Raw genomic sequence first — 63,879 nt, 5'->3', positions numbered from 1 at the left:
CGAAACAATCACTGGATAAAACTGTGAAAGTTAAAGCATAAGAGCTTATGAAGTACATTACCATGCATGATTTCATCTAATGACTCATTCAAGCAGAGTAGCAATTTGTAAAATGCAATGTTTAATCTTGTTGGTTAATAGAAAGAATTCAGTTAGATTCTAGACAATACTAATGAATTAATGCTCTTTTAAATTCTTACTTAATGTTCACTCTTCAGGCAGTGGCACTTAGCTCTGAGTGGGTGTTTTAGGTGGGGCTGAATTTCAACCTTACTTTGGATTGTGGTATTGAATATTTATTCACTTGTTTCACTGGCCCACTTGGAGAGTAAGGTCCTAGCAGAGAGCACCAAAACCAGTCTGTTGAAGTTCACCTAGTGGCCGAGAATAAGGATTCTACTGAAAAACACCCATGTCTCGTAAAACAAATTTATAAGGATTCTTCTGAAAACACCCATGTCTTCTAACACAAATTAATCTTAGTTGTCCTTCCAATTTAATTATCTATTTTTCACCATTTCTGATGATCAAGCTATAATAAATTCATGGTGGAAAACAATCAGAAGATAGCCTTGCAAACACCAAATGCTCATGTGAAATATTCTGTAACGTTTACCTTTACCTGATTATTAATAAGAAAAAAAATGGTGTAATCTTAGAACCTCAGTTTCTTGTAAAGATGTTACATTCTGGTGGTAATGATGCATCATGGTACTTGCTGCTGGAAGTTATGAACTGAAATGCTGCAGGCATTTTCTGATCAACTGGATTATGTCTGTGATTTATTGTTATTGCGATGCACTGATGTTTGAAATCTCTTATTAATGCATTCAATGTAAAATGAAAGGCTGAGTGATGATGGCAGTCCAGCAACCAGAGACTGAAAATCAGAGGAATTCTGAAGCAGAGAGGAAAGGCTGTTGACAAGATATCTAAAATCCTAAACTTTTAGGGCTAGATGCTGCAAAGTCTCCTGTCTATGCAACCAGACCTACATTTCCTCTTCACGTTTTTAAGGAAAGCATTGTAGTAAGAGGTGACAGTTGATCTAAATACTTTTTACTCATACTTTTTCATTCTGCTTCACTCCCAGACCCAGAAAGAGGTGTTACATACAGTGTGCACACGGTGCGCATAAAGCAACAGCAACACCGCCACAGGTCGTCACTGAATTATTAGTGTTACGTGGAGCAAAGAGGGTTCTCAGTAGGGTTCACTACTGAAATAAGCTAACAGCGTTTGTTCTTTGCCATATAGATTATTACAGTCTAACTTTGCTCATTTTTGCAGGGTATTTTTGCTTGTATTGTATTTAATTATTTTGAAACTATGTGTATCTTTATATGTTTGCTGTTATCCAAAACTACAATATAAGGGAAACAAAGCAATAGAGCATTAAAACAATAAATAACATCTAACAAATCTCAGAGAGAACAGACATTGCTTTTACAAGAATGAAAGGGGAGATAGAGACATTAAACACAAAATAGAAGAAAGATTTTTATGATGGAGTTTAAAACAAGGATCAAGAAAGTGATGGTGGGAGCAAAGAAGTCAAAAAAGTTGAACCTGAAAGTGAAAGCAATATTTAGGAACAACAACAGACAAGAAAATATGCCAAGGTCATTTGACAAGAATGAACCAAGAAAGACAAGAAGACAGGAAGCATTTCTTTGAGCACAGCAATTTCTATGATGTTGAGGGCTTTAAAACAACAACAGTAAATGAAATGAAGCCAATAAAACAAGGAAAATAAAAAGAAGATGCATGAAACAAAAGATTCAGCAACACTTAGCCATGTAGTCCAGTCATGGCTGATATAAAGTAGAGGAAGAAAGATGTTGAAAAGGCCATTGAATGAGCTGGCCTTCAAATGAGTGGAGTATTGCTCTGGCTGGCTTTTGTATTTTGCTGTCTTGAAATAAATGTTTGAACTGCTATGTTTTGGATAGGGCAACCCCAGGAATTATCACTGGAAGAAAGTGTTGAAGGAAGAAAGCTGTCTCCAAAGATGGAAACACACAAAGTTTCATTTTAATGGCCTCTGGCAAGCTACAACTAGAGTAAGCAAGTAAAAATAGAAGAGCAGATAAAGAAAGTAAACAGATGAAATTGAAGAATAAAGCAAATAAGTGCAATAATTAGGAAACCACACATGCTCATTCAGAAACATATATGTACATAGTTGTTTTGTCTCCACTGAAATAGGAGGCAAAGCAAGAGATTTTGAAATGTATTTGTATGAGAAGAGGTACAGCTTTTTTGAAAAAGCTGCCTGGCAGTACATCTGACTTGCAGATAGTTTAGAAATGATGATGATAAACTGTGAATTCATTTCTGGCCAATCTTGATCTCTGGTAGGAATGTATGGCTTGTGTTTTTGTTTGAAAGTTTTGTCTGGTTAAATCCTTATTAAGTAATAATATTCTGTATGTGAGTACAGAACACAAGAAATCCTGAAATACTGAAAAAGAAACACACTGCTGTTTATCAGTTGTTCCAGCAAAACAGATTACACAAATATTTAATGTAGCATTGTATGCTACACTCAGTACAAACAAGGTGCCACACAGAACTCTACGTACTTCCTTCATGTGCTGAAGAAAACTAATAAACAGATTTCCAAAACCACATGAATGCACTGCTATAGTTTTAGAACTTACGATCAAAGTATAAGCACATCATTTCCAGACTATTCCTTATATTGTGATGCAAAGAACAAGCTTTTCCCTTTTCTTTGAGAGCACAGTTTATGCCAAACCCCCAAGTAACTTTGGACAATGGCCTTTGAATACTCTGTAGCGTAGTGCCTAACATGATGCTGATTTTACATTTGTTGGAATAATAACACAAAGAAATCATAAGAGGCTTCCAAGTTAAATGGTAGCTCCAGCCATCTGGAAATAGTTATAAGGTTTATATATGCACTTCTGATTTTACTAGAGTGTCCCTATCAAGCATTCAGTGCAAAACTCAAGAGTACAAGAATAATCTGTATACGTTTGCTTCTCTGTGTGACACAAACAAGAACTTTTACATGCCTCATTTTCTTTCCTTTTTTTTTTTTTTTTTTTCCTAAATGGAAAAAATTCTTGAGTGCTTTTGCAGTCAATGGTAGCAGACTTAGCACATCTCTTTAGTACTTCACAGGGAAAGTATCACCCAATCTGTGGGTGCTGGCTGATATCCTGCAGCATCACTCAGTAGCCAACACTTCCCATTCCCTCACTCTTTGCAGTGAACTATCGGTGAGATGCTTGCCTGCTTCTGAAGAGCTCATGGTCCAGTGTAGTCAGGGCAGTCCCGTAGGAAGTGGGACAAAAGTCTGAGAAGGCCTGATTCAGAGCCTTCGACTTCAGTATCACCCATCCCACAGGAGAGTAGGAAATTCCAAGTAACTCACTTCCTGGCTAGATGACCCTTCTTACTCTCTGAGTAATTATGAGTTTTATCCTAATATATTGAACAGGCAATCTGTAGCTGAGAAATTTTCAGAAGACAGAAAAATCCTTTTGCAGTTCTATTTACAGCATCTGGCCTTGTTGATGCTCAGTTTAGTGGCAAACTTTATGCTGATGTTTTTCTTGCTGGCCAGTTCTCCATTGACAATACTTCTAGAGTGCTGAACTTGTGACTGTGTCTGCTTGTCTTCAGCTAAACTTCTGGTTAAATCAGCTGTACCTATTTTAAACCAGAATTAACTTGTAAGGAATGGGTAGCTGCTGACAACTAAGTCACTCAGACATGCAATCCATGGACTCCTATCCTCAACACAATTGTTTGCTGCCCTCTAAATATCTCCCTGAAAGTTAAAAGTGGATTGAATCTGCCAGGCTTCACTGTACGGTATTGGATCTGAATTTCCTGTATCCATTTCCATTTGAATCAACAATCCTAACAATGAGGTTACCCAAAGCACCCGAGGGAACATGCCAGGGTGAGATACAAAGCCTCATTGAGAAGAAGTTATCAATTAGCAGATTCCCATTTGCTATTCAAGCTGCACTAGAAAGTAATTAAATTTAAGCAGTCCTTCATTCAAAGCTGCAGGGGCAAGTAAATAAACTCAACAGAAGCCACAGCTATTAAATGAAGACATATGGCTCAGGCAGTCAATGGCCGTAAAAGACTTCTGAGAAAAGAAACTCTTTCGGCTTATGGTTGAGGAGGAAGCATAACAGTGGACTCTGACCAGAAAAAAAAATGGTCTAGATTTTGGAAGCACTTGCTGACAGCATCGTAAAGTTGAGATTTGTTCTTAACAAAGCTCTGGGGTTATAAAAAACACTATGTAACATCTGCAAGTTGACAGCACTTATTCTCTGCATACAGGATGACTTTTCCTATGTATTACAAGTAAACCATTAGTTTACAATGTCAACAAATTAAATGGAACTCTCCAAAACACATGTTAACTGTTATGGTGTGGGTACGCATAGTATGAGTAGCCATGCAAAATAACTTCTTTTGCTGATGCCAGTGGAAGGCAGGGAAAGAAATCATGTCTTTAACAAAAGATTTTCATTTCATTTGGGTCAAAGGTACCCAAAGCGCTTTTGTTGAAATCACCTTGGCATTACACAATATTCCAAAGGGACAAGATAAAATTTCACTAGTGCCAAGAGTATCTCTGTGGTTTATGAGTAGCTGGGATAACACTGCAGGAAACTTATGCAGCTTTTCATGTTGCATATACAAATTTGACAATGTGGGGTCATGGGTATTAGGTTATCTTGAGCATAGCTATATGAACAAAGTCATACTATGTTCTTTATTCTGCTTTTTCTCTGTTATCAAACTTTTTAAATTACATTAAAAACATTTGTTTTAGGACCTTTTTGTGTGGACTTTGCATATTTATGGGAAATTTGCCTTTTCTTTATCATCTCCAGATTTATGTCCGCTTTCCTCTATCTAAATTTTTGAATGTGGACTCCTGTCCCTCTACAGTACATATCTCCGTAAAACTGTTTTCAGGGATATTTTCTACAAAAATAACATTTGTTGTTTTTAGCTCTGTCTCAAGGTTGGATCCTACTTATGTTTGTGACCAAAATAGGAAGCAAACAATTTATCATGCTCCTTATTCTTTTACACTCTTCACTGAATTTTTAAGGCTCTTCATGCTCTCTCTGTTTTGCTTTGACTCCATGATTTGTGATTTGGTAATCTAGTCCACTGAGCATTCTTTCCAACATGTTGAGACTGATCTGTCTCTATCTTATAGATTGACACCATTTTCCTTTTTTTTTTTTTTTCCCTAAGCCTCAGTCAAGAACTTTTAATTGTCTTTTCTGTGTGACTCTTCAGAAATCCCCCAGAAAATAAGCTTGCTTCTCCTTGTCTTAACTAGGCTGTTAAACAAGTCTAATGGCACTGTCTTGATAATGTTAAAACAAAAAGTCCTCTTTGTTCAGCTTTTTCTCTCACACTTCAGTTAATTTTCCTACTTAAACAGCTCCTGAATTTCTGAGCCTCTCCTCACAACCTTCTCCCCAGTGGTTCTATTTCTTATGATTAGGCAGTGATCTTTTGTGGAAATCCTCATGTTTCACCATGTAATAAAAATAATTATTCATCAAAGTAGTAGGTTTAAAATACAGTAATGATAAAAATTATTTAAAAGGGGTAAGAATGTAGATTTGTCTTCTAGTTAGTCTAATTAATGCTGGTACTTTTGATAGTACCTCTGGGAAGAGATTTCCATTGCAAAAAGAAAGATACTGTGTGAGGTTCCTGGCCTATCCTTGTAACTTGATGGCATATCACATGGAGTTTGACCTCCATTCCTCTACGTGTATTTGGGCTGAAACCTCTAGATGGTTCAACATGTAGCTTTCCAGAGCACATCTGTAGATCAGCCCTAAGTACTATGTCCAGCTGCAACACAGTAACATCGCAAAAGACAAAATCAGGGAATCCATGAAGCTAAAGCAACATGAAAAACAAAGAAAATCCTGCTTCACTCTCTCCTAGAGGAGAGTCAGTTACCAGAAAATACCGGTACCTTTTAGCTCAATCCTGCTGCCATCATCAATGTCCATAGGAAAATAGAATGAAAAATCCCCAAAGCACGCAACGTTTAGCCTGACCTTTCAAAACAACACTTTTAAAAAGGTGGTAACAGTTACAGTCTTAGCACTACAGCTGTAATTGTGCACATGCCTCCACATTAAACAGAAATCAGAGGAACCATTAAAACTCAGGTATAAATGTCAACCTTTTGGTGGATGTTTATACCTTTTTTTTTTTTTTTGGGGGGGGGGGGATTCAAACAATTGTTTCTTTTATCTGAAATCCTCTAGGTCTCTAATGCCTTGAAACATTTAACTTATTTGACATGATGTATTATTCTGTGTCACTCTGTTACACAGGATGCTTCCTTAGATTGTATGACACGGTGTCACAGGGGGAAGGATATCAAAAGGAAGTATCAGAAAAGCAATATGCTTTTGATTTCACCAGGGTAGCCAGAATATGACGCAAGGAAAGGTGCATTGTACGTGTGGTAGTATGTAGAGTAAGGTCTTTACATTAGACAGGGAAAGGAACAATTTGGGGGTGGTTGTTCTACAGATCAGAATCTTTAAAATGATAATTCTCCATGGTCAGGACCCAGATATTTAGGACTGCTCAATGTAGAATCATAGAACAGTTTGGGTTGGAAAGGACGTTAAAGATCATCTAGTTTGACCCCCCTGACGTGGTCAGGGACACCTTCCACCAGACCAGGTTGCTCAAAGTTCCATCCAACCTGTCCTTCAACACTTCCAGGGATGGGGTATCCACAGCTTTTCTGGGTAACTTGTTCCAGTGCTTCACCACCCTCAGACTACAGAATTTCTCCCTAAAATCTAATCTAAATCTACCCTTTTTCAGATTAAAGTCATTACTCCTTGTCCTACCACTTCCATCCCTTATATAGAGTCCCTTCCCAGCTTTCTTGTAGGCTGTTACAAATTGCCAAACCAGGATGAAGAGATGGATGAGGTGTTCTATAAACAGCTGGCAGAAGTCACTCATTCGCCCGCGCTTGTCCTCATGGGGTTCTTCAAGTTGCCAGACATATGCTGGAAATACAAGACAGCCCAGAGGAAGCAGTCTATGAGGTTTCTGGAGTGTGGAAGACAGCTTCCTGACTCAGCTGGTTAGTGAGCCTACCAGAAGGGGTGTCCTGCTAGACCTGCTGTTCACAAACCGAAAAGGGCTGTGTTTAGAAGGGCTATCCCAGAGAAGGGGGGGTGTCAATCTGCCAGAGGGTAGGAAGGCCCTGCAGAGGGACCTGGTCTATGTGCAGAGGCCAGGGGGATGAGGTTCAACATGGCTAAGTACTGGGTCCTATAACAACCCCATGCAGCGCTACAGGCTTAGGGCAGAGTGGCTGGAAAGCTGTGCAGAGGAAAAGCATCTGGGGGTGTTGGTCGATGCCTGCCTGAACATGAGCCAGCAGTGTGCCCAGGTGGCCAAGAAGGCCAACGGCATCCTGGCCTGTGTCAGGAATAGTGCAGCCAGCAGGAGCAGGGAGGTGATCGTCCCCCTGTGCTCTGCTCTGGTGAGGCCGCACCTCGAGCACTGTGTTCAGCTTTGGGCCCCTCACTACCAGAAGGACATCGAGGCCCTGGAGCATGTCCAGAGCAGGGCTACGAAGCTGGTGAAGGGCCTGGAGCACAAGTCCTGTGAGGAGCAGCTGAGGGAGCTGGGGGTGTTTGGTCTGGAGAAGAGGAGGCTCAGGGGAGACCTTATTGCTCTCTACAACTACCTGAAAGGAAGTGGTGAGGAGCTGGATTTCGGTCTCTTCTCACAGATAACTAGAGATAGGACTAGAGGGAATGGCCTCAAGTTGCACCAGGGGAGGTTCAGGATGGAAATGAGGAGACATTTCTTCTCAGAAAGAGCAGTCAGGCATTGGGACGGGTTGCCCAGGGAGGTGGAGTCACTGTCACCGGGGGTGTTCAAGGAAAGGTTGGATGTAGTGCTTAAGGACATGGTTTAGTGGGTGACATTGGTAGTGGGGTGATGGTTGGACCAGATGATTTTGGAGGTCTTTTCCAACCCTAATCATAATATGATTCCTTTCTTTAGTATGTATAACTAAATCTTTCTTTGCCACATATAGTACATTTCCTAACTCCAACTGAACCTTTAAGGAATGATGGTGACCTAGAAAATTCTGTTGAATAGTACAAACCCATCAGTTTTAACTGGTGCATTTGGACTTCTCTATGACTTTTTTTTTCCCCAGATGAAATGTTTTTACAGTTGGAAAGAGCAGTGCATGCCTGGGATTTCTGGCATTGACCTTTCAGCTTGGCAGAGCCTTGGTTTGACTCTGAACATGCAGAAGTGCCAATCAAATGTTAACTGCAGACCTGCTATTCTTACTCAATAAATCTGAACTCTTGAGAATTCCTGTGAAGGTACAACCACACACAGGAAATCAGACACTTCACACAGGGTTAGATGGAAGCATAAAGCACATGCACATATTTCTAGCTAGGAAATCCTAGGAGAAAATGTGTGGCTGCTTCACCATACTCTAGGGCCACCATCAGTTTGCAGTGCAAATACAGGAGTTTTGTTATCTTTGTCAATGCACAAAAACAACCCAAACTACTGAAGGAAAGGGTTTTTTAAATTGGTTGTGTCTCTTATCAGGCAGTATGATTAGTAATATTTTGGTTTTCAGTCTCCCAAGTGTCCTTTATTCATCACTGAAGGTAGTGGGACACCTCCTCTCAATTAACAACTGCAGGAGTGCATGGCTCTCTCCTTCACCCCCAGCTCCTGGGTATTTTAGTTACCATCCTGAAGACTGCCTATTACAACTGCAGAGTAGCTCCTTGCCTGAGTCTCTGCCTTTTAAACACATCAATTTTTTTCTTTTAGTGAGCCCAGCTACCCTCCCGGGTCTTTCAAAGACCTAGTGCTTTTTGAACTCAGGCTTTCCCAAGATCTGATTTTTTCCCACATGTGAATGTCTCTACTGCCAAATAAGGCCAGTTCTACAACCACAACTCCGCATGATCTGGCCTTCCCCCAGCATCCTTGTTCCTAGTGTTTATTTGCAGAAATATCTTGCAAGAACATGCTTGCAGATGTCAGAAACACTATGCAGAGTGTAATGTTACTGTCTGTATATTTAAAAAGAGTCTTAAATCCCTTAAACACTTATTCACTTTTTTTGCCCTTAAAGTTTCTATTTTCTCTATATGAATAGCACATACTTGATACATGCAATTTTGTTACCTTTTCTTACTGGTATAATATATTTGTATTGAGCTTTGTAAAAAATAGATATATGAAATTTAATGAATGTTAATTCTGTTTTAGAGTAAACCTGTTACTATTTTAATCCCATTTTATAAAGTTGACTCTTAAACCTTGTCTATAAAGTCATTCTGGTTTCAGATAAGGCAGGCAAAATTCAGGCAAAATAAAAACAATTAAAAGGCAGAAGAAATAGGCTGGTTTTGAATGATACATGTTTGGTCAGAACAAACATGCCAGTTTCAGACATCACTCAAAAAAACTATAACTTGACAAGGGAGTGGTTAATCATATTTCTTATTAGGCTTTTCAGTCAGCTTTCCAAATGAATTTGATAATGACATCAAAAAAGTTATACTGAGAGGGCACAGCAGCGCGACAGATCGTTTTGTAGGTCTGTCGTCACCAAAATACATAGCTACTTCACATTGCAGGTGCAAATGCTGTTTGCAGAACTGTATCCATCTGTTAAATGAAAACATGTCTGAATGAAATGGATCCCAATGTAAATTGTTTCAAATACCCATATAAATAAATGCTTGTATGCTCTTGTAACGTACCACTATCTAGGAAAAAAATAATCCCTCATTTTGTAAAGCTTGTTTTCATGTGCTTAATATCACATCTCCCAGGTGAGACATTTTAGGATGGATTTTTAATTACTACAGTAAATTATAGAATGAAGAGATATGCAGAAGACATACTTTAGATAACCTCTGCAGACCAAGACTTGGCTGTGCTTTAAATCAACTTGGATAGTCAAGTGACAATTGTGTAATCTGCCTTTTGACAAACTTTAAACCAAGACAGGCATCATATACGTAGATTGAAATCTCGCCCCTAAAATCGTTGACCAGCTCCCACAAAAGGTCCCCAAATAATCAAATTCAATACCTTAATTAATCCAAATATAAGCCCTCTATTCTGAATACAGCAATACAACTACCTCATTCCAAGAAGATAGTACCGAAAATTTGTAGGAACTAAAGCACAGATGTGAATTGGGTAAAAAAAATGATGATTAAAATCCAGGTAAAGTTTATGATAATTCCAAAATAATCCTAAATATCTTTGAATTTTGCAGAAATGTCTTCATTCACTTTCAGTATGATCAGGACAATTTTCCATTTAAAGCTAACTTTACAATAAAAAGGAAATAAAATGATTAATAAAGTTAAAATAAATTTAAATTACCATGAATGAAGTCTGTAGCTACACTGTGAAAGAACAATCTAATATTTCTTCAAAAAATAAAATTGTGTGTTAAGAGGAAATACCTAAGGGCTTGCTTCTGACAGGTGCTGAGTGCCTCACAGAAGAAGCTCAGAAGCTGTCAGTATCCTACTCAAAATATGCGAATTTCACAGAAGAGTAGAATAACTGTGAAAGCACATTTCTAACCTCAAATAAACACTAGTTTACCAGCTTCACTTTCTAAACTAAAGAAAACCAAAAACTGTTACTCATGCTTAAAATATTTTTTCCTTTGTCTTTTTTTTTATTTAAATTTTGAATTTATGGACAGGAATGTGCTTAATGTTAAGGAAAAAATAAGTTTACTTTTATTTTCAGTTTCTCATCACCGAAACTGGAGAAACTGAAAAATTCTCATTAAAAGCTAATTCATCTGCATCTTGACCAAAACTCAGGATATGAATGAGATGCAACTTGAACATTTCTTTTGCCATCAGTCTGTTTCAGAGTAAGCCTCTGGCTGAGTAGGATGTCTCTACAAACTTCTCCAGACCTGTTGTCATTTGAGCTACAATCAAATTCTAACCTTAAGAACTCTCAACTTTTGCCATACCCTTGGTTAAAAAGCTATTAAAATGCTAGTGAATGCTGCTGAAAGACGACAACTTTAGCCATGAAAATCAAATCATCATTACTCTTTACTCTACACTTATGAAAATCAATGAATTAATCATGTCTTCAAGTTTGTGCTTTAAGACTTTCAGTTCATTTGAGCTACAACTTTACTATGACCAAAGTATAACTTTTCAGGTTGCCTCTGCAACCATTTTTACATGTTACCAAATAAATTCTCAAATCCAAAATATTTGTGTACATGCATATGTTTGTTGGACTACTTTTTGTAAATTGTAGAAAATAAACTTCAGATTGCTTTGATAGATTATATCAAAAAATTTATGCAGGGGGAAGTATTTAGACAGATCTTTTTCTCCCTCAGAGTAGGTATGAATTTTAGAAAATCTTGATTTTCTATGCATGAGACAAGGTAAAGAAGAAAATTAATACAGCTTAACACGTTCTGTTTAAATTTCAGTCCTTAATTTTATGCAGATTACCATGTAAACACAGCTAACTATAATAAGACAGAGTATTGCTGAAGACTGCTAAGGTTTTTGTGTACACGAGAAAATTAATTGGCACTAGAATAACTGTGGGGGAGCTATACCCTAACAACTCCCTGCATATAATGATTCTGAAATAAAAGTGATTTTATTCTGGAGTGATTATTCCCCTTTGGAAGAAGAGTAACTGTTCTGGAATAAAATCACTTTTATTCTGGAACTGAATATTCACACTAGGGAGTTATTCCAGAATAGTTAAATTGTACCAAAACAGCTATAATTGAAGTTATTATGGAATAGCTCTACCAGTTAATTTCCCCCGTGTAGTACAGGCCAAAGGTTGAATTGCACCAGAATGTATTATACATAATTATGTGATCGATTGCTGTAGAGTAAGAGGGGTTTTAAAAGAGAATAATTCCCATTTAAGGCCATTTCTCCTACTCCTCCTCCCCCAAAATGTAAAATCCTAGATAATTAAGTACTGCAGCTTAGAAAGGTTTGAGGAAAAAAAAAAAAAACTGAATGGGTTCCAGATCAGAACATTAAATTACTGTCGCAAGTTCTACCCAAATTAGAAGGACCGTCTGCAATTGGCACTACCTTGTTTACTGTCTCATACATCTGTCATCCATATCATGTTGTCCTCCTCTACATTCACAGTGACAGCTGTCATAGTATTCAGGAAACAAAAACATCTTGCATCTGTTCTTGGTAAACCATGGCTGTTTCAATAGGTTTTGCTATATGTCCTGTAAAGTGTGAAAAATCAGGAAACATCATTTGAATTTGCTTTTCTGAAGGAAGTCTTTCACTCTGTGCCTCATCTAGCTAATGAGGAAGAGAGGAGGAAAAGAGATGGATCTTATAGCATTTAAAAACAGGTCCTTAGCAGTAATAAAATAGAATAAACTATGGGCTGTAGATAAGACAGATCTCAGCACAATAGGTTGAAAATATAGTGGGGATAAGCTTGTGGGATTTTGTCAAGCCTCTACCTAAGGCTTTTGTCATCCTTTCAGTTGTAGGAGATGGGTATCAGGATGAGGTCCAGGATTTGGACTTTATAAACTGATCTACACTATTAAGGCTGTGGAAAGCATTTTTAAAAAAAGTATTCACTTGCTCTCCAAGAGCTTATTCCAGTTTGTTGTGGTATATACCAGCCCCAGCTCAAATGTTTGCCAGGTCCCGACTCCCCAGCTGTGTTAAATGAGCAGTACTGGGATGGGTATGGTCCCATGCTGCAGAGTTCTGGCATGGCTCTAGAAGTCACCGAGAGACAATGATTTCTGCTAGATACACTAAAAAACAGCAGGGAGAGACTAGGAGCTTGGTGTATCTATGCATTATCACCCTGGAGAAAAGGGCATTGCAACAGGCTGTTTCTGGATCTGAGATCTAGGTGTTTTGGCTGGTGGTGCTGTGCAGAGGCTGACAGATGGGGGTAAGCCAAAGTCTGCCCCAGTGAGTTCTACTCCCTGTCACTCCTTCTCTCTTTCCTGGAGCCAGTGTAGGGTGCCGAGGACATGGACTTCTCTTTATCATCCTCTTCCCCAGCTCATGCTCTGACACAGAATTTCTCCTTTTCATGCCAGATAGTCTAATCCTTGCTGACTATATGGCATTAAGCCTTTCTTTTGCTTGCTGGCAACCCCCTTGCAGTATGTTGATGGTTTTTTGAGAAGTAATATTTGCTGGTTGTTATTATTTTTAGTGAGAATGAGCACTATAAAGGAATGAAATCTCACTTGCAAGAGAGACACTTATAAGTATGATGTTTTATTCTGGAAGTCACATTCTCATCTTTTCCAAGGTGTTTTCCAAGTAATTGGATTAATCAGATTAATCCTACAAGACCAAGAACCTGTGACTTTCATGATGGCTTCTTTAAAATTAAGTCAACAAGAGCAATTTAGTTATCAACAAGAGGATGTATAATCTTGTTGCTGGAATGACTACTACTTTTGCCCAATTAAGGGACTGGGAAGGCATTCAAAACTACAGGAAAAAAAAAAATCAATGCAGTGGCACCCAGGTTGGACTGGTCTGTTAATCCATGGTACCATTAAAAAAAGGAAGGTAGGTATGCCTTGTGGTCATCAGGAAACTTTTGAAAAGTTAAAGTCAAGTAAGATCTTCAGTAAGTACTGAATTGTGTTACCTGGCATTGGAAGTAAAGTGGCCCAATTATTCCAACTGGGAGCTGAGTGTTGAGCCCTCTGGAAATCTCACTCATCAAGTACCCAAAGTGAACAAGTTTTATCCATAGCATATATTAATTTTCACTTCAGTTTTTGTCCTCTTTATACTTGTTTCACTATGTGTGGAAAATGTTGGGAGTTCATATTCCTTTCCACATTCCTTCTCTCAGAAAGTCAGGTAAATTGCACATGGGCTTTCCCAGCAGTGTTCTAACATAACATTTATCAGAAATGGATGATCTACGTTGCAACTTTAACTATTATTTCTCAGGTACTACCTCAGGGTGGATGTACCAGAGGGAACTACTGTGCAAAGCACCTGCTAGGAGGCTGGGATGGATGGGCAAGTGAAAAGACTGTGTACAGAATATAGGTGCGAGAGAAAAAATATTTCTAACTAATGTATCAACTTCTAATTTATTATCTGGCTTTTTCAGTAACCTGATCTAAGGATTTTTTCACAGTATGTATAGACACTGAACAGGGAACAAAGATGGTATTTCATCATGAAAACATTGCATCTTCAGTTTCAAGACTTTGATACAACTCTAATACCAAGTTTACAGTTTTAGTCTCGCATTAAGACATTGGAAAATTGGTGTGATTACACGGTCTTAAGCTTACTAAGTATCCTTGCTGCATGTGTCTACCACTTCTGGGTGGTCAGGCAGCAACAACAGGTAAGGCAGCAAACCACAGCAGTCATACATTAACTGATCACCAGATCAAAAAAAAAAAAAAAGGAATAGAGTAACTTCATATGATCTGTATTGCTTGTGTCTTCTGGTGCATGACCTTGCTAGCTAGCCTTCCCATTGCTAGAGAAAGGGAATTCCTGTAACTAATGCAGTGGCTCATCAGTCTCTACTCCGTTTTGTTTTCTCAGATCCTCTTCTCTAATTCGTTTTTTCCTTTTAAATTACAACATTGTTATCACTGAATAAAAATTACTTTATGAAATATTTAAATATTTAACTTACTTTAATCAAACAGTAGCTATATAAGCCTCTTCTTAAATGTCCTTTCAAGGAATTCAAGTGAATCATTTCTGTTTCATCTTTAGCTTCTCTCCTGAGAAACTCCAGGTCTGGAATTTTTGCCACGGTTATTCAGGTCTGTTTCACATAGTCTTGCACCTCTAGTTTTACCTTCTCCCATCCACAGAAATCAAGAAGCTAATCTGCCACCTTTCTGTACTGACACAGAAGGGGCAACAAAGAGTGAATGAGGTATGTGGTCTTTTGGTTTAAGCAAAACTGGGTCTATGTACACAGTGTGGTGTTTCTGAAGCTACAGTCAGGTCCAAAGAAATCACTCTTTCCGCACCATAGCTGATTACCTGGCACCTGCTGTTAGGTTCCCTTCAACTCTGTGGTAGCAGTGAAATTAGTTTGCCATTTTATACCAGCCTAACGTGCTGGTCCCAAATCCATGGTAACTTGGATCACCTGCTTACTCCAAAAATGTACCATTGAGAAGTGACCCAACAGATTTCATAAAGTCAAAATCTTCAAGACTACAGGGTCTGCTATGATCTTTCAGTATAACCGCCAGCACAAAACAGACCATACTGTTTATACCTCTCCTTGGACTATGTCTTTTCAAGGACCAAGCAACTGCCAGGAAAGCAAAACAAAACGCTACATGCTGGGCATTCTTCTCCAACTGACTTGATTACCTCTTTACCCATAAGCCACAAGTCTGAGGACATTTGGTTTCTGCCCTTTACGAGCTTCTCAATTAACAAAAACAGATTTAAGAAGGACAGCGCTCTTTTCAGGACAGATTTTGATGGATGCTAGAACATTAAATGTCAAACAGAAGAGAAATTTCTCATTGGGGTCATTTTCTATTATATTGTAACGTGCAGTGTGACTGCTTATCTCAGGTTGCAGAGGTTATTTGCTGCAGGGAAGGCTGAGAATGTCGTTAGTGCACTGTGCCCTGAGATAACCTGCAGCATATCATTAAACCATCTAATGACTGTATGGCCCATTGACCTCCATCACTCATTTGCTAACAATGTTTGTTATTTACAGGCACTAGGGAAATTACTGTTGAGTTATTAGTCACCCTCCTCTTGCTGCTGCCACCACAATATTTGGTGATATCCAAAAGGAAAAATTAAAAAGCCAGTTAATTGTCTTTAATAACTGGATCTGGTGTGCACACGAATTAATGTGGGTGTGTTTAGCCTGTCCTCCCTGTCATCTGTTGCCCTCCCACCCCCAAATATGCTGGTAGATTGTTGTTGTCATTGAAATAACATTTTCACTTAGCAATGTCTTTCCATCCAGTGTTGGAGTCCAATAGGTGTGCTTTTCTTTTAAAAGCATGTTACACAACAATCTGGTATGGAAGTTAATTCAGTGTTGGAAGAAGCTAAATAACAGATATCTGTGCTGAATACGTCACTTTAACCCAAGACTCTCTATTTCTGCTGGTGTGAGGTATTTGCTGCCACTCTTATTAAAACAGCATTGCCATTAATCCAGTTATTTTCAAAGACACTTAGGGCTATTTTAGGCATTTAAACCTCATGGGAACTGAAAGGTATTTGGCTCTGATTTTTTTGTTTGTTTTGGTGCAGAGGGAGGGGTGGAGGGGGAAGAGAGTGAAGACAGTTTATTTATTTTTTGGTTAGTTTACTTATTTTTAGGTTATATTATTTATTTTTCAGTTTATTTAAGCTATTTTTTAGTTAAAATGTAACAACCAAAATTCATGTTGTTTTCATTAAATAGTAAACTTTCCTTGTAGTTAAAGGCCTATTCAGCAGGCTAAATTCATCTGCTTGAACTTTTCATCTGAATTGAACTTTTATTTGAGGTAAATCAAGGCTAAAGAAGAATGTGGAATACACATGAAGTAGTATTCCAATCACGTGCTTGCTTGAAACCTCACAGAGAGGGGTATAGCTTTCACCGCCTTCAGTGAATTATGACAGAACAGAACAAGGCGTTGTGTACTGCTAGAATTAATTAGCATCACTGGCTCCATTCGAGGGTGACCAGATGTACACAGCCAAAGCAGGATGCCTATCACTGTCTGCCAGGATTTCAAAAGTGATAGGACAACAATGTGCAAATAAAGCCACATTATGTTGGTATTACAAAAAGCGCTTCAGCTTTTGGGTTTTCCTGTGCAAAAGGAGAAGTGACAAAAGCAGGGGTGCTCCTATGGCTTCAGTGGTGTTTCTGCTTGAGAGAGTTTGATTCAATTACCATAGCTACTGAAGTTTTCCTTTTTGAAGCAAGAGTAAGTATGCTGGGTTCATGAAAGTCCCACTCACTACCACTTCATCACTTCAACTTACTATCTGTAAAGTGAAGCTAATAAATAATATTGTACAGGGGTAACAGTGCAAAATACACTGGATTGTATGTCTGGGATACAGGTGCAGCAACAGCAAATAATCTGTCCAGCCAAGGACATTCTGGGCATCAGCTCAAAGCAGTCCATAGAGCACCATAACTTCAGGAGGTTATTAATAATACGTGGTATTAAGAAACCAAGCAAAGTTTTACAAAGCTAAAGGAAGTTACAATCAAATAAAAGGTATATTATTGCAGACTAATAATACGAAAATGATCCTAATCTAGGATACACCAAGAGCTGGGAAAAGCTTAGCATGAAGATGTACAAGTGACTTAACACACCTTAATGATATATCATGCATCAGCTGACCTACAGGAGCTGACTATAGCAGCATCCTTTACCACCAGCAAATGCTATCCAGAATGCATTAATCTAAACCACAGTGCAATTGCTAAGCTTCAGTAACTTCACTTTATTTTGTTTCACAGACCTTTAAACTTCTCACTAGGTTTCATTAAAGCCAGTGTGGATGGCTTCAAAACTCCTGATCCTCAAGGCAGGGAATTCAGTGGAGAGAATATCATTTAACTTTTTTACATTCCAGAGTTGGAATCATGGAATCATCCAGGTTGAAAAAGACCTTCAGGATCATCTGGTCCAACAATCACCCCACTACACCATGACGCTAAGCAGTATGATGTAGAGAGTCATGCCACTGCCCCTCCTTGGTTGCCTACGACCATTACCCTTCTTTCCTTCTTGGTGGAAGAACTCTTTAGGGACAAGGAAGTTGACTCCATGCCTAACAGCCTCCTGGGTGGACTTCTCCCCACATCCTCACAACCCTGTCCCTTGAGCTCCATGGCCTCAAACCTATTCCATAAGGGCAAGGCAGGTAGGGGGGCGGCTCACCTGCAACACTGAGCAGGGACCTGTTTCCATTCCTCTCCATCTCCCAGGTCCAATCCCTCTGACAGTGACAGGGCAGGAGCCCCACCACTATTTCAGGTGTGTCCCCGATGCCTTTCTCTCATGCACAGCAGGGAGTAACTCCACCAGGCTTAACTCCTGCTCACACTCCCTGATAAGGGACCCTAAAAGCCATGAATGTCACCAGTTTCTCCCATCAAAAAGCGCTCCCAACAGAAGCCTTTGGGTACATCTGAACTCTGTTTGGGAGCCTTTCCACAACCCCCACACAACAGGACTCTGTGTCTTCTCTCTTTCCAAACAACCCTGAACAGAACACTAAGACTAAACCCTAATTAGGACCCTAAAAACCACAAGCATCACCAGTTTCTCCCATCAAAAAGTGCTCCCAACAGAAGCCTTTGGGTACACCTGAACTCCCTTTGGGAGTCTTTATACAACCCCACACACAATAGGACTCTGCACCTTCTCTCCTTTCGAACGGGAACTGCCCTGCACGGCACACACTCACACTGTACCTGACAGACCCCCACCTCCTCACACCCCCTCTCTGCTTGACTGAGCAATCCTGAAAGGTCTCATCCACTGCAACAACTTAAAAGCACATACCCTTGACTTATGTGTCCATTCACAACCCCAACCCAAACATAGCGTTTGCCCCCAACTTAGCTGGGGAATGCTGGGAGGCAGATTCCATCCTCAACAAGGAACACAAAGGATAGCCAGGACATTGTGAATCCTCTTGAGCGTTACAGAAATGGCTTGATATATCTAGAGATTAAAATATAACCCCAAAACAGAAGCATACCCAACCATGTCCCAAAAACAAGTTGGCCAGCAACTCTGCTAAATATCCCTCTATTAAGTGAGCTCTAATCACTTAAAATCTAGAAGGCTATAAGGTCTAAAGACTCTACAGCCAGCAAAACAGCAGGAAAAAGCTCCAAAAATATAACAAACTGTCCCTAACCCTGAAAAAGGCTACACCTTATGTGCCTACTGCTGCTATTTTCAGATACATTCTAGCACAGGGAACTTGGAGGATATATTCTATTCCCCTAAACCCTGCTCAATCACTTTACTACCAAGGTTGTAACTTTGATAATATTTGACATACAGGTTAAGACATCAGGTCAGGTACACTGTAAGACCCATAATTCTGCAAAAATCAGAAGAGACCAAGAACCACAAAGCAAACACACAAAGTAACATTGTCAACCTATCTGTAAATATGCTATAAGAATTACTCACCTGAAGAAGAGCTGCATGCAAAAAAGGCACCTACTCTGGCCCACCTAAAGAACCCTGCAACTGACTGAAAGAAAACCAAAGCACCTACCCCCAAAGAGCAGCTCAGGCAGAAAGAACTCTCTGATGGGATGCCTATGGCTCATATACCATCAGGCCCCACCTGACACCCACCCCAATCACCTGGGAAAGGGGAGGGGTGAAGCACAAGAAGGGAGAAAGACAGCAGGAGGAGCAGCAGCTGTGTTTTTGTTTATTTATTATGATTATTATTTTATCTGGCTTAGCTAGTGTGCACTAAGTGTGACTTAACAGTGTGCAGAGTGCAGACAAGAGAACTGGGCTGTTTCTAGAAGCAACAATTCCCATGCTTTTGCTTCAGCTTTGAATATCGAAAGGACAATATGACCAAGCAAGTAACTGAAACTATTTCAGCTGAAATTAGCTCAAACCTTTCTTTACATAGGTAAAATGATCTAGGAGTATAACAGATTACATGCCAAAAAAAAAAAAAAAGTCAGTGTAATAACATGACTCGCAGGAGAAATAAGGCACTTGAGTAGGCTATCTGAAAACCAAGAGGCTATGCTGATGGGTCAAAACACACTACAGGACACTGAAACCTGGCCTTCTGCTGCACCGACTTAAAAACTACCCCCACGCTCACCAAGGCACAACCCGAACTCAAACACAGACAGAGCATTTCAGCTCAAGCTTGGCTTTGAGGACCGCTGGAAAGCAGGCTTCATCCTCAACAAGGCATGCTCAGGCTATGTGGGATGGGGCTTCAGGCACCTCTTCACCTACGGAATGACTGCCATAAGGAACTGCAAGACAACCTTTTTCCTCTACGACACCCTTCTCAGGAACCGTGCAGCATTCAAGTGACCTGCCTTGCTCCTATTCTAAAGACTATCACAGCCCACTTTGCTTGTGGCACCCGGTAAACAAAAGAGAAAGCAACTGCAGCAGCAAAAGCCACAGCACCCCAAGGACAGTTACTCTCATCTGCTCTGTTACCTCAGCCACTCACCTGACCCCAAGGCAGGTGCTTCCATTGGGAGCACTTTTTCATGGAAGAAATTGGCCTCCTTTGCTTCTCCGTTGCACTCTAGATCCTCCGCAAGTCTAGCAGGGCTACCCAGTGCCCTCTAGCTCCCCTGGAAAGCCTCCCAGTGACACCCTGTGTCCTCTTGGATGCCCTAGAGGTCTCCCAGGGCACGCTAGGGTTCCCTACAAGCCTCCTCTTGCACCCTAGAGGCAAAATTAGGACTCTTCCATGAATCTAATGGCCTCTGGAAGCCTTGCAAGGCTCTCTAGTGCACTTTTGGGCACGCTGCAGGCCTCCTGTGGTCCTCTGCTGCACTCTAGATCCTACTCAGGTCCACCAGGGCCACCCAGTGCCCTCTAGCTGCCCCGAAAAGCCTCTCAGTTACACCCATTGTCCTCTAAGATGCCCTAGAGGCCTCCCAGGATGCCCTACAAGCCTGCTATCAAACACTAGAAGCAAAATAAGGACACTTCCTGGAATCTAGTGGCCTTTGGAGACCTCGCAGGGCTCTCTAGCGCTCTCTCAGGCACACTGGAGGTCTCCTGTGGCTGAACAAGTATGCAGGAGTTGTGTAGTATGTCAGAAGGTAAATAAGAAAATTATCTACAGTCAGAACAAAGGGGGGGTGTCTGAAAAATATAGATTTTTCTCACACCTCTTCCCAGTTTTCTCCACAATGGGTGCTGGTGCTGACACTGCACTGGGCTTTCACTCCCCAACCATTGGTGCTGCTGGAATAAAGGTCAGTGTGAGATTTGGTCCTGAGCACATCCATGGAGGGAGATGGAAGGCAGGGGTGGGGGTGGGGGGGGGGTGGGGGGTGGCCATGGGAACGGCCATTGCCCTGGTGCAACAGTGACAGAACCACGGCCCAGAATTGGGTCCCCGGGGGAGCATTGTGGGGACGATCCTGTCCATCCCTGTCCAACCCTGTCCCCTCCCCAGCCATAATGACATTGGTGGTGGATGGTGAGCTCTATGATATTGTGGATATGGTGGGTAAGGGGACCTTTGGGGAGGTGGCGAGGAGCTGTCGGAGGAGCACAGGAGAGATGGTTGCCATTAAGATCTTGAGGAACGAAGGCAACCAAGGCCAGAGCGCCTGGAATGAGGTGAAGCTGCTGCGGGCTCTGCAAGCAGTGGACACGGAGGCAGCGCACATCGTACGCTTCCTTGAGTCCTTCCAGGACAGTGCCTGCACCTACCTGGTCTTCGAGCTGCTGGAACAAAGCCTCTTCGAATTCCAGAAGAAGAACAACTTCTTGCCGCTGCCAGTGCGGCACATCCGCACCATCGTGACACAGGTGCTGGTGGCGTTGGCCAAGCTGAAGGAGCTCGCCATCATCCACACTGACCTGAAGCCAGAGAACATCATGCTGGTAGACCATGCACGTCAGCCTTTCCGCGTGAAGCTGGTGGACTTCGGCTCGGCCTGCATCTTCAGTGAGGTGTGCTTCATCAAGGAGCCCTACATCCAGACCCGCTTCTACCGGGCGCCCGAAATCCTGCTGGGGCTGCCCTTCTGCGAGAAGATGGACATGTGGTCCTTGGGCTGTGTGGTGGCCGAGCTCCACCTGGGCAGGCCGCTCTATCCAGGCAGAAATGAGGATGAGCAGGTCCGCTACATCTGCAAGACACAGGGTTTGCCACCAGGGAGGCTGCTGTGCACTGCCCGCAAAGCTCAGCGCTTCTTCCGGCGGGTGCCAGATCCAGCTGGAGCTTGGCAGCTGAAGCCGGAGGTGACGGTGGTTGGGGCAAAGGTGACATTGGGGAGGAGGAGATACATCCTCTCCTCGCTGGAGCAGATGGTGGCAGTCAACGTGCAGCCGCTGCTTGGCACTGGGCAGGAGGCTCTGGCTGAACGCTGCGACCTGCATGGGATGGTGGAGCTGGTGCAGAGGATGCTCACCTGGGACTCGCATGAGAGGATCGCGCCCAGCACTGCCCTCAAGCACCCATTCATCTCCATGAGGCAGCTGAAGTCCAGCTTCCAGGCCACCCAGTACTACCAGCTGTGCCAGCAAGCTGCCCAGGCGTCCTGTGAGGATGCCACTGGTGGCGCCGCCACTCCGACTGTGGAAGAAGACATCACATTACCATCAGAGGAGCATGGCTGTTGCAGCATGCAGAGAGCCACCACCCAGATGGACAACCTCAGCCTGGGCGAGGAGAGCCAGCATGGTGCCTGCCAACCCATCCCCTGCCACTATGGGAGCTGGCACCGGGTAGCGCGGCACCCACAGCGCCCCAAGATGAACACGGTTTCGGGTAACCTGATTGTGTTGGGGCCACGGTCCCCTCCCGGTGGCACAGCCAGGTGGCAGCTAGGAGAAGAGAATGCACGGGGGAGTGTCTGCCTCGTCCCATGCCAAGGTACCACTGTGGGGCAGGGGGCTGGCACAGAGTCCAGGGTGCTTGGGGTCCCCCAGGGGTTTCAGGTGCCTGGGTGCTCCAGGTGCCTGGTGTTCCATGTCCCCTGGTGCTCCGTATCATGGGTGCTGCAGGTCCCTGACACTCCCTGAATCCCATACCATGGGTGTTCCGTGTTCCTCAGGACCCCAGATTCTCCATGTCCCCATCAGCCCCATGTCCCCATCAGCCCCACATCATGCATTTTGGGGTCCCTGCCATTGCATGTCCCATGTGCTCCCCACATCATGGGTTCTCCCTGTCCCTGGGTTCCCAGCTCCACACAGAGACCCACAGCACGGGCTGTGACACGTCCCTCAGGCCCCCCACACCGTGCTGCTCACCCCCCAGTGCTTTTCTCACCCGCAGTGAGCCCTGATGAGGCGGCACAGCCCTGACACCCCCTATGCCACCACTGGCCCCAAGCACGGCTCATTGGACCAGGATTCGCAGCTTCTCCAGGCCCTCCGCTACCTGCAGTGCCACTGAGCTGCCAGCAAGAGACAAGACACCCTGCGCCCGCCTCTGAGCATTCCGGATCTTCCTGTTCCTCACCTCTGCACAACCCCTCTGCTCCGATCAGCACTGGGTGCTGCTGGGGGAGCGGGGTACCACCCTTGTGAGCACTAGCCATTGCAGTGCTCCCTAATAAAGCGTTTGCTGATGAATGAGTGTTTTGTGTCTCCTTGATGGGTGCAAGATGGATTTGGGACTGCAGGGTGTCCCAGGATTGTGGGATGTCCCGGGACCAGTGCTCACTTACACCACACAGGGCAGCACGAAGGATGCAGGTGCTACCCAGCAGTATGGCACCCACCTTTAATTTCAACACAAAGTCTACAAAACGTGCTCTGTACCCCCCAAAACACCCAAAGCATAGTGCTGTGATTGGCCAGGGTCTGCTCTTCCTCACCTCACAGCTGGAGCTGCACAGCCGCTCCCAGCGCCCCACATCGCCGATGCCCATGCTGTACGGGGAGCTACAGTCCCGCCTGAACACTGCCCACAGCTGGCCCTGCACAGTGTGTCCCCTGGTGTGACCTCTTCCCCTGTTTTGTCCCCCCTCCCCGTATATCCCTCCCAGTTCTATCTCAAAATAATTGTTGGATTTGCACCCAGATGCCTAGAAAGACTGAAAAGGCCTTGTCCCTGATTGCTGTTTCCAGCAGCAACTGTGTCTGGATTCTCTGGATTTCTAAAGACAACAGATCATACTCAGTCACAGGAAGGAACAGATTTTGAAGCTGAGCTTCCTAAATGTAGTGGGTTTATGTAGCAAGGTTTTGGTAGCAGGCGGCCATAGGGACGGCTTCTGTGAGAAGGATCTAGAAGCTGCCCCATGTTAGGTAAGGGCCCCACTGCTGACCAGAGCCGAGACAATAAGCAATGTTGTTTTGTGCCTCTGTGAGAGCAGATTTAAGACAGGGAAAAAAACGCTGCACCACACAGCAGCTGGGAGAGTGAGAGGAGTGAGGAACAGCCTTGCAGGCGCCAAGGTCAGTGAAGAAGGAGGGGGAGAGGTGCTCCAGGCGCCGGAGCAGAAGTCCCCTGTGGCCTGTGGTGAGGACCATGGTGAAGCAGGATGTCCCCCTGCAGCCCATGGAGTACCACGGTGGAGCAGGGTTCCACGCTGCAGCCCGTGGAGGTGACCACGGTGGAGCAGGTGGGCCTGCACTGACGGAGACTGCAGCCTGTGGAAGACCCCTGCCGGAGCAGATTCCAGGCCGGACCTGCAGCCCGTGGAGAGGAGACCACGCAGGAGCAGGTGACCTGGCAGGAGCTGCTGCCTGTGGGGGACCCAGGTTGGACCAGTTTGCTCCTGAGGGATGGACCCCATGGTATGGACCCATATCTGGAGCAGTTCTTGAAGAGCTGCTGCTTGTGGGAATCCCACACTGGATCAGTTCAGCAACGACTGCACCCCGTGGGAGGGACGCCACAGCACAGGGGATGAGAGCGACCGAGAAGGAGCGGTGGAGAACAAGTGCTATAGACTGACCATAACCCCCATTCCCATTCCCCCATGCCACTTGGGGGGAGGAGGTGGAAGAGGTTGGATGAGGGGGAAGGTGCTTTTGGTTTCTTTCCTTTGTTTCTCACTTCTCTAGCTTGTTAGAAATAGGCAATAAATCTTACTATCTCCCTATGCTGAGTCTGTTTTGCCCATCACGATAGTTACTGTGCAATCTCCCCGTCCTTATCTCAACCCTTGAGCCCTTTTCATTGTATTTTCTCCCTGTTCCTCTTTGAGGAGGGGGAGTGAGAGAGTGGTTGTGGTGGAGCTTGGCCGCCCATCTGTGTAAAACCACCACAGTCCTTTTTGGCGCCCAACGTGGGGCTCAAGGAATTTGAGATAAGGATGATAGTTGAGAGAAGTAACAGGCAATACATGGACTGGATGATTGTTATAGATGTAAAATTCATCTCTCATATAATCCTGGCTACAATATACTGTGTTATCAAAGGTGCCTTTTAAACGACAATGATAGAAACTCAGGGGGCAATAGTACTGACCCTGAGTGTGGAAATACCCATGAAGTAGGGAATCATCCATACTGTACCGAATATAGTAGCTACGGGAATGCTAATATACCAAATGCACACCAGATAAAACAGGAGAATCCTGTAATAGGATGGCCTGTCCAAAATGGCAAGGGGTGGTACTGGCTATGTGGCCATAAAGCCAGGAAGGTATTGCTCCTAGGATGGAAGGGAGCTTGCACCCTGGGGGCAATAATTCCAAATGTAACTACTGTTGAAGACCCACAAAGCCAAAGCCCCCTTGAGACCACAAACAGAATTAGGCAGACTCCAGATGATCTTCTAGTAAAATTCTCTAGCATTTCACAGTTTTACAAGGTGGTTTTAACCTTGGTTAGGGGTGAGTGAATTAGAAAAAGCTATTGTAAATATCTCAACTATAATTGAAGAACTAGAAAATAACACTCTGGATGCAAGAAAAAGGAGATTAGTTTGCAAAAATAGTACTCTAGAATCGAATGGCATTAGATTTATTAATAACCTCACAAGGAGAAGCATGCACTGTAATTAATGCTAGTTGCTGTATATGTGTAGATCAAATGGGACGAATTTCACTGATCTCAAAAATATTTGAAATATATATATATATAAATATTAGAAATTAAAGGGTTGATCCAAAAAAATTGTACATATATGGTATAGAGGAGCGTCGAGTAGCTTGTGAACCTGTAGTACTCAGCCAATAAGGAAACAGGGGAGGTGATCAGGTGTCGCATAATAGGGAATAAAAGGTTATGATATGTTTACTATAATGTGCTCCTAATTGGCAGGATGCCCACCATTGCAATTGTGAATAAAATAGCTTCACAGAAGATCCTGTCTGAAGAAAATTATTGAGATAATTGAGATAAATAATAATAGAGATTTTCTCACAGGTAGACCTGAACTCTCTTTGGGAGCCGTTCCACAACCCCCACACAACAGGGCTCTGTGTCTTCTCTCTTTCCAAACAACCCTGAACAGAACACTAAGACTAAACCCTAATTAGGACCCTAAAAACCACAAGCATCACCAGTTTCTCCCATCAAAAAGTGCTCCCAACAGAAGCCTTTGGGTACACCTGAACTCCGTTTGGGAGTCTTTATACAACCCCACACACAATAGGACTCTGCACCTTCTCTCCTTTCGAACGGGAACTGCCCTGCATGGCACACACTCACACTGTACTTGACAGACCCCCACCCACACACCCCCTTCTCTGCCTGACTGTGACCAATCCCGAAAGGCTCCATCTGCTGCAATGACTTAAAAGCACATATCCCACGTAAACTTGTAACTCCTCTAAGCATTATCAGTTCTTTCAGTGCTCATAAGATTGTTATGAAGATTTCAAATGACACAGATATCATGGCCCCTGCCAAATCATTTCAGTGGTTAACTGCCCTTCCTGTATAAATCAAGGGTTCCTTTCAGTCTGAGATATAGTCCTGCTTCAGTTATCAGATATTGGAGTTTATTATGGCTCCTACTGACCTGTTAATAAGCCACCTCTTCAGGTCTCTTTATGCTTCTAGGTGTGAAACTGTAAACTCTCAATTTGTATGAGAAACACCATCTGCTTTCTCTGTTATCTTTCACTTCTGTGGTCAATGAAATTTTGAGAGTTGACATATAATTAACATGAAGAGTAATGGAGTAAATGACTCTCATCCAAGGAGAAGCCCAGGAAAGCACTGAGATGGTAACAGCACGGAGAAACCCAAACCCTACCCTGAAAGGGAACAGTTCTCTAGCACAAGAACTTCCTTGTAAACAGTTGTTGGTGTAGCATCTTAAAAATGTAATGGAAAAACAACAACAACAACAACAACAAAAGTTGTAAGGCGCATCAGTCTCCTAGGAAGAAAGGAGAGGTATGGTTTTGTTGCAAGTGGATCTGATTTAGCTAGTGAATGAGATAGGTGGTGAACTACTTGTGAAAGAGAGCTTGTGTGATGCAAAGAAAAAAAAAAAAAAAGAAAGTCAAAATGGAGGATACTATGTTCCTTCAAAAATCCTCACCTATCTTCAAAGAATGACCAGGCATGGTGAAGAACATGAGTTAGAGAAATGCAACAGGACCGTATATATCGTTTTTCTGACAGATTTCAGAGTAATCATATAGAATCACTTATGTTGGCTATGTGTCTGTATGCTATTAATTACGAGATGTACACGGAGGGACAATTCATAAATCTGGAGAAACTGCAATATTTGGGAGATGAGAAAAAGTGTGCTTAAATTACTAGACAATCTGGGAGCAATACTCCTAGGATTGTGGGAGAGCATCACAATATAAGCTTGTTCTGGCAGGAAATAATGTGGTGCAGGAATCGTAAAGAGAGTGGAAGAAAAAAATGGGATTGTACTGTTCTGAAGTTAAAGTAGTTGTATGGAACTGGCTTCCTGGGATTTGAACACAGCAGCCTGGCAAGCTTTCAGGTAGGGAAAGCTCACCTAAAGCTATGTGAAAGATACCTTTTCTTTTATAATTACTTGCAGACTGTGACAAAGCTACTTCTTGCCCTTCTCTCAGCTCAAATAAGGAGGCAAAGAAGTCTAAGGCTGACCAGTCAGAAGCCCAGCAAGGGGTGCAAATCTGAGACAAAATAATGTGAGAATAAAAGATCATATTTTGGCTGGGACTTTATCTCTTTTGTATGCAAGCCTCTTTGGATTCCATCATTAAAAGCACAACAGTCTGCTCTTCAATGGTGCTTACATGTAGTAATCGGTACAGTGCTGGTGTTAAATATGCTGGATACTGCACTTTGCTTTTTGGTATCCTTCAGTACTTTACTGCTTCCTTGGCAGTCTACAGAGGTGATAATTGTGTGTGGAGTGGGTTTTTTGAAGGTTTTATTTTTAAAAAACTTGGTAGCTATTGTGTATTTCTGTCACAGCTTTTATTATGTTCCAGTGATGGTTTGACAATTTTTATTTTCAAATTGACAGTTCCGATAATGATGTACCACTCAGGAAATCCGTAAATCTTCTGGTAGATAAATCCACTGTATATTTTTGTTTAATGTATTTGACAGCATTATAATGGATTTAAAATTACATTTATTGTGTGTGTTACTGTGTGACAAGGGATGGATTTCAACCATTCATTTCCCAGGAAACACAGCATTATTACTTGATGCAGAAATACTGCTTTTACATATAGGCTACTTATCACAATTTATACTTGCCCTCTGACAGTGATTCACATAAACCTTGCATGCTCTGTGGCCAAACCGGGAAAGCTCAGCAAGCATTGAGTATTATCAGACTCTCATGCTGCAAGGGAAAATTTGGGGATTATGATTATATTAAAGCTACTGATCCTGTTTCATGCTGTACCACCATAATGTTGCCAGATCTAAGAGCACCTCTCAACTCTGCCCAACACGGAGCCTTTCCTTCTGACCATGTGTGTTCTTCACATGCATCTGACTGCAGCAGAGGGTCAGGGAAAAGGGAGCAGCAGGGCAGGACACCTAGCATCTCTCTGCTCTTGCACACATCCAGGAAAGATATTTGATGAGTCCTAATAATTCAGATTTGTTATTTGAAACTGTTTTTGCATGTGAAAGTTGTTATTCAAAACTGTTTTTTCAGGTGAAAGTATACTTTATCCTCTCCTGCTTGAGTAGATTTAACAAACAAGCCAATTTCCCAGGCTTATACCATGGGAAAGGCCATGATATCATTACCAATTTCAAAGTTATGCAAGAGCTCTTTCAATCAAATTCTCTTTCAGATCTCTTACAAATAATTCTCCATTTTTATGTAACAGCTTCCTTTGTACTGGAAGACTTTTGTGAGATATCTTCTGTGAGAGGGCTTTCAGTGCACTGGGGGTCCAGGGACCCTAGCCCACAGGGCTTTTGATTAGCTTTCATGAGTTAAGTATGAATCATCAATTAAAGTTCCATTTTTGTGTGTCATTACAACAGACTTGCTTCAACCCACACTCACCTATTCCTGGCAAAGCCCTTCTTAACAGCAGCTTTCTGCTTTTCTAGATGCCCACTAAACTGTACTATCATCAGAGAGATTTACAGTTCTTGAACAGACTCTCTTATCAAATGGACACCCTTAACTTTGTTAACACTATGAATGCATTTGCCTCCACAGCTTGTTCATAAACTATGTCCTTCATACTGCTGGCTTGTCAGTTAATTAGCCAGCACAGGCATCAGATGGACTTCCATGCTCTTTCCCATCTTATCCTTCCTTATCCACTGCAACCCAGAGAAGGGCTGTCTGTGTAAAACCATAGATCCTATTAGCATGTGTGGTGACATATGCTAAATTAAGTGCACAGCTTCCTCTTTCTTCTCTACCTGTGGCTCCCCCATGGCTCATATCAGGCTTGTGGCTACCAAGGACAGAACATTCCCTCCAGATTCCCTCCCACTTGTACTATCTACAAGTAAGCAAGCAAACAAAAAACAAAAAACAACAACAACAACAAAAATCACCACCAACAACACCAAAAAAAATTATTCCTAAGCATTCCAGAAAGGAAGGGGAAATGGCAACATTTCAATTCAATCAGAAGATTTTATTTTGGCTTTGATGCTTTTCCCCAATGATTTAGACCTGTCTTTCCTTAGTTTTCCTTTATTTAGTATGTGGGTGAGAGGGCAAGAACACAGAGAAAATTGATTTTCCCCTTTTTTCTTCTTTTATTCCCTCTGGTGAAACTTGGAGAACAGTTTTTGTTTTGTTCCATTAAAAAAAATAAAAATAAAAATCAGCAAGTGGCAAGAAAATCCCTTCCTTTCACTTTCCAGTTTGAGAAAATCAAAATCAGGTGTTGGCCTGTTTTTACTCTAGTGAGATAACGTGTTGTTACTGCACTTAAAAAAAAAAAAAAAAAAAAAAGTGCAGTAAAAAAAGAAAAGAGTGACTTTTTCTCTAGCAAAGTATTCTCTGATGCATTCACTACACCAGTATATTGATAATGGAATCACTTTCTTTCTTACCTGCAGTAGCAGTAACTTCAAACTTTGCTATAGAATCGCAGAATCATTTAAGTTCAGAAAGACCTCTCAGATCATCAGGTCCAACCATTAACCTAGCACAGCCTTCTAATCCTAAACCATGTCCCGAAGCACCACATTTACACATCTTTTGAATATTTCCAGGGATGGTGACTCAACAACTTCCTGGGCAGCCTGTTTCAATATTTCACAACTCTTCCAGTGAATAAATTTTTCCTAATAACAAATCTACCCCCTTCCCTCCCCCCTTTCCTGGTGCAATTTGAAGCCATTTCCTCTTATCCTATCACTTGTTGCCTGGGAGAAGAGACTGACCCTCACCCTGCTACAACCTCCTTTGAGGTAGTTGTAGAGATTGATAAGGTCTCCCCTGAGCCTCCTTTACTTGAGGCTAAATTACCCCAATTCCCTCAACCTCTTCTCGTAAGACTTGTTCTCTAGACCCTTCATCATCTTTGTTGCCTTTCTTTGGACATGGACCTTGATGTCCTTCCTGTAGTGAGGGGCCCAAAACTGAACACAGTATGTGAGGTGTGACCAAGGAGTACAAAGCCTAGTCTTGCTCTCTATTTCTGGTAAAAGCCAAGATGCTGTTGGCCTTCTTGGCCACCTGAGCACACTGCTGGCTCATGTTCAGCTGGCTATCAACCAATACTCCCAGGTCCTTTCCCATCAGGCAGCTTTCCAGCCACTCTTCCCCCAGCCTGTAGCACTGCTTGGGGTAGTTGTGCCCCAGATATAGGACGTTACTTGGCCTTGCTGAACTTCATACAGCTGGCATCAGCCCATCAGTCCAGCCTATCCAGATCCCTCTGATCTACCCTCAAGCAGATCAACACTCCTACCTGATTTGGTGTTGTCTGCAAACTTATTGAGGATGAAGTCAGTCTCCTGGTCCAGATCATTGATAAAGATATTAAAGGGAACTGGGCTAAACAAGCCATCCCAATGTCATACCTGGACTGCAGTTTTGACAACTTTTAGACAACTGTCCTTGTCCATTTATTTCAAAGGATTTCTGTGGTTGCCTAACTAAACATACGGTAGGGTGATTAATATAATCTTATCTTTTTAGACTGTCCCATCACCACTAAGGACAGGAGGTTATGCAGTCTTAAAGTGTCTTGAAAACACTCAACCAGAGAGCCTAATGAATCTGAATTTATGTGGTTAATTTGAATGCAACAGTGAAATCTGAGTTTACAATGCTGGAAAAGCTGATACTGTCCTGAGATGGAGATGGTATTGCCTCAGTGCTCCCAGTTGTCTCCATTCATCCTTTTTCAGGATTTTCTTTTCTATCTTTTTTTAGTCTGATGATGATAACTTATTTGAGAGTTGTTAACACAAAGGAAGAGAGTTTACACATTCTTACTCTCCTTTTTTTCCAGGGACTGAGGCTCATTATGAACATCTAGTTCCAATGCAGTTTTTATCTCTTCTTTGTCTAAAACTTATTTGCTCTTAAAAACAAAGTTAAAAAAAAGTAAAAAAAAAAAAGTAAAAAAAAATAAAAAATAAAAAAGGTTAGTATTTCACTGCAGAATTCACACTACCAATGAAAATTTCCCAGATAGAAGTTAGCAGAAGATATGTTATAAACTATATCAAACCTCAAATAGAAGCATTGTATATGGTAAAATTTCCTAATACAATTCATTAGACTACAGCCACCAATAAATCATTCATGAAGCTATGAAAATTTTTTAAAAATGATAACTTTGATGTTATTCATTGGGACTTTAAAGAGAGTAATTAGCATTTTTTTCTCCCTTGACACCATGACTGGTTTTCCCTCATCATTCCTTCTTGAAAAGAATCTTCTCTCAGAAACGCAACTAAATATTATGAAAAATTAACAAGAAAACAAATGTGGGTGAATAATGTTGACTATACCAAGGGCTGTGATTTCTCTCTCCCATCAGCAACTGCTTGCACAAGCAGGCAAAGTACATTTAGGAAAGTCACGATCATACGATCTGTTCCATTGAACAGATGAACTTTTGACTTTTTACCCATGAGTTCCTTTTACCCTCCATTACTCAAAGGCTGTGATCACTTGTTCTCTTCTAGAGCAAAGGATGAGCATTGAAGAGGTTAGTATGTCTTGCTAACAGCTACTCATTCCATTTTGGGAGGTTACTGTCCTTAAAGATTTCCTAGGGGAAAAGTCCACAAGTGCTCCCTCATCCACTTCAAGCTAAATTGATCAGGTTAGTTCATCACTGGGCACTATGTGGCACCTTAAAGCAGATTCTTCCTGCCTGTATGGAGAAAAGTGTTCTTTTTGCTTAGTCTAAAATGCTCGTCATCTTATCCAAACTGTCATTTGTGGATTCCCTACATAGTCTGTTGCCACAAATATTCATCACATATCAGTAGACTGAATTGCCTCTATGATTTTCCAAGTTCCTTCATCTAGTGTCCAAAGAGAGTCTAGCTGAGACTAAACACCTGTTTTCAGATGGTGAAACTTAGATGAGATGAATCCTACCCTAAAGTAACATAAATCGCATTAAGAATCTTCCAAACTGCTTTTTAAAGTTGTTATTTTTTAAATGGTATTATTCATTCTGTGATTTAAACAGAGCATTTATTTGACAGTGGTTTATAAAAATCCAGATTTGTAAGAAGAGAGACTTTAGTCATATTACATATTACTCTATAACTTGGACAAAACCAATTCTGTGCACTGTTTCCAAGGGGCCTGACCCAAAAATCCATTTAGGTCATTTTTATTTATTTATTTGTTTGTTTGTTCATTTGTTTTATTTTTTATTTTTGACCTCCAATAAAAATATTGAGCAATTCATTTTCAGGCTATTATCTAGTAATAAAAGTTATTTACCCATGCCATGGGTAGAAATCTAGCTAAAAAAAGCAGCCAAGTATTTTAGTCCAATTTTTCATGGTCTTCATGGAAATGAAAGAAGGGAACAAAATCCACTTATTAAAGCTTTCTCTTGTCCATTTAATTCAAATGGGTCACAGTCTGTTTCATAAGTTCCTAAAAAGGTACACTTCTGTTTGCAATGATTCCAGAACTTACTTAAATGAGAAGGGATAAGACTTATCCTTATCCACAGTGACTAATTGTGAATGGACACCTGTTTATAATGTACTTTTAGAATAATTCTCTTTAAAAATATTCATAAATATGTTAAAATTGAAATCTTACATCCTTTTCTTGGACAGCATTTTCAACATGACTAATCCATTTCTAACTCAGCTCTGTATTACTCAGTGAAACATATCCAATTAGAACATTCAGTGATACACATAAAGTAAGGTAAAAGACATAAAAACCCTCACGCTTCCTCCTTTAAGATTAGCCAGATGAGAAATGGGTTAATTCATTTAAAATAAAGAAAGAAAGGAATTGGTGACACAGTAAAACAAATGCAATTCCTAAACATATCCATGCTGAACCTTGCTTCAGATAAGTGGAAATATTTATCTGGAATGAATTTCAAAATGTAATTAGGAATGTCAAACAGGGAGTCTACACAATTTTATATATGAACATTTTGCTGTCTCTCTCCCTCCCTCTCTCTCTTTCTTCTGTTTATATTTTTAAATTCTTAAAATAAGTTAAATTCAAAAGCTATTAAGTAAGGGCTTTGAGTTTTTTAACCCATCACTCTGATCATACTGTAGAAATCCTAATGACTTCTGCTTGCCTTCCAATAGAGTTCTTGAAACTGCTAACAGATGTATTTTGAAGAAGAAACTCTCTTCCTTACATCACCTTTTCTATGGATCTCTTGTTGAATCTCTTGCTGAATCTCTTGTCTAACTTTAGCCTTTGCCTAAAACTCACATTTTCCCATTTCAGTGAAAGCTGTTTGATCTCTTCCTTCCATAGACAAAATAAATCTTCAGAAGACCAATACCAAGCACCTATATTTGAAAACCATGGTCTTACAAGCATGTGCAACAGATACACAAATTTAAATACATGAATTCTGTCAGTACCTTTGAGAAAAAAATCTATTATTTCTTGGACCATAAATTAAGCTTTTAAATTTATTTTGTAATTCAAGCTGCCAGAGAATGAGATCGTTATTATTTATTTAATTACTTATTTGTGGCAGTTTTGGAAGCTTCCAAATATTTCCTTGTTCACTAGAACACAATGAGGGACTCCAAAGATGTTTGGGTATTAGGAACTTCATGAAAACTTCTGTCTATACTCAAGGTGTAGTACTTTCCATCAAGAAGAGATTACTGAGGAGGGAAATCTGAAATTGTCAGAATAGTTTGAGTGAAGCTTTCCAGGAAGTAGTATGTTCTTAGCATTTTTTGTATTTTTCCCCACATTGAGATGTGGGAATTGGAACTGTGACTTTTGCAAAATTTTGAAAACTTACAAAAACACTCTTTTATGAAGATTTTTGTTTATTTTTAACTTCACTGAATTAATAGAATAGAATAGAATAGAATAGAATAGAATAGAATAGAATAGAATAGAATAGAATAGAATAGAAAATGATGTGTAGCATAGTCAAAAAGCTATATGGGCAGGTGTGGTGGTTTTATTCGGGTGGATGGGCAGCAGGATGTTATCTTAGCGTTCTATTTCTAAATTGATCTGTGTGTCAGAGGCTGTTCAGATCTTGTTAATGATGCCTGTAATTGCCATGGCTAAGTCTTGTATAGGATGGATTCTGAAAGAGATGGAATAATTCCATACTCACACAGGAAACCACAAGGGAATATTATCATGATGTGCAGCAAGTATTGTATCGGTGTCCTATTCCTCCACACCAGTGCTACTTTTAAAATTATTTTCTCTCTTTAAAGTTCAAAAAGATGTAAAGATTTTATTTTTATTTTTATTTAAATTTCACAAATTGACATTTGTCCAGATTCTTCAGAAACGAAACAATCTCTTAAGAGTCCAAGCAGCAACCTCAAGCTAGATACCATATCTGAACGGTGATTTTATTAGTCCTGGTTATGGCTTCGGGAATCTTAGCAAAGTTTTGCAACTAGGTTAAGCCGTGCTTTTCAACCCCTTGTTCACTAATCAGAGGAGGGTTAGAAAAATGGTAAGCAGGAAGTTCATATTGCTAAGGAAATTAAGATGATTTTGTATATTGATTCTGCATCAAAATTAAAGCAAGACCCTTTCAAAGCTTTTCATCAAAAACCCCAGTAAGGGACATATGCTCACATCTTTCTCCTCAAGGACTGGAAGGAGATTAGATTGTGAGATTAGCCCTCTAGTGTTTCTTCTGGTGTCTGCTTTTGTCTCTCAATGACGTCCTCCAGGTAAAATAACTTCAGGGGATTTTTAATCCTAGTTTTGACATGCCATGGAGGTAGGCAGCCTGCTCTTAGCTAGGATGCCAACACATTGCCTCCTTTTCTTGTGCTTTCACATACAAACAGAATTAAGCCATTGTAAACAAGAATGTAGTAGACAGTACCCACTGAAGAGGAAAGATTTACTGCTGAATAGATGTGCTGGCTGCCAGCACCTAGTCTCATTTTTCATCTGTTCTTCAGGCTATTAAATTATCAACTGGTATTCTCTAATGGGAAGAGTCATATGGTGTCGATGTGGCAATGCTAACTCATTCTAACCCTAGGTTACCAACACACATTCAGTGGGAGGTACTGTGTCAACAAGACTGTGGAAAGCAACCTCCATGTCTCTTCCTTAAAGACACTGCAGTTTTGTGTCCCTTGTCTTGTCTTCTCCCAGGAGTTCCACATTAATGGCAGTTCAGTTTATTTGTGTGGGTATCAGCATCCAGGGAAGACAATGGTAGAAAGCCATCAGTCACTGGCTATTTACCTTGGAGTTTGTCTAAAAATGTCTGAATATCCATGCTTTGAAGCAGAGTTTTTCAGAGGATTAATTAGATAAACATATTAACATTAACTCTAAGCTCACACCAAGAGGTATTACCTCACAGCAGGGAGCTGAAGCCAGGTTTCCAAGTCTATCAACAAGTGTCTGTGCCATATATATTCTCATGGTCATTTAGGTTCCTCTCACATATAACATTGAAAGCTCTTTTAAATTCCTCATGACAAATAATCTCCAAATGTGGAGATTTTGTGTAGTGAAGTTATTATTTTCACAATAGCCTTGGTCAACATACATTAAGGAAACAGGAGCTGTCCAAACATGTTTGTTACTAACACAAGCCAATATCCAAAGATACGCCAATCTCTTTTGTGAGACTATGAAAAAGTTTTCTGAATTAGTGAAATGTAAAAAGACACCCAGACTGCAAAACAGGCTCCTTCTGATGCTATGTTCTTGTGTTATAATTTAAGTAACATTATGTGACCTAATATTCCTTTCTTGCTTTAAGAAATAAACAGGTCTGTGATCTCCCATACTTTTGATGGAAGATCATCAAATTTTTAATGATCTTTCATTAATCTTTTTAATGAAGATTTGTTACCTTCATGTCCAAAATTGAAGAAAATGGTATAAGAAAACAGCCTCACATATAAGGTGTATTTGTACATATGTGTGGTGAGAAGGTTACTGTGCTTCAAAGAAAGGCCACTGGTGGCTATGCCACAGAAGCACAACACAGAAGCAGTGGTAGGGTGAGGAGAAAGGCACAGCTTGTAGTGCTGAATCAGAGGATTGGTCCATTCCTGAATTTCCCCTCAACAGCAACTTTTAGTTGACATTTCAAAGGGAAATAAGGCTAATGATCAGATACTTAGACCTACATTACTTCTAAAAGTCTGTGTTGTTGATACAGTATAAAACTTTCAGCAGTTTCCGTGCCTATATCTATTAAAATTGGATTCTCCTATAGCTATAGTATGGAGCGTCATTAATTTTTTTTAGCCAGGAAAAAATATTGTTTTATAGCTTCTTCAAATGCTCTATGCATTCAACCCCATTGAAAGCATCTCTAACTTCAAAATAGGGAAAACAATATACTTTTAATCTAATGTAGCATTTTCAAGTAATTATATTCTGATCTTAAGATACTGTATCTATTCTACATTAAATTTCCACACCTCAGCTTACTTATCCTAAGTAAACCTAACTAAACTGATAATTAATATATTTGGTTCTCTCCCTGATGGAATAATAGAGCCAAATCTGAAATGCTTTATGAATGGATAGGCCAAACCTTTTCTGCTTAATTATGTAGAAGGAAGTTTAGAAACTTTGGATGTGTAAGTGATGACCCAGGCCTGGAGGATATGTTTGAAAAGATTAGGTGAGGAACTCATGGTATGCATATGTCCTTGGCCATGTAAATAACTTAGCTTAGTATGCATGCCTAAATTGACTAGTGACCTATGAAGGAACAACAGAAGAACCTGAAAGACCACCAGTAGAAATATACTTTAACAAGTTTCAGAAAACAGTGTGGATATGTTAACATTTTTTTTAATCTAATGACTATGTATAGTTTGGCTGTATATAACTCCTGTAGCCTGGACATTTTGGCACACACGCTGGGCAGAGGGATCTCTTGTGCATCTGGCACCACAATTAAAGAATGCCTGCTTTCTAAAACTCCACCTTGAGTCTTAGAGAGTATATTTGCCCGACTTTTACAGCAACAAAATCTTATTTCTGAATTTCCTGCATTTGTAATATCTAAGCTGGAGATAATTGCAATGCCTTTGATGTTTGGTCTCTTCCTTAAATTGCTTCCATGTGCTTTTAACCTCACTGTCACTTTATCAGTTTCTGTTAGAAAATTAATAAATGCACTAAGTTAGGTTGACCCTGACAAACCGCCTCTGTATTCCACTGTGCTTGCCCTCTGCCCCGAGGAAACCGTTTATTCCTGACCTTTGCTTCACATGTCACAGACATCTCCCTGCACCTCTTCCATGAGCACCGAGATGGGATGAGCATGAGCAGAGCAGGACACAGCACAGGTGCCCTAATGTAATACTGAACTGTGCTTTGAGAGGTAAAAAATACAGATCTTATTTGCTGCAGAGCTGCCTCTTATTGACTTATCCAGCTAGCTTTTAGCTTTGCCCTAGACTGTATTGCTGATGGAGGACAACAAAGTTGGGGCAGTTATGGCAGGTACAGGAGCTGGGGCAGGTGTGGCATTTGGGAGAGCTGGGGAGGTGTGCCAGTTTGATACAGTAGAAGTCAGTCAAAGAAACTCTCTAAAACTCAGTTTTGGAGTTTTAGAAAACAGGCATTCTTTAATTGCAGCACCAGATGCACGTGGGATCACTCTACCAAGCGTGTGGTAAATTGTCCAGGATACAGATGGTATATACAATTAAAACACACATATTCATTAGATTTCTGAGAGATAATTAACATATTCATATCATTTGGCGTAATTTGTTAAAATATGTAAACGTTCCTGGTGCATGTGCATTTGTTTCCACTAGTGGTCTTCTGGGGGTCTCTGGTGGTCATTGGTAGTCTTCCTCACTATATTCTTGTGCATGCTCAGACCATCTCCTTCTTTCTTATCTTGTTCCAACTTAGCCATGCATATTAAACGAAGTCATTTACACACCCGAAGAGGTGCATACCATGAGCCCCTCACCTATTCTTTACAGGCACGTCTTCCAGGCCTAGGCGTTACAATTCTGTATGGTCTTACAGATAAGGCTGGTTCTTTAGTGAGTAAGGCAGCATTAGACATACAAAGTGTCTAGTCTTCCTCCTAACTAAACATAGCAAAACATCTCAAATTTCGTTCTATTGTTCTGTCAGGGACAGAACCGTATGTCCTTCTGACTCGGTACAAAGCGCGGTTAGGAGGTGCAGCAGTTGGGAAGTGGGGCAGTTGGGGCAGTCGAGGCAGGTGCAGTAGTTGGGGCAGGTGCAGTAGTTGGGGCACTTGGGGCATGTGCATCAGCTGGGGAAGTTGTGGTAGGTAGGGCAGTTGGGGCAGGTGTGAGTGAGAGGCTGGCAGAGGCCTGGGGCAAAACAAGGCATGAACAGTAGCTGTTACCGGCATTGTTGTCAGCTGCATTGCATCAGGTGCCAGATAGCGCCGTGCTTGCAGAACAGCAAAGGCAGGAATTCCTGAATTAATTTTCAGTCATTAAAGATGCATTTTTGGGGGGGTCTAATCTCTATTCCAGTGGGAATGCCCCCCCTCCTTTTTTTAAAAAAAAAAAATAATAATAATATTTTGCTACATGGGAATGGTTCTTAAAAGATTTCGGGACTGGAATGGCTGCAGATGTACAAGTCTTTGTTGCAGAACTCTTACAAAAATTGGAGCCTCCCTATGAGGCCTCCAGAAATGTAAAGACTGCTGCTGGTGGCAGCACAGAGTAGACAGTTATTTAAAATGCTATTAACACATGGTATATCACAATGCACCAGTGCTGTAAACAGACCCAGCATGTTCACCAGTGGTTCAGTTCACCTATCAGTTTTCCCTATAGCAGCCTATATTAGGCTACATTCCGCTGGGCTAAATTTCAATACTTCCAGCCAACACTTCCTGTAACAGCTTGCCTCAGCAAAAATTTTTTGTTTATTGTATTTTCCTTATTTGATAAAGTTATTTATTAAATGAGGGAGAATTCATTGCTTGCTTTGTGCTGAAACATCATAGCTGTTTCTGGAAAAAATATATATATATTTTTGTTTTTGATGGGAGCTTGCAGTATGGCTGTCTGATCTCAGGGAGATGCGTTCCTAGACAAATTTAAGGTTGTCCAAGTTCAAAGTCTCTGACAAGCCACCTTTCATGTTGTGTTTAATAGAGATGTGCTTGCACCTAAATCCGAAGGCCTTGCACTGCCTCTGAACACATGCTGGGAACACGCAGGAGCAGTGGTCCAAGCACAAGTAAGGGTGTGTGTGTGTGAAGGCCCTCTCCAAGTGGCCCAGAAAAGGTACATCAACATCGAAGGGTTGAACAAAGCTTTCAAGGCTACTCCTCTGCTGAATCAGATACATATATATATATTATATTATGTATATTTTTTTATATATATTTGCAATTTGTTTTAAAAATGTCAGGGCCTCTATAGCAGGTTTCCAAAACAGCAGGTTGTTTTAGCAGTGAGGGTGTTGCCATGTATTAAGTGCTGAACTTCACTGCCTGTTTGTAAAATGAATCCCAAGGAGTTCTGACACTTCCAAATGAATGCTTAGCTTTACAATATTTACTTTGTTAATACTTCTAGCACACTTTTAAAAGAAAGAATAATGTTCATTAGGCTGAATTTTAAGAATGATGTAACACATTTTTACATTTGTGGTTTAGAGTGGGTGTGTGTCTCTGAGCATGTGGTGCAGTGATGAGCTGGTTTAGGTTGGGAATGAGGAGACATTTCTTCTCAGAAAGAGCAGTCAGGCATTGGAATGGGTTTCCCAGGGAGGTGGTGGAGTCACCATCCCTTGGGGTTTTCAAGGAAAGGTTGGATGTGGTGCTTAGGGACAAGGTTTAGTGGGTGATATTGGTAGCAGGGTGATGGTTGGACCAGATGATCTTAGAGGTCTTTTCCAACCCTAATCATTCTATGATTCTGTGATATGCTACGGAATATCTCTTTGGTCAGCCTGGGTCATCTATTCTAGCTGTCTTCTCCTAGTTTCTTTTGTAGCCCCAACTTCCTCAGCTTCTCATAGTGCCCTACCAGTGAGGAAGCTGGCGGTGATCAAGTAGCTGGGAGGGGCAGCACCACGACAGATGACTCAGGTTGGCGAAAGGGATATTCCATACCATGTGATGTTGTGCTGAACAATTAATATAGGTTGACTGGCCAGAGCGTGTGCAGGGGAGGACCGCTGCTCGGGGCTGTGCTGGGCATCAGTAAGCGTGTGGTAAACAATTGTAAATTGCATCGTATATCACTTTGTACATTTTATTACTATCACATTTACAATTATTATTATTGTTATTATTAATATTATTATTATTATCATTATCATTATTTATTATTTATTGTTGTCATGGTTGCTATAATTATTTCTATTCCTTTCCTGTCCTATTGCAATGTCTTTAACTCAACACACAAGCTTTTACTTTTTTTTCACCTGATTCTCTCACCCATCCCACTGTGGAGGGGTGCAGGTGGGGAGGGAGGGAGGGAATGAACAGCAGTGTGGTACTTAACTGCCTGCCAGGTTAAACCACAACAACATCTGTATGTCTCCCCATCTGCCTCCATCTGCATTAAGCCTCTGAAGAAGAGAAACATTCCTATTTTGCAAAGTTTTGAAGGAGGTCTCCATGCTGCTCACCGGGAAAGAATAAAACAGTAATACAAAAAATAGTATCTAGACCTCTGTTATTTACATTCAACACAAAATAAAAATAAAAATAGTCCTTTCCATATCATCCCTCTACGCATACCTACCTGGATATCAGTTAACCAATGACTAGCTAACCATTTGGCACCTTGGCTAGTTTGTAAGGTAACTTAATAAATAACTAGAAAAATGTTTAGGTGGCTCTATATAGCATTCATTAGTATAGCAGTAACACCATAGCTATTTGAACAAAATGAAGTTACTACCAAACAATAAAAAGCTTTTTAACTTGGTTGAAGAATATTTCTGCTTTATTTTGCTGTTAGTGATTATACAGGAATGTTGTAGTTTGTTGTTCAAGTTGAGTGTTGAGTGGTCTAGTTGGTATAGGTCAGCCTGCTGCTGCATGGTTGAAAAACAGAGAGGAGTCCTGTACTCCTAGAATTTGGTTGCAGGGTTTTGGTTGCTACCAGAAAGAAAAATCAGTTGCTGAAAATGAGGCTTTGATTTTATTTTATGTTTTATCATTTCCAGGAAGTTACCACTGTGCAAAGCACCTAGCCTGTACGATGCCTTCTAGCTATAAACACTTAACAAACTAGCCTAAAAAATATGCAATAACAATGTCAGTACTGCTTTCCTTTCCTGTGATACAGACTAGAACTACTGTTGCTGGGAGTCCTTGGTCAAGAAAGACAGTACCTCTGTGATAATAATATGATTGTGTAAAACTGTGTGATTACCACTTTACTTAATGTAAAAGCATGTGCTCTGCACACAGTTTGATAATGAGAATGCAGCAGACATTTTACATCACTTTTCTACTCTTTAATTTCATTATTCATTCACAATTTCACCTTGCCATCTTTCTCACTCCCTTTTCACCTTTTCAGTGCAAACCATGCTGTTTTATCAGAAAAAAAATATATTTTTTTTTATCAGACAAAAGTCTGTTTTATCAGAAACTTCTGGTTAGTTGTCTTAACCATAGATCAGACAACAGCATTAATACATTCTCCTTATCAAGTTTTAAGAGAACAACAACAACAAAAGAGCTATTGTAGGTTTTAAGTGCATACTTTAGAAGTCATTTCCTCTTAAACCTCACACTACATCAGTAAGTCCAACTGCAAAGATTTCTGCATTTTGTCACTACCAATAAATAAATCATAGCTTTGTTTCCAAAGCTGATGGTAAGGTATATGTTCACCAAAGAGAAAGTTCAAACACTTTCCCATTTTACTAACATTTTCAAACGCAACAGATCATCATTAGAATCTCAGTTCTCAATTCTGTCTTGCTAAATTAACAAGTTTTAAGAGAAACAAAAGATATTTGAGAAAGATTTACCGTGACATTATCCTTTTGTCCTGAAGTTAACTGACAGTTGCTCCTTTCTGACCATATTTCACTTTTCAGGGATGTTGTACTTGGTTTTAGTGATGCTCTGGAAGTGTAATGTTACCATGTCTGGAAAAGAGAAAAAGTGAAAAGAGTTTCAGTTTAGACATTCACTTTTCCAGTCAAAAGCACTTCTTTTAAATCTCTTGTGTGAAATAAGAAGATATAAAAATAAAGTTTAGTTTGAATTAATGCTATGCTCAGCCTATGGGTAAATTATGAAAATCCCTACAGTATGTAGATCCTTAGATAAAGAATACTTTTTAAAATGTTGCATAAAAATTCAATTTTACATTGATCTGCAAGCTAGAATATTTCAAAAAGGTGACACTAGGAGGCACGTTTATTGCTACTGCAGGAATTGTAAAAAGTGCAGGAAGCCCACTGTGATGGTTCTATACTGACTACACTTGGGAAAGCTACATTCATTCCTGGTTTGGGAACAACACAGTTTATGTGTGCTTATGAAAAATTTACTGTCATTTTCAGACAAGACTGTGCATATAGGAGCCTAAGGGAAGTTAAGGGATTTAGGTACCTATGTACCTGGGACTCAACTCCAATATGATGACTGATTCAAGCATGTACTGGCCATGGGTATTTAAGGTCTGGGTCCCTGTGCGGTTGACAGAGAGATGTAGTTAAAACTTCTGAGTTTAGAACCTGTAAGGGGACTGACTGTAGCCTCCAGGCTATTCTGGAAATCCTTATGAGCATCTCCCTGTACCTTTTGATGCCATAATACCTTTAGATTTTCCAAGTCAAACTGTAACAGATGTAGCATGGCTTTCTCAAAACTGTCAAAGGTTTCCCCCTTTCCTAAATATATCAGTATTCTTTCAGTTATTGTTATGAGAAGGCAGTTGTGCTAAGTATAAGAATGAAATACCGACAGAAATACCTTGTTTAAAATTAAAAAGTGCTCATAATAAATTATTTCAAGTTTTAAGAATTCAATAGTTTGCTTGTAATTATAACATTTCCTGCTGACATTTTCATAAACATGTTATACGTGTTGATCTTACTGGTAATGTACCTTAGAATATCTACTAATGAACTATTACAACTTCAAAAGCATTTATGATTATTTCTTCCACACAGAATAAAGCCAAAAAAGGGCTTATTTATCATATAAAAATATTTATTAACTAAAAATTGCAGTGAGCCATGTGGATAGACATTGCTGTATGCTTTCATCTATTTTGAACACAATCTTTTGCCTCCTTTTTTCAGTACTAATGAGTTTAAAGGCAACTGATGCTTAAATGCTACTTGATGTGCCAAGTAGCATCATGCTGAAAAGAGACAAAGGAAGACAGTATCTAAGAATATTACTGATTTATAATTGCATTTTATTGACTGATCCATTGATTTCTTTATTGCAGCAAAACAGAATCACAGAATGGTTTAGGCTTAAAGGTCTGGAAGTCATCTTGTCCAACCCTACCACTCAAACAGAGTCACCTAGAGCCAGTTGGTCCAGGACCACGTACAGAACTTTTCTAAATATTTCTAAGGATGGAGACTCCACAACCTATTGGAACAACCTGTCCTTAGTCACTGTCACAGTAAAAAAAATATTTCCTGATGTTCAGAGTGAATGTCCTGTGTTTCTGTTGGTGCCTGTTGTCTCTTATCCTGTTACTGGGCACCACTGAAAGAATTGTAGAATCATTTAGGTTGGAAAAAACCTCCAAGACCATGAAGTCTAACTATTAACCTAACACTGCCAAGTCTACCACTAAACCATGTCCCTAAGCACCACAACTACACATCTTTTGAATATCTCCAGGGATGGTGATTCAACCACTTCCTGGGCATCCTGTTTCAATATTTCACAACCCTTTCAGTGAAGAATTTTTCCTAATATCCAACCTAACCCTCCCAGCTCAACTTGAGGCCCATTTCTACTTGTCCTATCTCTTGTTGCCTGGGAGAAGAAATTGCCTCCCACCCTGCTGCAACCTCCTTTGAGATAGTTGTAGAGAATGATAAGGTCTCCCCCGAGACTTCTTTTCTTGAGGCTAAATAACCCCAGTTCCCTCAACTGTTCCTCAGAAGACTTGTTCTCTAGACCCTTCACCAGCTTTGTGGCCCTTCTTTGGGCACACACCAGCACCTCAATGTCCTTCTTGAAGTGAGGGGCCCAAAACTGAACACATTATTTGAGGTGTGGCCTCACCAGAGACAAGGAGTACAGACAGTCAATCACTTCCCTGGTCCTGCTGGTCACATTATTTCTGATAAAAGCCAAGATGCTGTTGACCTTCTTGTCCATCTGAACACACTGCTGCTCATATGCAACCACCTATGAACCAATACTCCCAGGTTCCTTTCCACCTGGCACTTTTTCAGCCACTCTTCCTTCAGCCTGTAGCATTATGTGGGGTTGTTATGACTCAAGCGCAGGACCTGTCACTTAGCCATGCTGAACCTCATACAGTTGGCCATAGCCTATTGATCCATCTAGTCATTTTTTTTTATGCAGCAGAATATATGATCTTCCATGCCATGAGCAGACAGTTTCTCCAGAAGAATGCTGTGGGAAACAGTGTCAAAAATTTTACTGAAGGATAGGTGGACAATATCCACAGCCTTTTCCTTATCCACTAAGTCTGTCACCTTGTCATAAAAGTAGATCAGGTTAGTCAAGCAGAACCCGCCTTTCATAAAATCTGATCTAGGCCTGATCACTTGGTTATCCTGTATGTTCTACATAATGGCACTCAAGCTGATCTACTCTATAACCTCTCCTGGCACTGAGGTCAGACTGACAGACCTGTAGTTCCTTGGGTCCTTCTTCTAGCCTTTCTTGTAGATGGGCATCACATTTGGGATGTTGCCTGTCTCCATCCTGTGTTACCTCATTTCAGGTATTTATAGACATTGATGAGACAGATGCCCCTGAACCTTCTCTTCTCCAGGCTGAACAGTTCCAGCTCTCAGCCTTTCCTCATATGAGCAGTGCTCCAGTACCATACATCATCTCTGTGGCCCTTCACTGGACTGTCTCCATAACCCTCTTGTACTGAGGAGCCTAGAACTGGACACAGTACTCCAGCTGTGGCCTCACCCATGCTGTGTAGAGAGCAAGGATCATACAGTAGACGGGAAGGAATACAAATTATTTGGCTTTTTGATGCCAATTTCAACCTGCCAAAAATAAATATATTTTTAAAATGATGAATATCTTGCCCTTGCTTAGTAACACAGCCTTCAGTAATGCTATCTACATGCCAAGCTTGAATTCATTATTTTAAAGAGTTTCTTTCTGTCTTCCTTTATGCCTCCTCTTTTCTTTCTTTCTGTCTACAGTCTTTTTCACTTCCGTGGAAGCTGATTTTTCACAGCTGTTTTCTCACTTTCTGCCCGCAGCATTACAAATGCCTGTGGCATACAGGTTTCTTTGTCCTCTCAAAACTTTCACCTCTGTCGTTGCTCCCCTATTATTCCCATTTTGTTCAAACTTGTCCCATGTTTGACTGGATTTCTGCTATAGTTCTGATTGTACTGCCCCCTGGAGCTTGTAGGATGTAACCCGGAGCTCCTCTCTGATGGTCAGCACTCAGCTAAAACTAGATCCAAGTTTCCTTAAGATTTTCCTTTGGACTACACTGTACAGTTCCACTACCAACATCTTCACAGACTGAGCCCATGTTCTCCTGATGGCTGGATAGGCGTATGTAGGGTGAAACAGCTTCTGCCTCTCTTTCCCATTAACAGGTCCAATCTCTTCTGCCATTGTATCTGAAACCTCTGCTTATGTTCAGCCAAAGATAGCAGCTTATCCTGTTCTCTGAAGTGTTTCTCTCATTTAGCTGGAGTCTGTGGAGCAGGCTCACAAAGGCCACAAGTCCACTACATACCTTCCTTTCTATCTCTGTGCTACTTAGATAGCGACAGATTACTGCAAAATGATAGGAGAAAGACCCATGACACATACAGACTTCTAATCATTCTTCCATATATTTTCATTTTCATTTACTCTCTATTTCTATTTTGCCTATTACATCTACCTGTTGCTTCTTATAATCCTAGGGCATTTGAGTTAGTGTTTCAGCTGCATTTTATAGGGCCCCAAGCCAAAGATCTCTAATACTTGTTTGGGCCCTGTGAATTCTACTATAATATTTAAATACTTAAATGTTTGAATATTTTGCATAGTTCTGGGAAAATATTTTAATATTCAATTTGTCCTAGTTACTCTGAAGTACGAAAAATATTTCGTGTTGTTTCATGCTCTGTGCTACTCACACTATTACTTTTAGACCCAGAACTGGCAGAACAGGATGGACTATGTAGAAGATGACAGAAAAAGAGTGCTGAATCACGAGAAGGGTATCAAACCTTGCCACAGCAATCCAGATGAAGGCACATGATGTTGGGAAAAACACTCATCTAATCATGTCTTGACATTTATACATGCCTTATTGTAAAGAGTCATTTCTGAGTGAAAGACAGCCCTCTGCTGTTAACGCAGGAAGCAGAGAAAGAGAAAATGAGAAGAAAAAAAATTATTTTATTTTACCCTGTAGTATGTGAATATTCTTTTTGTTTGTCTTTTTTTGTTGTTGTTGTTGTTGTTTTTGTTTTTTTTAGTGTTTTTTTTTTTTTTTAAGCACATATAATTTTTTTAAGTATATATAATTTCATTTCATTCTTCTTATTTTAATTTCTTCAAATACATTCATTCTTTCACTTTTATTCCCCTCAGCCCATCCGTGTGGACTGAGATTCTTAGTATTTCCAGTGTCATTTGAACGGTACACTTGCTAGAACAAAGTATTATTCAAAATAATCAGGATGGACAGAACCTTCCCTAGCACTTTTCAAAGGAGTCTTTCTCAGGGTTACAGAAAGAGAAATATTTTGGCTGACTATCTTCTTTAACTTCTGCCTACTTAGCAGTCTTTGATATTCAGAAATTATCCCAAGTACTATCCACTTCTCTAAGGGGCTGTATGAATAGGAAATGTCTCCTGCACAAAGCAGTGTTGCTTTAGTAGAACTGTCGCTTGGCACATTGCTGTGCTTTATGCTGATGTGGTGGGGTTCAGTAGTTGTAATTGTCACTTTGATGGTATTCTGTGGAATATGATTGTGGAATATTGCACACACTAATGTTGTTAACTATCTTGACCTCTTTAACATGCAGTGAACATGTTTCTTACCATGTTTGTCAGAGTAAATTCCTTTTCTGTATTTTCTTTCCTTTTCAGTTTGAAATTCTCTTTTTTCCTTCCATCAAAACTAAATACTAGGATTAAAATAGCCAAACATACATGCACAGGAATGGGTGTCTCTGAAATATTATGAATTTCTTATGATTTTGAACATTTTGTTCTGAAAATACTAATTAAAATTAGGCTCAGAGTTTACTATCAATCTTTGCTTCTGTTGCAAAGGATGTATTTCTGAAATTAAACATTAGCCTTAAATGTATAATTAACCATAGCAAACTATTAGCTATTAGAAACTTCAATTTGTGTTCCATAATAAGCTCAGATCACAGCTAACAGTATCATCAGAACTCCAGCTGTGTCTCTTGACTTTGTCACATTTCTAACCCTGCTTCTATGAAATCAGTGTTGATGTTGGCACATGAAATATCACACATTTATTTACCCAATGACATCAACGTTACTTGCATCTTGAAATGCAGCTGTCTTTCTCCTCTTCTGAGGCCAGACTGACTGCTAAAAGTTCAGTCATTCTAGGCACCCATCTACATGCCATTTTTAAACATAAAGAAGCCATGGTTAGGTGATTAAGTTTTAGGTCCTGTGGATGGGATAAAATATAAACATCTTTTTTTTTTTTTTTTTTTTTTTTTCAACCAAGTTAAAGTAGGTAAGAACTGTAAGTGAACACCAACTCTGAAAATCAGGGCTCACCTCCAGCTTTGTGAAAGGACTCACTCCTCAAAATTTCTAGCATAAGCATTAGAATAAATGGATATTAAACAGGTTTCAACATCATTTCAGGTTCATAAAATAAGCTAATATTGGAATTGCTGGAACTGCTAAGCATTTCTGAAATTCTACTCTTTACATAGTTTTTTCAGAAACATTATTTTTTTTCTTCCATAGACCATAACACACATGTTTTCCTGTTGCTCCAAAGCTAGACAAAGTATGTTGTGGGCTCTTTCTAAACAATACTATTGCTTGTGAGATTTGTAATTTCACTTCCGATCTGTTTTACTGGTTGTACTTTCCTCCAGGGAAGAAATAATTCCTTTATTCCCTTGGGATATTTAACAGGGATGTATTAGAAAATTTAGCATATAACAGTAATGGCTATTTATGGAATACAAAGTACTCAACAAAAATTATCCAAACCTACTATTGTCTTAATAGTAATAACACAGAAGGTCTTTAACTTGGAGACATATGTTAGGCCACTTTTTTTTTTTTTTTTTTTTTTTTTTTTTCAAATGGGAATTGCTTCCTTTCTTTCTACTTTATAAGTCATTCTCAGATAGATGGAATTGTGCATAAATTATTAATTCAGGTAAACATATCATCCAGTCTGTCTAGGCAAGTGCTGTCTCATCTAAACTTTTCATCAAGTAACAGGCAGCCATTTTCTCATGTCAAGAGGAGGTAGAGATGGGGAAATAGCAATTAATGACAATTACAACAGCAGGCCTCTCTTGAGATTTTTAGTATCATGATCAAGGGTTAGAAGGAGCTGCTCTGAAGGGATGCTTTGTGAACACAATCCCTAAACCAGACAGGCATTGCTTCCAAACAGGTAGATTTCAGTCACTTCTGAGGCACAGAGTATTTTAGATTGTCAATAATGGAATGCTTACAATTCATTAGACCCCCCCAGGTGCAAAGCTGTCTTCTGAGTTAGACAACTCACTTCATAATTCCTTGGCCAAATGCAGCAAACATGGAAAACTGAACATTTGGTTTTCCAACACAGACCTTTCAAACCACAGGCATGTAAATATCACACCTGCTGGCCAATTCATAGAATCACAGAATCACAGAACCATTTAGGCTGGAAAAGGACTCTAAGATCATCAAGTCCTACTATAAACCTAACCTAACACTGCCAAGTCTACCACTAAACCATGTACCTAAGCACCACATTTACACATCTTTTGAATACCTTCAAGGATGATGACTCAACCGTTTCCTGGGCAGCCTGCTTCAGTATTTCACAACCCTTTCAGTGAAGATTTTTTTCCTAATATCCAGCCTGCCCCCTCCCCCTACCCCCCCTACCCCCCTACCCCTCACCCCCTAGTTCAACCTGAGGACATTTCCTTGTCTTATATTTTGTTGCTTGGGATAAGAGACCATCCCCTGTCCTCGTGCAACCTCCTCTGAGGTAGCTATAGAGAGTGATAAAGTCTCTCCTGAGCCTCCTTTTCTTGAGGCTAAATAACTCTAGTTCCCTCAACTGTTCCTCATAAGATTCATTCCCTAAATTCAGTGAGCTTGTGAGCTTTCTTTTTAGTAATAGAGATTTTCATAGCATGTATATCAGCCCATGGGTCCTACACGGAGCAGATCTCCACGCTGCAGCCCGTGGAGGAGCCCCTCGTGGAGCAGGTGGATGTGGCCTGGAGGAGGCTGCGGCCCATGGAGAGCCCCCGCAGGAGCAGGCCCCGGGCCGGAGCTGCTGCCCGTGGAGAGGAGCCCACGCAGGAGCAGGGGGTCTTGGGGAGCTGCTGCTCGTGGGGGACCCGTGCTGGAGCAGTTTGCTCCTGGGGGATGGATGGGCCTCGTGGTACGGAGCCATGCGGGAGCAGTCCTTGAGGAGCTGCTGCCTGTGGGAAGACCATGTAGGGTCAATTTGGAAAGGACAGCAGTGGGAAGGACCTCCTCATTCCCCTGTTCTTCTGTGACGCTCAGGGGGAGGAGGTAGAAGAGGGTGGATGGGGGGAAGATGTTTTTAATTTTGTTTGTTTGTTTCTCACTTCACTAGCTTGCTAGTATTAGATAATAAATCACATGAATCTCCCTATGCAGAGTCTCTTTTGCCCATGATGATAATTGCTGAGTGATCTCCCTGTCCTTATCTCAATCTTTAAGCCCTTTTCATCATATTTTCTCCCCCTTTCCCTTTGAGGAGGGGGAGTGAGAGAGCAGTTGTGGTGGAGCTCAGCTACCTAGCTGAATAAAGGGACCACAGATAGAAAGTTTCCAACTTCATGCTGGACTGGGTGGGTTTGCCACAAACATATAGTTCATATCAAACAGAAGGGAATTCAAATTGCTGCCTATGGCAGGGGGGTTAGAATTAGATGATGTTTAAGGTCTCTTCCAATCAAAATCACTCTATGATTCAAACATACAGAAAAAGCAAGTGTACATACAAAACTAAATCTCAGCAGGGCTGGGCAAAGGACTGGGCTTCTCTAAAGCCAGTCACGGTTAAGAAATGTGTATCTCGCTATGCTTTATTTAGCTCAAACATCAGCCAACAGAAAGAAAAACACATTCGAAGTTATACCCAAGGAATTCTGTTCAAGAAATTGAATACTTAGCCTGTCCCTTTCTTCCTTGTGCTCCAAAGTACTCTAGAGACTTAAGACAAGCATTCACCACCCTCTCAGTGAGGAACCTTTTCTTATTATCCAGCCTGAACCTCCCCTAGTGCAGCTTCATGTCTTTCAGGTCCTATTGCTGGTCACTAGAGAAAAGAGATCAGCGCCTCCACCTCTACTCCCCCTCATGAGGAATCTGTAGACAGCAATGAGGTTATCCCTCAGTCTGCTCTTCTCTAGGCTGAACAAACCAAGTGACCTCAGCTGATCCTCATACATCTTTTCCTCTAGACCCTTCACCATCTTTGTTGCCCTTTGTTGGCCTTTAGAGAAGGACATTTATATTGAAATGCAGCTGCAGCACAGTTATATCCTTTACCTTCTTGGCAAATAAGACTTATCTTCTGAAAAAAATGCAGCATTGTGCCTGTATTTTTGTTTATGACCTCTTGAGAGGGAATAAATTTGGCTTAAATTTTGATAATTATCAGACCTTAACACAGGCTCATTCTGAAAGAAGGAATCCCAGGAGTGAAATCCTCCCTTTTCAGCAGGATGTTAATTTGGCAAGTCTTTTGGAAGCCTGCATTAGACATGGAGAACCTTCTACTTGCAAAATCTTCCCACTAGATTTTATAGATTTCAGTCCAAACCTAACAGCTCTTGAAGAGCTTCCTCCTACACTCTCTTCTCCTTTGGCAGCATCTACACTTGTCATATGGAGCAAGGGATGGTATTTCAAAATGTTGTGGCTGGCTTGCACAACCCTATTGACCACCTTCTGAAAGAATGTTGCAGCAGCATTTCATATCGCTGTTGTCTAGAGGGTTTTGGGAATTCAGAATCATAAAGATTTTGCCTTAGACTAGCAGGTGAAGTTAGCATAAAGAGATCTTTAAGCAACTTAACAAAAGGCAAAATCAATACAGACTTTTGCTTGATCTAAAGCTCTGGTAAGAGAAGACATTGAAGCAGGAGGATGTCTGAGGATAAGGAATAATATGGAAACATTTATAAATGTCATTCTTTACATTACTAATTCACTCTCTCTTCAAAAGCTATGTTCAGTTGTGGGTACTTGATCTCAAAAAGCATAATACAGGATTAATCGAGGTTCAACAAGAATGAGTAAGGGTATGGAAAAATGTTTATTAAAAGGGAGGCTGAATTAATCGGGGCTTAGAGATTAGGTGTGTGGCTTCTGTAGTTTAAAGTAATGCTGAAACTGCCATTAATATTAATGGAACAACATCAATGAGCAAACCAATCTACAGGTGACAAAAAAAAAAAAAGAGGTGTTAAAGAAAGAAAGGACATTGTAAAACTGAATCTGCAACAGCTTTACAAAGAGGAACTAGGAACACTAGACTGTAGCAAGTAAGCTTTAGCCCTGTGATGATACCTCAGACCTTGAGGCATTCAGCATCTTCTACATAACAGGCCAGGAGAAAACATTGTTAAGTTTTGAGCTGTAACTGCTGCTTTATGGTTTCTTACACATGCGGTGTAAGATAACAACCCCTCTCCCAAGAACAGAAGGTTGTGTTGGGTGTTCTATGATCTGCCAGGCACCGCCTGTGTTTCTACAGCCTCGAAGTGGAGATCTCTCCTAGGGTCTGTTTCTTCTGAAACCATTGATGTTAAGCTGAGTACACTGCACTTCTGCATTTGTTCATTTCTAATGTAGCTTTAGAAGTTCCTCAAGAGTCTTCATCTACTGAATAAGGAAGGAGAGGAAGTCCTGGCACCCTGAACTGTTGTTTGGGTCAGGGCAGTGAAGTAGTGTTCATTATCATAACTCTCCTTATTTTAATGGTCTCCTTCACCTCCTTGTTCCTTAGACCCTCCCCACAGCCACATCCAAATCTTACTTTAAATTTTATTTGCTTCCAAGTCCCCTTCTGTAACTCTATTTTCAAGGGTTGATTGTTGTCATTCCTTCTTATGTAGTCACATGGTAACATTCTCAAAAAGGGCCCTCTTGAAGGCAAAAAACACAAGCTCCTGTTTGTGTTTTGAATTACACGTGTATTAAATCACCACTGGCAGTAACAGAACTGACCCCTGTCTGCACTTTTCAGACACTGATGAGGCATTCTTTGATGTCAGCTTTACAGACTCCTGATTTTGGCATCACACAGGGGCCCTTAGTGCCTATGGCCATGATTAGAGACAAATGTCTATTTGCTATTCAGTGATCCCAAGACAATGTATGGTGGCAGATATGTTTAGTGAGCTTTTTTTTTTTTTTTTTTTTTTTTCCAGGAATTTTGCTCCTTTTTGGCTTTTACCTTGCCTCTGTTCCTGTATATGGCAACCATTTTGTTTCTGCTTGCCACTAACTTCACAAAGGTGCTTGTCAATCATAACATTTTCCACTGGTGGTTTGCTTTTTTATTGCCTTTAAAAAGTGGATTATGGAAAAGGAATTGCGGAAAGAAATGGTCTTAGTCAAAACCAGGGTAGAGAAAAAAATAGAGAAAAAGCTGCTCTTTTTAAAAACATTATCCAGATGAAACAAATAATGCTAATAACACACTGATGGTTTAGTTGTTGCAGAGCAGTGCTTACACTGAGTAAAGGACTTTTCTGCTTCTCTACTGCCGTGCCAGCAAGGATGTTGGGGATGCACAAGAAGCAACCAGGACAGCTGACCCAAACTGGCCAAAAGGATATTACACACTATGTGATGTCATGCTGAACAATTAAGACGGGGGTGGCTGCCCAGGGTGTGGGGGACCTCTGCTGGGGGCTGGACTGGGCATTGGTCAGTGAGTGCTAAGCAATTGCATTGTGCATCACTTGCTTTACACATTTTATTATTATTATCGTCATCATCGTTATTTCCTTTCCTTTTATATCCTGTTAAACTATTGTTGTCTCAGCCCATGAGCTTTTACTTTTTTCCCTCCAGTTCTCCCCCCCCATCCCACAGAGAGGCATGGGTGAGCAAATGGATGTGTTGTGCTTAGCTGCCTGGTATGTTAAACCACAACAGATAACTTCCTGATGTACCTTCCAAACTGACTTTTTATATAAATCTGTGTTTCAGCACATCATGTAGAGATTGCATAGGCATTAGGGCAATATGCTTACTCCCTGACCAAGAGGACAATAGTTTTTTAACCTTTTTTTACACTGTCTTTGCATTTCTCTCAGTTTAACACATTTTGGTTTCTCTTCAATTTAACTTTATTAGTGATTTATATGAGGCTTCCCAGGAATTGCAGCAGCATTATAATACTACGTTTACAGATGTGAATGAGCTCCAGTTTAGCATAATTTTTTTTCTTCATTTTCAGCATCTCTGAAGAATAAATGGTATCAATACATTTTTTGAGTTCAGGCTTAGTATCAAATTTTGTGGTCTTTTTTCTTTTCTTTTCTCTCTCTTTTTTTTTTTTTTTTTTTTTTGTCAATGTTCTGTGTTTGATTGATTTAATTCCAGCTTAGTTTTCCTTGTCAGATTGCATGATGCAACCACAGGCTGAGTGTAGGAGATGCATGACTAACTTTGGCTGACTCAGAAGCTGACCATGCCAAGGGAATTTTATAACTTGCTACTAGAAGAAAGTGAGTTTTTAGATATGTTGCCCAAATTTTTACGCAGGTCTTAAGCAAACACCTGTGGTTACAGAATCAGTCTCTAACCTGTAAATCAGTTATGTGAACACATTCATTTCATTTTGCATGTATTGCAGTTGTGAAGGAGGCATCTATAAAGATGCTAACTCTCTATTGCTAAAAATGCATGTCTTCTAACAATGAATTACAAAGGTTAGTGAAGAATTGTACTATTATTATTATTATTATTTTAAAAAAAGTAACCAAAGTAGCCACACCTCTCTCTCTTTATCTATGTAAAGCATACTGCCTGATAATTCTATGACATTTCTTCTAGTTTAGGACATATGAGCAATAAAGCCTCATGATTTTATCATTTATAGCTTTAGCTTTAGCTCAGCCTAAATTAAACAGTTGCAATGATATTTTGAGCATATTTCACTTTGTTGACGGTTTTCTGGTTGTTTTTTAAACCCCGCTCCAAGATGTGCTCTGTTACTTTTCATCTGATGTAGTCTGTTTTAGTTACAGTCAGTGGAGTGAAGTGTAGGGTTTTTCTGCCACCATTAGGGTGGGAGGCGTACTGCAGCAGCTCGGAAGCAATGGAGGGGCTCTTAGAAAGGCAGAAGAGTAGACAAAAGAGCGCTTATTCCTAAAGGTCTTTCAGGTTTATGACGCCAAAGTAAAATAAATTAGTTGCCCTTGTTCTTATCTTGCAGTTCAGAATCATGGCAAAAGGGCATCATAGCAGGTGAAATAACAATGGACAGTGACTGAAAACAGATATCCGCCTACTATAAGTGACACGTTTAGTAAGAGCACTGCATTAACTCTGGAATCAGCCAGTGACATTACAGCCGATTATAAGCTGAAATATAGAAATGACTGTCTTCATCAAAGGCCAAATTGTCCAGCATCCCACTTGCTCTTCAGAATCAACCAATTTCACTCCTTCGCCTCTGCCAATGGAGGATATATTTGCTCAAGTTCATAAAACAAGATGCAGTCACAAAAGGAAATAAAATGTTTTCAGTGAAATACCTTCAGTAAATTTGGAAGGTTAAGAGAAATAGCCAACATGAGAAAAAACTTGTAATATTTTATGTGATGACAGAAGATGGATATATAGAAGCATGTTTTTTCTCAAAAAAAAAAAAAATCATATACAGATTTCCTTTGGAAAGAGTTTGCAGATATAGTTACAAGTAGAAGAGGAAAGCTTGGAAATGAAGAGATCTTATATGTGCTCATTGAGGGGCTTGTTTTGAATTTTTTCTCCTAGGCTGATTACTAGCATTTTCACAGAAATCAGTATGGATTATCTCAAGATTCTGAGATTTGCAGCCAATAAAATATGAAGCAATCAAACATTGTCTTCTCTAAACTTTGAAGAAGACATGGCTAGGAGGAATCCTTTCTATTTCTCATAGCACCAGAAAAATGCTCCTTCACCTTAGTACAGCACAAGAAAAGCTGAATCAGATCAAGTAACCATTCAGCCCTGTACCTTGTGTTTTCTGGGAGCAGTGAGAAATGTTCAGGGAAAAAGCACTGAAATATGGGATTAGGTGATAGGGTGAACTCACATGTCACGTGTATCCCTCCCACTGTTAGTCCTGAGAAGGTCTTTTACTCCTCCTGTACTCTTCCTCCACAACAGCAGCATGATCATTAAAAAAAAAAAAAATTCTCGGAGCTTCAGTAAAAGGAAGAATTATGGGTACTTATGGCTGGAACATTCGTCTTTATGTCACTGGCCGCCTCTAACAGTCTTGTCTCCATCTTGCTACCTATCTCCATTAAAATCTAATCTGAACATTTATTTTTCTTTCTTTTAATTATATCTGATTTTATTTCCTCCTGCCTTTTTATTATTTTTATTATTATTTTTATTATTATTTGTATCTCTGTAATTGTATTGTTGAACAGTTTTACAGATTTCTCAAATAATAATTAAACTGTTACTTTTACCTAAGAAGTCTTCCTTGTATGTCATATTGAACAAGTCTCACACCTTTATTGTCTCATGGTGTCGGATTTATCTACACTATAGCAAGCACGTAAAGTTGTACCTCCTTCTGTCGAAATGTGTTACCACCTGGATAGCTTTTCCACTACAGGAGGAAAGGTAACAATCCCTTAGCTCTTGAGTTATTCTGGGGAAAGGAGTCTAAGTTTTCACCAGAAATTGTTGGAGACCATCTGGCTGTGCCTTGCTACATGTGGATTGTCCATGACCTTTACTATTATAACAAGAACAATGTTTTGGCCCATACAGGTCAACTTTTATCTTCTTTCTTGAGAAGAAACCACAGCCTCAACGTGATGCTGAAGTAGGACCAGGTGAAGTAGAAGCATTGCACATAAGAGTTTGTCACGTTTCTAATCATAGGTTTGATTACAACAGAAGCTTAACATTCTTTTTCTGCTCTGTAAATTATGTTTCTTTCCCCAACTAAATGCAAAGTATTAAAAGATGGCTGAAGTTGACAGGGCAATGGGAACAGCAACTCAGAGGGGAACACAGCTCTATGTATGTTTAAACAAGCTTAACACTACACTCTGCTGTCTGGATATTGTCCAAGGTACATCTAAGATTGAGGATGCAGAGGTACAGCTACGGGAAGGACTAAATCATAAGAAATAAAGCCTTGGGACCTTCATTCTTGGCTGGGTGGATATCCTGCTCCTAGCATACTGGACTGCATTGTGGGCAGCAGACACGTCTTTTCTGTTTTTTCTTATTTTACTTAAATTATTACAATTTACATTCAGTTCTTTTTTTTGATCCCACTTCTTTTAACTCCAGTTCTGATGCTCAGGGTCTCTAGGGATTTCTTTCCCTCAACAATGTTACAGCACAATTTGCTTGAACAATTAGCATTTAAAAAAATTATTTTTAACAACTGGTTCCCTCTATGAAATGCACAGACCAGCTGTGAGTAAGTGATGATTATGAGGAAACATACGGTCCTTCCTTGAGGCACACTACTGAGACTCAGAATGTATGGTGTTTCTAAAATTATTACATCATACAGCTTTCCTTAAACTCTCTTCATTTCCAAGCCTTCCTCTTCTCCACAGATGCTAAGGTTTTATGATAGAATAATTTTTGAGAAGGTGACTATTTGTAAGTGCTGTTTTCTTGCTCTAAACTGCCTAAACTGGCTTTTTGTTGCAAGTCCTGAGTAAATCCCAGGCTTATATGAAAACATACATAGAAGTAACAGAAGTTGTCTTGCTGGGCTTGTCTTTCTTAGATGATGGCAGGAATTTGATACCAGTGCATTAATTTATTTATTACTGCTTTATTCACTCGAAGAAAAACTCAGAGAATTTTTTCTTTTCTGGAAAAAAAAAATATATATATACATAAAGATATATATATATATTAAAAAATATATATATATAATCAATTCCATGTGAGCTTGTAGTTTGTTGTTGATGTTTAAATTTAGCATTGAATTGTAAAAACAGTATGGGAATACAGACAAACTCTTAGTGTAGAACTGATAGTATTGCACCAAAAATCAAACTGTCCTGTTTAATGTCCATGTTTAACTGATCACATGAGAAAATCTGGCATCAGAAGCAGTGCATATAGGGAAACTGGATCCTCAGTAGGCCTAGCTATTTGGGATATTTCCTAAACTACATAAAGGAAGCTGGATGAGCTGACATGGTAAGATTTGTCATTGATTCAGAAGGCATCTCCTCCTTTTGGTTAATAGAGTGATAGGGCAAAATCACTTTGGGATGTGTAGATTTATTGCATTAGAAGTGGCTTATGCTACATAATGAAAATATTTTCTTGAAACACATGTGTTAGGCTGTTCTGATGCTGAAGTCTTTGAGATTTTTATCAGGTCTCTAGGAGGTTATTAGAAGTATCAACATGGAAGTAAGATAAACAGATATGAAATAGCATTTCACCTGTAGAATAAATACTCCTCATCTGTAGGAGTATTTACATGTGTCTATTTAATGCTTTAAGTGAATATAAAGGTGAATAAGGTAACAAAAAGTGTATCTGAAGGGGTAGGATCATTTTGAAATGATACCTTTAAAATGTGCACACATTTTCCTGACAAAGACAGGATGTTGTAAATATAGATGGAATAATAAGTTGTTAGACTTAGATTTTTTTATTTTTTCTGGAATCAGAGAATCATAAAATATCCCCAATTGGAAAGGACCCACAAAGACCATAGTGTCCAACTCCTGGCTCCGCACAGGACCACCCAAAATTCAGACCCTGTATCTGAAAGCGTTGTCCAAAAGCTTCTTGAACTCTGTTAGGCTTGATGCTGTGACAGCTGCCCTGGGGGCATTTCCCAGTGCCTGGCCACCTCTAGGTGCAGAACCTTTCCCTAATCCCCAGCCTGACCCTCCCCTGTCCCAGCTCCATGCCGTTCCCTCGGCAAACCCAGGGACCTCAGCTGCTCCTCATACATTTTGCCCTCCAGACCCTTTATCCTCATTGTAGCCCTCCTTTGGACACTCTATAATAGCTTTATGTCCTTATATCTCGGCACCCAAAACTGTACACCGTACTCAAGGTGTGGCTGCACCAGCGCAGAGCAGAGCAGGACAATCCCTTCTCTCCACCAGCTAACCTTGCCGTGCCTGATGCACCCCAGGGTAGAGTTGGCTCTTTTGGCTGCCAAGGCACAGTGATGACTCACGTTCGATTTGCTGTCAACCTAAAGATATTTTTACTAGGTATTTTGTTCCTGCTCTATCCACTGCACAGGTAACAAACTAGAGGGAAGCTGTTCTTTACAGGAAATATTAAGAGAGAACGATGAAGTACATCTTAGCATAATTACTTCCCCAGAAAATAATAATATGCTATACTATAAGATATTGTTTTCAGTTTTCTTTCTTTCAGACACATATATTCCACTGGGAAAACTATTCAACTTATAGAGATTGAATTCAGAAGAGGAGAAGTTGAGGGGTGGGGAATGGGCAGAACTTTTCCTGTATGAAATTTATCTCAGGGCCTTTCTGTGTTGCAGCTGTTTTAAAAAATGCTCACTGTGTGTGCTTGAATGTCAGGACTGGAAAAATGCTGCCAAAATATTTCTCCCCACAACTAAATTGAAATTTTAAGAAGTGGTTTATAATTGAAGGAGAAACTCCTCCAATCCTCACTCAAGTGAAAAAAGATAGATAGATACTTCAAAATAGAAAATTAGGATGGTTTCTGATTCACAGGAAACCATCCAATCAAAAATTCATTTACTTTACCTCAGGTGAACTAGATGACTCTCTTTATAGATTCCTATCCATTTGCACTAGCAATGCCAGCACCATATCTGAATTAACTCTAAGGTCAGCCTGCCACAGCTTGAAGTTTTACAAAATGGAAAAAAAAAAAAAAAAAAAAAAAAAAAAAAAAAAAAAAAAAAAACACTTCTAAGTTGTGATATAATCAGGGACAAAAAGAAAAAGGGAATACTTTTTTATTTTATGTCCTCATGATGGGTTAGTGCAGTTTTGAGCAACTATTCTGAAATGATGAGGCAATCTCATTGCACACATGCAAAGTTTAGGTTCAATATAGTGAATAGCATAACCTATCAGCATAATCCGATATTTTAATTACTCACTGTTTGTAGCAACTTGTCTAGGTTTTCATTCTTTTTGACGTAATTGCAGATAGCCTAGCAAACTGTATAGATCATTCTCACTAGACCACAGTAATAGCATCATTCATAAATTGAAGCAATATATTCAAATTATATTCCATAACATGTGCTTATCCCCATGTTACTACTAGCTAAACTACATACACTGAAGAACAGCATAATGGTATTGCTTATCCAGCCTGAGTAATTAATTCCTAGGGACCGAATTCAATACTGTAGAAACTCCAGGTGGGTAATGCCATTACAACAGGGTGAAATTCTTCCCACTCAACTAAATGCATCTGATACTCTAAGTTATGGATCATGGCAGGTAGAAGTTTTGCTGACTAGCAAGAAGAAAGGTATTGGGATTGTGTTATCCTTCTAATAGTTGAGGTGTTCAGAAAGTGAAAATTACTTTCAGGGAAAACTGCATCATAAAATGTACCCCAAATTTTGCATAACGGAGCAAAAGACCTGCCTTTTGTGAATAAATTAGAGAGGAACCCAAAAGGTGAGGTAGCAGGAAAAGTATTAAGATACAGTGCTTCATTTTCTTGCCCCTCTCTTTCAAATTTCCATCCCAGTAGGATGCTGCTAAACTGCAAAAATAAACTGAAAGAGAAGAGGAGACAAAAAATGCCATCCATACTGAGGAGCTGTGTCCTAAATTGCAAGAGAAAAATGGTAGCTAGTATTTTAGTATGTTCACAATAGAAAGTTGATTCTTTTATATGGATCGTGTGATAAAAATCAACAAGGCTTTAAGCCATTAGAAAAGAATCTTGCTCTTTTCAGTATAACTAGTTTGCCTACCATAAATCTGGATAAAGAAGCACTTGATTTAATAAATATTGAAAATATTTAATGGGAACAATTCAGGGGAGGAAAAACTTAACAGGAATTGGAAAAACCTTTCCCATGGTTACTGCCTAGGTAGAAAAGTTAAGTTTGTTTTTTAGAATCACACTTTTTTTTTCTAATTTCTACTTGCAATGACCAATATAGGTGACTTGCTAAGGTTGAGCTGTATGGCTTCCTACAAAAAATCTTTAAATTTAACTCATATTTGAACTCTGTATTTGGACAGAGCAAAATATGGAGATGAAGTCTAGAAAGAGACAATGTCCTACAGCAAACTTTTGACTTGCTAATGCAATGCTTTTCATATTCCCCATAGGAATGAAACAATTGTACTGATCTCCTTCCTCAGTCAGTGATCCCAGGCCAGAAACCTTAACTATTATGTTGGGATGAACTCATCATGATGCTTTCAAAAGCTTTTTGTATCCTTCTTGCCTTCTATTAGTCAGAGTAATCTTTGCAGTATGATAGATTAGCAGAGAAAATGGTCTAGTGGAAGGTATCCCTGCCCATGGCAGGGAGATTGCTATTAAATGGTCTTTAATGCCCCGCATAACACAATCCATTCTATGATTCTACAATCTAATCTTTACATATTTTTATAGTCTCATCCAATGACAATTTTATTTAATTATTTATTTACTGCTTCAGGCGTACATTTCTTGTCCCAGACAGGTTCTATACAAAAGTAGGTAGATAACCTTTATATGCACTATCAGTATTTTTGCATTATGAAAGCATGTTGGACGAACAGTATGGCATCTGCAACACAGAACGGGTAGGATCCACCTCCACTAATTTTACCTTTGTTTAGAAGAGGGATAAGTATAAATTCTGCCACAGTAATTTGACCGCCTTCTCTAAAAAAGTCACCTGCTGTAGTGAATGCGTAGTCTTAAACTGGGGAAAACAAAGAAACCTTGCAGAAAATAGGGAGGCTTGTTGCCCAATGTAGTCTTTAGCTGAGAAAATAAGGAAACCTTAAAGAAAACAGGGAGACTGGTAGCCTTGAGCAAGCAGAAGCAAGGGAAGTAAGGGATGAAAGGTAAAAAAGCAAGGAGAAAAACAGCTGCAGGAAGATTCCAGACTGACCTATGGTAACTTTTTGCTCATTAAGGGTCATTAACATATTGAAAACACACCCATCAAAATGCTAATGCATGCTAATATGGGATCCCCCCTGGCTGGGCCTCTGTAATCTCTGTAATGCACAAATTCCATAGAGGTAAGTTAGGTGAGCTGAAACATCCAATTAAAAGTAGCCAGGTAAATAGTTTCACAAGTTTGCTCTATATAAATAACAGTGATTCAAGCCAGAGGTGTGCTTGCTTTGTGAAAGATTGTCAAGCATTTGACTCTGCAAAGTTATATAATTAATTATTTAATTAAAAGACCTCTGTGTGCATTCTGGCTCTATGTGCGTATTGGTGGTGCACACTGGGCACAAACCTACAGATAACAAATGAAATTATTCACTTGAGAGAGAGAAATAGCAATGTATTTTATCAATAAAATGTAGCAATCTAACAGAGCAGAATCAAAAGTAAGAGTGACTTAACAAGATTCAAGACGGCACGTTACACTAGATTATTTACTGAAGCAGCAAAGAACACTTAATTACAAACTACATAAAAGGCATTACATAAAAGACATTAGATACTAAACAAAAGATACATAGAGGACTGGGTCAGATTACATTACATCATGGAGACCCTCCTGTTGAGTTATGGGATTTGGAATTGAGTCCCTGTCTGAACTCCAAGGAGTCTAGATATAACTGGATCCTATCCCATTCCCATCCTTAGGAGTGAAACCTTTTTTCTTTCTCCAAACTGCTCCACAGAGGAGTCTGCGTACAGCTGAATCCACCTTCAGTCCCAGACTTGGTTAATGGGTTACGAAAGGTCTGCAAAGTTTCCACTGGCTGTTAGCCCATTACAGGACCCAATCTAAAATATGACTTAGCCAAGCATACAAAGGTTTAGTATGCTACTCATCACTTAGCAAGGATCAGTCACAGCAAGCAAGTCTCAGCTTCCTTGAGAGGTGTCCCTGCTCAAGGGGAGGTCCTTTTCACACAGCCCACTCTTATGCAGGAAAGCTCAAAAGGCTCTTGGGCTGTTTACTATTTATGGGGTAAGATGATTGACTCATAGTCATACTGTTTACCAGTGGATCTCAGTAGGCACATTGCTCAAATTAGCCCTCAGCTGTTGAGCAAGATGCTTGCACATTAATTTCTCCCATTAGTCCCTCCAGTATCTGGCTTGAGCTGGACAAAAACCAGTATTGTGGCTGCTGAGCAGGGCTCAGTAATTAGCCCTCAGCTGCTAAACAAGGCTTTGCAATTATCCCTCAGTTGCTGAGCAAGTGATTTGGGTCAGACAGTCAGACTGAAAGGTAGGGGAAGCAAGGGGAGCACACTCTCACGCTTGGTGGATGAAGGGAAGGCAGTGGATGTAATCTT

General features: G+C 40.3%; 1 protein-coding gene and 1 long non-coding RNA gene across 3 annotated transcripts; one reads left to right on the top strand and one right to left on the bottom strand.

The window, feature by feature from the left end:
- Positions 1-3,239: 3,239 nt before the first annotated feature.
- LOC118166918 lies at positions 3,240-12,330 on the bottom strand. Of its 2 annotated transcripts, none has more exons than XR_004750803.1 (3): positions 12,186-12,330; positions 3,404-3,681; positions 3,240-3,335 (listed from the first exon to the last, which is right to left on the bottom strand). It is a non-coding gene; the product is annotated as an uncharacterized LOC118166918 (long non-coding RNA). The 2 variants fall into 2 exon arrangements; XR_004750802.1 differs by having other exon boundaries at positions 3,240-3,325.
- Positions 12,331-21,271: 8,941 nt separating this feature from the next.
- HIPK4 (homeodomain interacting protein kinase 4) lies at positions 21,272-27,865 on the top strand. Its single transcript, XM_035324337.1, has 2 exons — positions 21,272-22,601; positions 27,765-27,865. The coding sequence occupies exons 1-2, from the start codon at positions 21,284-21,286 to the stop codon at positions 27,863-27,865; spliced, it is 1,419 nt and encodes a 472-aa protein (XP_035180228.1). The 5' UTR covers positions 21,272-21,283.
- The last annotated feature ends 36,014 nt before the right edge of the window (positions 27,866-63,879 follow it).

This window comes from Oxyura jamaicensis, chromosome 4, assembly GCF_011077185.1.
Source record: "Oxyura jamaicensis isolate SHBP4307 breed ruddy duck chromosome 4, BPBGC_Ojam_1.0, whole genome shotgun sequence".
Lineage (NCBI taxonomy): Eukaryota > Metazoa > Chordata > Aves > Anseriformes > Anatidae > Oxyura > Oxyura jamaicensis.
The sequence above is the reverse complement of the archived record's forward strand: the minus strand, read 5'-3'. Positions and strand labels throughout refer to the sequence as shown.

Excerpts from the sequence above, each read along its gene's own strand:
- HIPK4 (XM_035324337.1), top strand. The coding sequence starts at position 21,284 with ATGACATTGGTGGTGGATGGTGAGCTCTATGATATTGTGGATATGGTG. Across the intron at positions 22,602-27,764 it reads CAAGATGAACACGGTTTCGG|ACTGTGACAAAGCTACTTCT; the intron begins GTAACCTGATTG and ends AATTACTTGCAG.